The following is a 72,089-nucleotide window of genomic DNA, read 5'->3' as shown; positions in this document are numbered from 1 at the left end:
TGCAACCTTCTACTTGCTATTTCATACACACCATAAGAAACTACACCTTTCTCTTATACAACATCCTTAAAAGATAAAATACCAACACCACAACAATTCAACTATATACAACTACATGATCCTAAATTGACTAAAATGAGCTTTTAAACAAACAATAACTTAAGTGAAAAAGGCCTTAAAAGTAGCCTTTTTAGGAAGTTATCAAACCCCCAAACTTAAGTGATTTCTTGTCCTCAAGCAATGGATAGTAATTAACATAAGCATAATGTCATGGTAATTTTTGACAATAATACAACAAAACAAAAATTAAATTTCAACCCTCAAAAAAATTGGCTTCAATATGCTAGACATATCAAGAATTCAAGTATTTTTCCTAGGTCAAGATTCTTTGTGGTAGTGTGTGCACATGATTGTATCCAATCTATACTTAACAAATTTAAACAATTTCTAATCAAGTCCCCTAGTTTTTTCCAAGGCATTTACTTAATCATTAAGCATATTTTTACTCATTTTTTAATTGTTGCTATTAAGGGAGTCAGCTCATCACACCTAACTTCTCACACTCTAGGTGAAAAGGAGCATACCTTCCACAACCAATCTAGTTAAGTAGAGTCATCCCGTGACTACTTTCATTCACTCATATGCGTGTGGCTACCATTTATTAAAGAGAGTTTTAGGCAATGCCACGGCAAAGAGTAGTGTCCCTCTATAGCTATGCCTAAGTATTTATTCACAGTCTCAGATATAAGGGATTTATTTTTTTATTTATCTTTCAAGCACAATATTAAAATTTAATGCCAAAATTAACTAGAGTTCATTCATAAAAATTTTCTAAATTTCCTAAGTATAGAGAACATACAAATCGTGTAAAAATAATTAACAAAGCATCAAGCCCCAGAGTCAGTTCTATCATTCTTAATAGTCATTTATATTCAATGTCTATGCTAACAAGTTCACCATTATCGGGTATCCTCAATATATTTTATCTAATTGTCCTACCACTTACTGATGCCATGGCATAATGTTACGCTAATGATATCATGCATATGTTTTACCGAGAACACTACCTCCGCCAAACTTAAGGGAAGCATTGTCCTCAAATCTTAAGGGAAACTAAAATAAATAAAACTATATACCATGTAATGAAATGCAAAATGAATGAAAATGGATGCAAGTGGAGATACCTAATGTTTTCTGTGGTGGTGTTGCCTTATAGGTGCTGGCAGTTCTTTGTCTAGTGCACTTTCACAATGGTGCAGGGCTGGACTCTGAAGAGCTAGAGTGGTACTGCAATACATTGATTCATACAGCCGATAATTTGGTACGTTGGCTTATGCGTCGTGTAGGAGAGAGGGGGTCAAGCACAGGAACTGGACTGAGTGTTTTTTAGAAGAAACAACAGGTGAGTCAGGGGTTTGGGAACGTTGAGGGTCTGGAGTCGGTTCTTCAACTGGAGGATCGACGTCATTTTACTCTGGATCAGGAGATACCTCGGCATTGAATGCCGGTAGAATTTCATTTTGAAAGCAGGGAAAATTATGTTAGACGTGGGGAATGATTTCTTGAAACATCGTTTTTACCACAACATCTCTATGTTTAACATAACAAAAAAAATTTTGATATCACCATGTAAAGCGTGTAAATGAGTCTGAGTTTGTATAACAGCTTCTTCGAGAGCAAGCATCCTTGCCTCGACATTAGATTATGCATCCTCTACAGACTTCTCATGAACAGGGGCTTTAGATTTTGGGTTTTCAAGACCCAACAATAATAGTAATCTAGCCATAGTAATACCCGAAACTCTTGATAAAATTTCAACAAATGCATTTTCACTTACCTTTTTCTTTCGACACAAAGCAGTAATCAAATTTGGAAAAACTAAAGCACTCGCCTTTTTTTCATAAACATTCATGCACTAGTTGAACAACGATCCTACCCACATCAATACAACGGGTTTCTATAATAAAATGTAAGAGCATTAAACGGGGAAAAGATATCGTCGTATTGTGGGATGTGGGCATTAGCTTGTGCTTCAGAAAATTGTTCCACAATTTGGCACACGATTGGAGATGTTCACAGTTAACCAAGTAACAGCTGGTTTGACGGCCATTCCAGGAGGTATTTGCAAAGCATAAATCCTCCAAAACTCCATTATAAGTTGCACTATCAGCCTCATTTTCAAACTTTGCTTGTTGGTCTTCAACACCCTACAAATGAAAGTATTGATTAATAGAAGTTGGTGTAAACCGAATATACTTACCTCGCACAAAAATAACATGTTGGTTCAGTTTGGAAATGTTAGCATAAAACTCTTTCACCAATTATGCATTTACTGAACGAGGGTGCCTTACAAACTTGTACCATTTGTGTGGAATAACTATATCCATCACGTCTGGTCCAAAACCGCCATCCACTTCATCCATAAAATGAACCCCAACTCAAAGAAGAGCTTCCTATTTTTGAAATTTTGAAACTTTTATTTGGCTTCATCATTTTCGAACAACTGAGCAATGGGAGCTTCGGCTTTGGTGGGTCTTGTAAGAACCATTTTTTCAGTGTTGTGAATAAAGAAAAATGAAAAAGGAAAAAGCTTTGTTTGCTTGGGAAAACTTAAGAAATATCGGTTATGGGGGAAAAATGAAGAAGAAGAAGAAAGGAAAGATAAAATGAAAAAGTAAAAAATATTAATTAAATGAAAGGACGGTTGAAAGAAATGAGTGGATGGGGGTAAATGGGTAGGTAGGAAAAGAAAAAAGTAAACTGTAAAAGTAATGGTGATGGTGATAGGACAAAACAGTGGAGAGAGAAAAGTTAAAATAAGAAATAAAATAAAAGAATAAATCAAAAACAATCTTTTCCCCAATTAATTGATTTGTCATTTCCTCCCATGGTAACCGCTCCTTGCACGACTGCAGTACTGTGGTCCCCTGATCTAGCTTGTAGTAAGCTAGATTGCTCGTTGGAAATTAGGAAGTTGTTGTACTCCACTAAGCTTTCTTCATCCATTAAATAGTCATTTTCTGCTAGCTGAATAAAATTGTTCTATCAAAGTTGTTCGTTTCTTCTTCAATTACTGAGTTTAATTCATAAATGACTTGGCATTATTTAGTGACATCGACATACTTAAGAGTTCGAAACACATTTACAGTTACACACTGATCAGCCACTCTCATGGTGAGTTCACCTTTTTCATAGTTTATCAAAATACGACCAGTGGCTATGAACGGTCTTCCTAGAAAATGGGTGCCTTGGCATCAACTTCACAATCCAGAATTAGGAAGTCAACTGGAAACACAAACTTATACACCCTTACTATGACATCCTTGACTCTCCCTTCAGGTTTAAAATGGGATCTAATAGTAAGCTGTAAAATAAACGATGTGGGTCTTATATATCCTATGCCAAGCTTCAAGAATATAGATTTCCCATTAAATTTACACTTGAACCAAGATCACACATTGCCTTTCCAACGAAATTAGCTCCAATAGAATAGGGAATAATGAAGATGCTCAAAACATTTTACTTTGGCAGCAACTTACTCAATGAAGAACAAAATTTTGTTGTTGTGGAAATTGTTTCATAAGTCTCTACTTTCCTCTTATAGGTACAAATTTCCTTCAAAAATTTGGCATACGTCGGCATATGTTCTATAGCTTCCAAGAAAGGTACATTAATATGGAGCTGATCAAGAATGCCCACAAACTTCTTCAACTGAACTTCATCATTATGCTTCTTCAACCTTTGCGGGAAGGGCGGTGAGGGTCTAGTTTCCTTAACTACAGGAATAGGAATTGCTTTTACCTTGGCAGGATAATTAGTAGAACCCTACTCCTTGTCCTTCTCAGAAATTATATCATCATGTAATTTATCTTCACCATTGTCAGTAGTGGGAGTAGAATCATCATGTTGTGTCCCACTAACCTTGACTTATTGGTTAATTTGTGTTCCACTCCTAAGAGTTAACACGTTACAATGTTATTTTCCATGTGTTTTAGTGACTTCAGTGTCACTTGGCAAACATCCTTATTGATGCCCTTGCAATGTCATAGCAATATGACCAACTTGACCTTCCAAAGCTCTCAAAGACGAGCTATGGCTTTGAAGTAAGGCACCTTGACTATGAAGTAAAGCTTCTTTATTCCTAATTGATGTAGAATGGTCTTGCAACATTTTCTTCGTAGTAGATATGAAATCTTGAATTGTAGCTTCCAATGAACTCATGCTTGCTGAAGATGAAGCTCCTTTGTTGGTATTATGCCATGACATAGCATTTTGGTAACCTTGAGATTCATTGTGATTCTGCTGCCGAGTGGGTTGACTAGTATTGTGGTCTCTTTGATTTCCCCATGAGAATTGGGAAACTGACTCCATCAAGTATTATAAGTATTAGAATAAGGATTATTATTGCCTCAATTAAAATTACCTACAAAGTTCATGGACTCATGTTTGGTCGTGCATTCACTCTCATGATGATTGCCTTGTCATAACAGACATGCCAAGCTAGTTGCTTTCATTTCCTTCACATCAATGGAATATTGTAAATTTTTTAGCATATTAGTGATAGTTAAGAGTTGAGAAGACACCGAATCCTTGGTATCGAACTCAAATGTTCCCGGTGTTTTCCTCCCACTCCCAAGCCTTGAAGAAGGAAATTGATAGTCATTATTAGCAATTCTATCAAAAATAAAAAACACCTTAGTAGGAGATTTATCCAGCAATGTCCCATTTGTCGAGGCATCCAATATCATACTCGTGGGTTCATTGACTCCATTATAAAACATAACTACTTGAGTCCAATCATGAAAACCATTATTTGAACACTTTCGAAGCAAACTCTTGTAACGATCCCAACACTCATACATAGATTCGTCGTCACCCTGAAGAAAGGATGCTATGTCATTCCTTAGTTGAGTATTCATGTTTAGTGAGTTATATCGCAATAAGAAACTCTTGAAAATAACAATCCATGATTCCATCAAACCAGATGGAATACTACTCAACCAAGCCCTTCCGGTCACGCAATGAATACGAAAACAATTTTAATTTCAAAACATCCTCATGTACTCCTTCTTGGCGGAAAGAATCATAAATTTCAAAAAAATTTGAATATATTGCCTAGCAACTTCAGTTGGCATGCCCTCAAACTGCCCAATAGAATTCAACATGTTAAACATAACTGGTTTTAGATCAAAATGTGCAGCTTGAATTTCGGGTGCCACAATTCTAGGATTCATGTCATCTAGCATCAGAATTAAATGATCACAAATAACTCGAGGCCTATCAGCAGGTTCAACATTTTGTAATGCCTCAACATTAGGAATTCTGTCATCCTGACCAATGCCCTGATTTCAAATTTGATACATATTTCCTTGAGCACCTTGAGCATGTCCCCTTTGTCTAAAGAGTATTTTAATCTCAGGCTCTATCGGTTCCAATGGCTCTTCAGAATGTCTTCTAGGCATATACTAAATAAATCTGAAAAAAATAAAACAAAAATATAAAGTAAACTATACTCAAATAAATATACAAAAATATAATGCTCTAGGAAAACTAATTAACTTCAGGTTGCCAATCCTCGGTAACGACGCCAAAAACTTGTTGCGTATTGTGAGTACTATAAAATTATATGTAAATAATGTGCAAGAATACACAATCGTTCAAGTAATAAAGTGATGAGTAAGTATCACTCCACAGGGATTGGTGGAAATTACAAAGTTTAACCAAAGTATAGCACTACTCTATCTAAGTACAGTTAATGTTGATATGTACTATATATATTAATGAAAACTGTCACGACAATGGAAAGTTTATGTTAGTGGATATGGATTGATAGTCTGGTGGGGCAGCAAATGGAAATGTAGTGGCAAGAATAGATTTTAATGTTGAAAATGATTGAAATATTGAGGCAATGAAAAACAGTAAAATAGAAAATAAATGATTGTTTGATAATCCTCACACAACAAGCTTCCACTGGAATGAATGGTAAAGATTGATTTAAGGATGGCAAAACTTATCTATCAGATAGATTTAATCTATCTAAACTTCACTTTCTCGACAGGGTTTGCTTAAAATGCTCCCGCTATCTCTAGTCAAAGGAACCTAACATAATAAAATGTCATGGTATCTCCACTAAGTCTCAGCTATGGAAGCCTACACTATTGATAAACACTACCCTTTTTAGTCATTGAAATCCTATCTTAGTCTCTCTCAAGTACTAAGATATTAGGATATAGTATTACTAGGCCGGTTCAAAGCTTAAGAAAATACTATACCCAATGCTTATGTGGATCTTTCTTGTGTTTCTCTCAAATACTACTAGTATTATTAGCTAAGTTTCTCTCGAACACCTAGCCCTCATCTAAGAAATTAACACTCTCATGCCTCTTACATACTTATATGATGAAGCATTCATAAGTAAAGCAAGCGAATATAAAAGATAAATATTAATCTACCATTAAAATAAAGTTAAGCATCCATAAAACAACCCACCAAATAAAGTTAGTTCATAGTGGGGTTCGAATCATCCATAGAACAAGCAATGAAATATATTCTTTCCAAACAACCCAATAATAAATGGAACAATAGCAGCAAAGGGAATAGAGAATAAGCTTTCGACGCGCGCCATCGGAGCTCTCCTCAACCACCAAGACTTGCCTTAGCACATTAGATCCTCTCGGACGTCTAGTTTGCCATTCCTTGGAGCTTATCAATGGACAAACACCACTTAAGGTAGAAAAATGGTTAAGGTGAAAAAGATAAGAAATGGTTACGGTGAAAAAGATAAGAAAATGTTACTGAAATCTTCCTCTATTTTTCTCTCTCCTGTGAGGTGTAATATATAATAGAAATATCTAAGGGTAATGACGGGATTTTTATGCTCAAAATACCCATCATACCCTTAGAATCACTCCTTCGGCGTGAGTCTTATCCTTTCAGGTGGCAGTGGTCCCCAGCAGGCAGTTACAACCATCATTCACGTGCTCTGCCAACTCTTCTTTTACAAAAATATCTTTTTGTATGTTTCTGCGCCATAAATGCCAAGGCATTTCAATCTGCTTCAGCAGCTTGTGATGTCATAGTATTCCATCCCAATGCAACATTCTACTTGCTATTTCCTGCACACCATAAACAACTGAACATTTCTATCATACAGTATCCTTAAAAGATAAAATAGCAATACCACCACAAATGCAACTATATGCAACTACATGATCCTAAAATGACTAAAATGAGCTTTTAAACAAACGATAACTTAAGTGAAAAAGGCCTTAAAAATAGTCTTTTTAGGAAGTTATCAATAATGCATACTTAAGTTCTTTATGAGAGCATATTGGTAAGGTATTTATTTACATTTCATTTCATTTTTTATTTCTAACCATGTCTAATATCAATACAATCACCCCGAGGAGCACCCCACAAACTTACATATTAGGACCTTATTCAAGAGATAATTCGTATGATGAGATTAGACTTGAAGCCCTCCATGAGAGATTAGATTGAACTGAATGATCTGGAGGTAATCAAAGGTAACTTGGGCATGTAGAAAAAGAATAATTTGAAGATGAAAAGTTGATTTTGTTTCACGAGGTTAAAGGATGACTGTTTAAAGAGCCAACGATGGGTGAATGCTCTTTGATGATAACATGAATAACATTAAAGTAACAATTCCTACATTCCAAGGCAAGACTAATCATGAAGCATATTTGGACTGAGATGATAAATTTGACATGTTTTTGAATGCCATAATTATTCAGAACAAAAGAAGGTTAGGATGGTAATAATCGAGTTTGTTAATTATTCCCTTGTTTGGCGGGATCAATTAACTTCATCCAGAAGAAGAAATGGAGAGAGGTCATTAAATAATTAGCTAGAAATGAAGGCCATTATGAGGAGATGATTCATTCTCAATCACTGTCACTAAGACTTGATCCAAAGATTGCAAAACCTCAAACAATGAAACATGAGTGGAGAAGATTACTTCAAAGAAATAGAAGTAGCAATGATCCATGAAAATGTTGAGGAAAATTGAGAGGCAACCATGGAAAGGTTTCTAGCAGGTTTGAATATTGAGATTTCTAACATTTTGGAGTTACAACACTATGTACAATTAAACAAAATGGTTCATATGGTCATAATGATAGAAATGTAACTCGAGAGGATAAGTTCACTACGAGACATCAATTTATGGAGAATGTGGAGACCTCAAAATTAAAGCAACACAAAGTGGAAGGGAAAGACAAAGATAAGCAAACAACCATCGAGAGATCCCAAGACATTAAGTGTTTCAAATACATATAAAGATTCCATAATACAAATCAATGTCCCAACCGAAACACCATGTTATTAGTTAAATATGGAGAGGTTGCATCTGATAAAGAAGATGAAGAAAACACTGAAGATGAAGAATAAGAGGTTGATTCAGTTAAAGAAGTGCTTTTAGTGATCAAAGGCTATTAAATACACAAGTGAAAAATGAGGAACAACAAGGAGAAAATATATTTCACACTATATGCAACGTGGGAGGAAATGTATGTTTCATTATCATTGTTAGTGGATGTTGTACTAACGTTGCTAGCTCAGTCATAGTTGAGAAACTAGGATTAAAGACTTAAAAGCATCCAGTGCCCTACAAGTTGCATTGGTTGAATGATGGAAATAGACTCAGTGTCAACAGACAAGTGTTTGTTTCTCTCTCAATTGGAAAATACAAGGATAAAGTGTTATGTTTCGCGATTCCTATGAATGCAATTCATATCCTATTAGGTCGTCCATGGAAATTTGATAAGAAATCCACCCATGATGGATTCTTAAATTGTTACTTATTTCAACAAAAAGGAAAGAAGATAGTTTTGGTGCCCCTTTCACCCAACCAAGTCTATGAAGAACAAAGAGCATTAAAACAAAACATGGAAGCCATGGTGAAAGCCAAAGATGGAACAAACAAGATTAACATCTATGTTAGAGAAGGAGAAATCAGAAAACACCTTTCTACTCAAAATGTTCTACATGCTCTTATGTACAAGGAAAACTTTCTTTCTTCTAACCATCCAGAAGGCTTGTCTTCTTCAATTTCTTTTTTGTTTTAAGAATAATGAGGACATTTTCCTAGAAGATATTCCAAATAGGTTTCCACCTATTAGAGAGGTTGAACATCAAATTAATTTCATCTCTGGATCTACCATTCTGAATCGGCCAACATATAGAAGCAACCCATAAGAGACCAAAGAGTTACAATGACCAATCAATAAATTGATAGATAAGGGGTACATTCAAGAAAACCTAAGCACTTATGTTGTTTCGATCATCTTGATTCCAAAGAAGGATGGAACATATAAAATATTTGTAGATAGAGTCGTGAATCAGATTACTATCAAGTATATACATCCTATACCTTTGTTGGATGATATGCTTGATGAACTTAGTGGTTCTTGCATCTTTTCAATGATTGATCTCAAGAGTGGATATCATCAAATTCGGATGAGGAAATGAGACAAGTGGAAGGCAACATTCAAGACCAAACAAGGTTTGTATGAATGGTTGGTCATGCCTTTTGACTTAACCAATGCCCCTAGATGAATCATGATCTTAGGCCCTATATTGGTATGTTCTGTGTGGTTTACTTTATTGATAATATGGTATATAGTGCTTTATTAGAGGACCATGAACAACACTTGAAGTCTATCCTTAACACTCTAAGGAATGAATAATTATATGCCAACCTTAAGAAGTGTGTGTTTTGTACTAACTAACTCACATTTTTAGGACTTATTGTAAATTCACAAGGTTTGCAGGTGGATCCTGAGAAGATCAAAGTAATACATAAATTACCAACACCTACCAATATCAATCAAGTGAAGAATTCTCATGGATTTTGAAGCTTGTATAGAAGATTTATGCCTAAATTTAGTCCCATTGTTGCCCCCTTAACTGGGATTGTTAAGAAAAATTCAAGTTTTATATGGGCTAAGGAACATGAGAAGGCATTTTAGGAAGTCAAGTATTTTTTTAACTAAGGCACTGCTCCTAGCATTGCCAAATTTTGACAAAACTTTTGAAATCGAGTGTGACGTATCTGGGATTGGCATATGATTTGTTTTGACACAAGAAGGGCGTCCCATTGCATACTCCAGTGAGAAACTCAGTGGTGCAACCTTGTACTATCTTATTTACGATAAATAGATGTATACACTCATTCAGGCATTGGAAACTTGGAATCACTACTTATGGCCCAAGGAGTTTATCATTCACACCGACCATGAAGCCTTGAAACACATTCGGGGATAACACAAGTTGAACAAAAGAGACACTAAATTAATAGAATATTTGGAATCTTTTACTTATATGACACATTACAAAAAAGGAAATGACAACGTCGTGGTCGGTGCTTTATCAATAAGGTATGTTCTTCTCTCTACTTTGGAATCAAAGCTTTTAGTTTTCTCTTTTATCAAAGAACACTATACTACTGACCTTGATTTTGTATAAAGGTATAAACGTTGTGATACAGTTGTACATGAAAAATTCTATAAGCATGAAGGTTATCTTTTCAATGAAGAAAGATTGTGCGTACCTCAAAGATCCATATGAGATTTATTAATAAAAGAGGCTCATTAAGGAGGACTAATGGGGTACTTCGGCATTGAGAAGACATTTAACACTTTTAAGGAACACTTGATTTAGTAGAAGATAAAAAGAGATGTTGAAAGAATGTATGAACGGTACCTTGTTTGTAACCAAGCCAAATCAAAGGTCATGCCTCATAGACTGTACACGCTTCTTCTATTACCAAGCATGTTGTGAGTAGACATTTCAATTGATTTTGTGCTTAGTTTTCGAAGGAATAAGATAGATGATACCCTATCTTTGTGGTCATGGATAGATTCTTTAAGATGGCTTATTTCATTCCATAACACAAAACAAATTATGCTACTCATATAGCTAACCTATTTTTAAAAGAAGTGGTGCATTTGGATGGATTTTAAGGACCATAGTTTTAGACGAAGATGTCAAATTCCTTAGCCACTTTTGGATGACATTGTGGATTAAAATTGGAACCAAGTTGTTTTTTTTTTAACAAAATGACGTCCTTAAACTGACGGGAAAATAGAAACGGTGAACCGAGTGTTTTCAACCTTATTTCAAGCCATTATCAAGAAAAACAACAAGGTATGGGAGAAATGCTTGCCCCGTGTAGAATTTTCCTAGAACCGAGTAACACATTTGACCACCACGCATTCTCCATTCAAGGTAGTGTATGGTTTCAATCCTTTAACTCCATTAGACTTACTTCATTTGCCTTTTATACATGTGATCAGCAAAGATATCAACGAAAACAAATTTGAAACAACATCAAGAAAATGACATGATAATATGAGCAATAAGCCGACAAGGGACGAAAATTGTAACTTTTTAGGTTGAGGATTGCGTTTGGGTTCACTTCTAAAAAGTAACATATTTCAAATTAATGGAAATCCAAACTCATGCCAAGGAAAGACAGTCCATTTCAAGTTGTTCCAAAGATTAATGTTGATGCCTACAAGATTGACCTACAAGGAGATTATGCTATGAGTGCAAATTTTAATGTGTCAAGTCTACCCTCTATGAAGGCAATGATGATTTAAGGGAAAATCACTTCAAAGAATAAAGATGATGTAAGCACGCTAGCACCTGATCAAGAAGTTATACCACAAGGACCAACCACTAGATCCCGAACTAAACAATTCAAGGAACTTACACTTAAAAGAAATCAAGCTTTTACTTCTTTTAAAGAACTTCCAATTAAAAGTGATATGTTGTATAATGTCATGCATATATAGTGTAGACATTGATTCAATATCTTTATATAATATATAATATGTTTATGCATCCATTCCTAGCTCATCTTATACATGTGTATCCTTACTTAGCTCATTTCATGCATTTGATCACATTCCTAGCTTATACTTAGCATATTGTTGCTTGATTTGAGTGCTTCGTAATTGGTGAAACTCTGTATTCTAACTTCTTACATTGTAAAAAAGAAATAAATTGGTGATCACATGGGTTTAAAATAAAAATTAAAATAAACAAACAAGTAAATAAATGTATAGACTAAGATTGAATAAGACAGTATGTTGGGCTATCTTGATTAGTGGAGTGACAACTTACTAGAAAGTCTGAGTAGTTGATTATCAAGGCAACTCGATTGCCTTGGCAACTGGATATAATTCAATTGCGTCAGTGTTAACCATTTGTTATCTTGATTATTGGTCAATTGTGCATGCCTTGATGATACATCCTTGTGTTAACCATTGGTGAACAAGTACTGATCTTATGCTTCTTTTAGCCTATGAAATCTGAATCTTATTCCTAAGATGGATTAACACCCATTCAAATGAAGATCAAGTTCATTCTTTTCATGAATCTAACTTTCCCGGTATTAGATAAAAGTATAAACCTTGAGATCATCTCTCAATTCACTCGAAATCAATTAAAGAACCAGGAATTAACAAGCGTTGGATTAAAAATAAAATTAAGAATTCAAACTAATCAAAAAATCTTTCACAACCATAAACTCCCAACAACCCAAGCTAATTAAATTTAGTTCATGGCTGGTGTCGACATCATTTATTGAAAACATTTTGATATTTCGATATAACAAATTAAGATAAATGAATTTTAAGATTTTCCAAAAAAAAGGTTTTCTAAGTATATTCGATATAATTATTCGAATATCAAAACATTACTCAAAATCTTTCAAAAGTCACTTTTAATCCTTACACAAGTGTAAAATTAAGTTTTAATCTTAAAATTATTTCAAAATAATTTTACAAAGTATTTCGAACCGTTTCAAAGCCAAAAATTCCAGAATGTCAAGAGGAAACCGATTCCCCCACAAGGGGGTACCGATTCCCCCTGAATGGTTTGGCTCCGAGAAAAACAGAATGCTCAGAGGGAACCGATTCCCCCCCAAGGGGGTACCGATTCCCCCTGATCAATGGTCGAAATATTTGAATTTTACACTTAGGGAACTGATTCCCCATGAGGGGGTACCAATTCCCCCACGCTCCAAGCAGAAATATTAACTGTATTCACACTTAAACGGCTCCAATAACTTCATTAATGATCCCCAACGTTCAGAAGTGATTCAAGGTGTATTTAAACAAGCTTAGAAGCCATTGATTAACAACAAGAAACAACAAGCAACTAGAATCAAGAGATAATCAAAGAGAAAGCATCAAACCTCAAGTTTGAGCATTTCAAGCCTATTTTTCATTCAATATTCATTATGCTTTAAGAACACTACTTGTGCTCAATTGTATTCATTCTTGAGTGTTCTTTTCTTTGTTCTAGAATTATGCAAACAATGTACCTTGTGAGGTTTTCCTTGTAAGTTTGCAAATTTGTATTGTTCTCTTTGGAAGAGAGTGTTCTCAAGAATTTGGGGTATAATTCTTGAGAGTTTGTAAGGTTACTCTTTGTCCTCAAAAGAAAGACAAATTAGTGAATTTATGGAAAATCCTTAGTGTGGATAGCTAAGGTAGTGGACGTACACTTTGGTTGAGAATTCAAACCACTCTAAATCGCTGTGCAATTAATTTCAATTTTCTGCAAAAGCTTCCACCAAATTTTTAATTGCCAATTCACCCCCCTCTTGGTCGATTCCGTCAATCAATTAACTCAACAATTGGCATCAGAGCCTAACTCGGTTGAAGGTTTAATCGCCTCTTGAGTCGATTCGGGAAGAGTTACATCGATAATCAAAGTCATCAATGGCCTCTACTTCAAACTTCGACTCCGGTCTCGATTCGATGCCCGTCAATAATCCTCCTTTCTTCAATGGGGCTAACTATGCCTATTGAAAAAATAGGATGATGTACTTCATTCAAGCAAGTGACATGGGAGCATGGAATGTTGTAGAAGACGGATATATCAAGCCTCATACTCATCCAAGAATGTGGAGTGAAGGAGAGACAAGATTGTTCCATCTCAACTCTAAAGCTATTCATATCATATTTTGTGTCTTGGACCAGATGAATACGGAAGAGTTTCATCTTGTACAACCGCCAAAGAAATATGGGACAAGCTTCAAGTCACTCATGAAGTTACCGATGAGGTAAAAAAATCTAAAATTAGTATTCTAACGCATAGCTATAAAAATTTTAGGATGAAACCAAATGAAGATATCAAAACTATGACGGATAGATTCTCAACGATTGTTAATGGTCTCAAATCATATAGAGAGATCATTTCAAATGAAAAGCTTGTGAGTAAGTTAGTTTACTCCCTTCCAAAATCATGGCAATCGAAGAAGACGGCAATCATCGAGTCCACGGACCTAACGTCCTTAACTCTTGAAGAACTAATCGGTTCTCTCCTCACTCATGAAATGATGCTTGAAGATGAGGTTGACCTAGATAAGATTGATGAGACACCAAAGGAGAAGGAGAACAAGAAAAATATTGGAGTTGCTCTCAAATCCACAAAATATGAGAGTGATTCGAATGAAGATGACGATGATGAGGAAATGGAATTGTTTGCCAAACGGTTCAGAAAAATGATGAGACCTTACCGATGAAGGAAATTTAAATGAAATGAAGGCCTCAAAAATGAACCAAAAGAGAAGGACCCGATCATTTGCTATGAATGCAAAAAGCCGGGGCATGTCAAATATGATTGCCCACAATTAAAGAGAAATGGTCAATTAAAGAATAAGAACAAGGCTCATGTGGCTACATGGAGCGATGAAGAAGGTTCTGATGAAGAGGAACAAGAAGTAGCAAACTTGTGCTTGATGGCATTTAGGGAAGATTCTAAGGTAACCTCTAACTCATCTGATTTTGATGATTTATCCTATGATGAGCTATTAGAGGAATATAATGGGTTGGCTTCGGATTATGAGAAATTGTTTTTAAAATATAAAAAAGATGTTTCAAAATTGAAAAATGAAAACAAACTCATATCCAAAACCAACAACGATCTTGAAAGTAAAATCAAAGATTTGCAAATCAAACTAGAAGAGTTTGAAAAGAAAAATTTGGATTTGCAAAATTTACTTTCAAAGGTCAATGATGATTATCAAAAGAAAATTGATGATCTTAAAACTTCTTTTGATAAAGTTGGAACAAAACATTTTGAAAAAGGAGAAAATTCAAAATCCAACTTTGTTAGAAAATATTTTAAAAACTACAATCATAGAGGTCCCCAAAGAACCTCTAATGAAAAAATCATTAGAAGTATGTGGGTTCCTAAAGAACTCATTACTACTAAAGATAAAGATATCCTACACAAATGGATACCTAAGGGGACTAGGATTTTTGAAACTAATGAATATGGACCCAAAAGAATTTGGGTACCAAAAATCAAAAATTAATCTATGTTTTTAGGGAAAGGAGCATTGCTACAAGGCACGGGAAACAAATTCAAATTCATGGTACCTTGATAGTGGATACTCGAGACACATGACCGGGGACAAAAACCGGTTCATAGAGCTTAACGCCAAAAATGAAGGAGAAGTGACTTTTGTTGATAATTAAAAAGGTCACATTGAAGGTATAGGTACAATAGGTAATACATCTTCCATACAAATTAAAAATGTTTTATATGTGAATGGATTAAAGCATAATCTTTTAAGTATTAGTCAATTTTGTGATAAAGGATTCAATGTCATGTTTGAAACTAATGGTTGTAAAGTTATTGACATTGCATCTAATCGGATTATGCTTGTTGGTCATAGAATAGGAAACATTTACATGGTGCATTTAGATTCTATTAATGTGACTAATTTATTCCTAGATGCAAAAGATGAGCATGACAGTTGGTTATGGCATAGGAGACTAGGATATGCTAGCATGAGTGTTTTGCAACAGTTAGTTCAAGGAGAATTGGTTTGAGGACTGCCTAAACTAAAATTTGATAATGATAAAATCTGTGATGCTTGTCCTAAAGGAAAACAAAAGTGATTTTCTTTTAAATCCATTAATGATGTGTCAACTAGTAGAGTATTACAATTGATCCACTTAGATATTTTTGGGCCATCTAGAACTACTAGCTTGGGTGGAAAACAATATGCATTTGTCTTGGTAGATGACTATTCTAGATATACTTGGGTTCTATTCTTAAGTACTAAAGATGAAACATTAGAAAAATTCATCACGTTTTCAAGAGTAATCCAAAACGAAAAAGGTTACTCTATAACTAGTGTTAGGAGTGATCATGGAACTGAGTTTGAAAATCTTGGATTTACTGAATTTTGTAATTCTAATGGTATTAACCATAATTTTTCAGCACCTAGACCCTCAACAAAATGGAGTTGTTGAGAGGAAAAATCAAACTTTAGAAGAAATGGCTAGAACCATGCTTTGTGAAAACAATTTGCCAGAGTATTTTTGGGCGAAAGCCACAAATACCGCTTGTTATGTTATTAATCGAGTAATGATTAGGCCTATTTTAAAGAAAACTCCATATGAAATTTTCAAAAATAAAAAGCCTAACATTAGTTATTTTCATCCTTTTGGATGTAAGTGTTTTGTTTTAAACAACGATAAATACAATCTTGGCAAATTTGATGCTAAAAGTGATGAAGGAATTTTTCTGGGTTATTCCTTAAATTCTAAAGCTTATCGAGTATTTAATAAAAAAACTTTGGTTATAGAAGAGTCTATACATGTTGTTTTTGATGATAATCTCCTTCCGAGGAAGGATTCTTGTTTGAATGATGATGTAGGTATTATAAATACAAATGACGTTAGACATGACGTTGGAGAACCATCATCAAAGGAAGAAACGAAAGATGAGGAAACTCATGATCCTCTCGAGAATCCAACCATTGAATAAAGGGAAGTATCTTATCCAAGAGAGTACAACTATGTCAATGATGGTGAGATTATAGGTGATCCATCCAAAGGGGTAACAACTCGATCTTCTCTTAGAAATATTTGTAATTATGTTGAATTTATCTCATGCATAGAGCCTAAGAATATTAAAGAAGCATTAAACGATGAACATTGGATTATGGCTATGCTAGAAGAGTTAAATCAATTTGAGAGAAGTAAAGTATGGACATTAGTTGAAAGGCCTAGTAATAAATCTACTGTAGGAACTAGATGGGTATTTAGGAATAAGCTTGATGAGAGTGGTAATATAGTGAGAAACAAGGCTAGACTTGTTGCTCAAGGGTATACTCAAGAAGAGGGCATAGATTATGATGAAACATACGCTCCCGTAGCTAGAATGGAAGCAATTAGAATATTATTAGCATTTGCATGTTTTCATGAATTTAAATTATATCAAATGGATGTTGAAAGTGTATTTTTAAATGGTTTTATAAATGAAGAAGTGTATGTGGAACAAACTCCAGGTTTTGCATATTCAAAATTTACGGATCAAGTTCTTAAATTGATAAAAAGCCCTTTATGGTTTAAAACAAGCTTCTAGAGCTTGGTATGAAAGATTGTCAAACTTTTTAATTGAAAAAGGTTTTTTAAAAGGGAAGGTTGACACTACATTGTTTTTAAAGCATAAAGGTAAAGATTTATTAGTAGTTCAAATTTATGTTGATGATATAATATTTGGTTCTACTAATGATGTTTTTTGCCAAGAATTTTCTTAGCTAATGCAAAGAGAATTTGAAATGAGCATGATGGGGGAGCTCTCATTTTTCTTGGGACTCCAAATCAAGCAAAGAAAAGATGGCATCTTCATCAATCAAGCTAAGTACGTCAAAGATATGCTCAAGAAGTTTGGACTAGAAAATGGCAAGCCTCATGACACTCCAGTGAGCTCTTCAACAAAGCTTGACTTAGATGAAGGAGGTAAATGTGTATATGTAAAATTATATAGGTCAATGATTGGATCTTTACTTTATCTAACTGCAAGTAGACCGGACATTATGTTTAGTGTTTGCTTATGTGCTAGATTTCAATCATGCCCTAAGGAATCACATTTACTAGTTGTTAAGAGAATCTTTAGATACCTTAAGGACACTCCTAGTTTAGGACTTTGGTATCCTAGAGACTCTAGCTTTAGCTTGCATGCCTTTTCTGATGCGGATTATAGATGATGCAAATTAGATAGGAAAAGAACCTCCGGTTCTTGCCAATTCCTTGGAAATATGTTGATTTCTTGGTTTTCAAAGAAACAAAATTGTGTTGCATTATCTACCACTGAAGCGGAATACATTTCAGCCGGTAGTTGTTGTGCACAAGTTTTATGGATGAAACAATAACTTTTTGATTATGGAATTGAAGTAGGTACTATTCCTATCAAGTGTGACAATACTAGTACTATTTGTCTCACTAAAAATCCCATCCAACACTATAGAACTAAGCATATTGAAATAAGACATCATTTCATTAGAGACCATGTCACTAAGGAAGATGTAGTTCTAGAATTCGTTGATATCTTTACAAAACCTTTAGACAATGAACGTTTTTGGACACTTATGACAGAATTAGGTTTAACTGACCTATCTTCACTTAGTGTTTAAAATAAATTTAGCACTTTTAAGAATGAATGAAAAATGCATATAATAGTAATTTTTGATTGCATTCATTGCTTTTAGTTAGGGGAAGTTTATGATTCTTGGTGAAAATTAACTTTATGTCCAAATAATTTTTAATGATAAATTTGATTGATTGAACATAATTAATTTTCAATATATGAGTTGCCAATACCACTAGAGAAAATTAATTTAGCATTTTGAGTGTTTAAAAATCAGATTTTAGCATTTTAGTACAAAGAGAATCGATACCCCCCTTGAAGGGGAACCGGTTCCCCCCTTGAAGGGGAACAGGTTCCCCCTGAAGGGGAATCGATACCTCCCTGGGGTTCTAGTTTTTAACACGGGCAGAACACCCAAAAACTCAAACCCTCTCTTATTCTCTTCATGCCGTTTCTCCTCTCTACACTCACCCTATCTCCATATTTCATCAAAACATCATTTTTAATCAAAATTCTCTTCAAATATCATCTCCTAAACCTGTTGGAATCATCAAAAACGTGCAAACTTCATCTAATCTCACTCAAATCCGAAATTCTTCAAGGTATTTTTCTAAAACCTCTATTTCATCAATTTTTGATTTTAGAACTAGTTTTAATTAGTTATAGGTTGAACTTTAGATTGGGCATTGATTGTTTAGTGATTAGAAACTAGATTTTACAACTAATTTCATCAAAAACACGAGAATTTTCCAAAATTCTTTGAAATTTTTAAAATAAAAAAAATTGTTTTTCAAATTATTGTGTTTTGATTGAATTATGTTGTTATGAAACTATACATATATTGACTTTCAAAATCTTATTTTTCAATACTTTTTCAAAACTTTGCCCATTAGGATTGGTTTACAGAAACTGGAAATATTGAGGACTCAATTTAGTTTTGGGATTAATTATTTTGCATACATATGTTTTTAAAAATGCATGTTATCTTTCCATTTCTATTATCTTAAACCATGTTTCATAAACGTTCTAGGGCCTCCTCTAGTCGTTCTAGCCAACCTCCAAACTCACCTCCAAATCCTCCACCTATCCCATAAATTCCTATTCCTAATCCCGATGATCCAAACATGACCATTTGCAATCTTTGTTTCAATGAACCCGGTCGTAAACAAAATCTCTACTATAGGTTTTGTCAATACTTTGAGTCCTACAAAATCCAGGAAGAACGTATCCCATCTCTTCAAGCCATGCTAGACATCAATTTTCGTCATCTTCCTACTCTTCATGAGTGGAAATTTGACAAACTCTTCGATCTTCAACCAATTGTCTACCATCAACTTGTTCGTATCTTCTACTCTAATGCCATTTGCATTAAAAACCGAGAGGAAACCTTAACCATAGGGATCTGATCATATCTTCTAGGACAATTCTTTCATCTTGACTCGGAATCCATTACCAAAGCATTAGGATTAGATAATGAAGGGTTAGACCATGAAAAATGTAAGGTAGGATCTCAGTATAAGCGAAGGGATAGTGCAAGTGTTCTAGACCTTCATGACCGTTTTCTTCACCTAATGATCTCTTGGTGGTTTCGACCATCCGGGGGCCGTTACTCTAATCTTCGCGCCTTAGATCTATTTTGGCTTCATTGTGTCCAAAATAATCTTAAAATTAACCTTCCACGGATTATTTTTGTTGAACTTGTCGAAACCGTAAATCTTGTTCCCAATATGAAATTGTGTTCTTATTTAGAACAAGCACAGGCAGAGGATCAAATGCCTCCATACTTTCAATCCTTTATGGAGACATTCGATTTCCGATATGCTTCCATGGATTCTCGCTTCACTTCCATAGAATCTCATTTATCCACAATGGGAGCTTAACAATTGGAAATTCTCCGGGAGATGCGCACAAACAATGCTTCTATTAATGAATGCATTGATACACTCTCACATGAGATGGCCGCTATGCGAGCTCATTTTGCTCCTCCCGATCCTCCTACGGATGCTTGATTATGTGTTATGCTTTAGTACTTTGAACTTAAAGCTCATTGTTTCAACATTTTGGATATTTTTGGATTGTTTTTACTTTGGTTGTTGGATATTTGAACTAATTTGATGAATTATGGATGTTTGAACTTATATTTCTATTTATTTTGTTTGGTTAAATTTATTCATTATTGCATCATTTACATCAATTAGATATATGACCAATTTTTCCATGTCACATTCTTTATGAATATTGATTATGAAGCTAATGGCTAACGTTTCTCTTGATTGTGTTCTTAGCAGCTTAAGTTATATCTATTATAATCAATTGACTAAGTACTTTTCAAAACCTTGTTTAAAATTCTTTTAAAAAGCCTTTTTTATTTAACAAAAAGGGAGAGAAATGTTAAAAGTGAGAAGTGTTAGAGTAAGTGGGAGTAATTTCAAAACTTGATTTCAAAATCTTAAAATTACTAAAATGTTTTGTTATATCAAAAAGGGGGAGATTGTTGAAAACATTTTGATATTTCGATATAACAAATTAAGATAAATGAATTTTAAGATTTTCCAGAAAAAGGTTTTTTAAGTATATTCGATATAATTATTCGAATATCAAAATATTACTCCAAATCTTTAAAAGTCATTTTTAATCCTTACTCAAGTGTAAAATTAAGTTTTAATCTTAAAATTATTTCAAAATAATTTTACAAAGTATTTTGAACTGTTTCAAAGCCAAAAATTCCAGAATGTCCAGAGGGAACTGATTCCCCCCAAGGGGGTACCTATTTCCCCCTGAATGGTTTGGCTCCGATAAAAACACAATGCTCGGAGGGAACCGATTCCCCCCAAGGGGGTACCGATTCCCCCTGATCAACAGTCGAAATATTTGAATTTTACACTTAGGGAACCGATTCCCCATGAGGGGGTACCGATTCCCCCACGCTCCAAGCAGAAATATTAATTATATTCACACTTAAACGGCACCATAACTTCATTAATGATCCCCAACGTTCAGAAGTGATTCAAGGTGTATTTAAACAATCTTAGAAGCCATTAATCAACAACAAGAAACAACAAGCAACTATAATCAAGAGAGAATCAAAGAGAAAGCATTAAACCTCAAGTTTAAGCATTTCAAGCCTATTTTTCATTCAATATTCATTTTGCTTTCAAGAACACTACTTGTACTCAATTGTATTCATTCTTGAGTGTTCTTTTCTTTGTTCTAGAATTGCGCAAACAATCTACCTTGTGAGGATTTCCTTGTAAGTTTGCAAATTTATATTGTTCTCTTTGGGAGAGAGTGTTCTCAAGAATTTGGGGTATAATTCTTGAGGGTTTGTAAGGTTACTCTTTGTCCTCAAAAGAAAGACAAATTAGTGAATTTATGGAAAATCCTTAGTGTGGATAGCTAAGGTAGTGGACGTAGACTTTGTTTGAGAAAGTCGAACCACTCTAAATCGATGTGCAATTACTTTCAATTTTTTGCAAAAGCTTCCACCAAATTTTTAATTGCCAATCCACCACCCTCTTGGTCGATTCCGTCAATCGATTAACTCAACATCATTTTTCTCTCAGGAGGGGAAAAGATCGATACCGACTTGGGGGTTTTCTCTTTTGAAAATTATTTTATCAAAATGTGAGGAGTCACTATCAATCATTTAAGGTGTGATTGGGACACCATAAAAATCGGGTATTTTAATAAAATATTTTATTTTTATCAAAATACCCAGTTTTAAGGTATGCGAAAATCTAGAAATCAGGTTCTGGAGTCAATTACGAGTGGAGAATGATTAGCACCCCCACAAGAGCCCAAAAATTGGTACCTAGTTGATTACCCTATATTTAAAATCAGAAATTTTGAGTTCGATCTTCATTTAATTTGAAAAAGATTACAGATGTAAAGTTGAAAAGGGTATTTGTTTATTGAGACCGATAGTAGTCGCTCCCGAGCGTAAATACAGGAGATCAACTATTGTGCCTAATAACCGAATATTGCCTCATTTTTAGAAAATCATGATGAGGTCTTTGAAAAAGATGTCGACGTATTTCAGGAATCACTAGTAGTCACCCCCTGAGCATACTTGCGGGGGATATACCATTAATTCCCTAATAAGTGAACATTACCTTATGTTTAAAAATAATGCAATCAAATAAATTTTTATTTAATCCTAATTAAGATAAGGTAAATTAAAGACCTTTTCTATCTTAAGGTGTAAAATTATGAAATTAAGGAACTAAAGGGCTCAAACCTAAAAAGGTTGGCTCTAATATTTACCCTATTTGATTTTTAAATCAGTTATTGAATCGAATAATCGAGATGGTCTCTCAAGCATTTAGGTGATGGCCGACTAGAATTATTCCCTAAATTAGAAGAGTAGTTTCAAATCTAACTAAAAGTGGAGGCTCTATTTAACCTATTTAATTATGCCAATATTAAAACAGTAATCGAAGTTCGGAGACTAAAAGGTCAAATTCTAAAAATATCGATTTCTAAAATATTTAAAAGCTTAAGGACCTAAATTGATAATTTCCAAAGTTGAGGACTAAATCTAAACTAAAAGCATAATTATTATCTAAATTATTAAACCTAAAGTAAAATTTTAAAAAATATTAATTATTAATAAATTTAAAAAAGTTGAGCAATCAATTCGAGTAATCGGGCATTTTATGTGAAAACTCAACTTGAATTGCTCCCTAATTAAACTAGAGCATCGTCCTAATTTATAAATTCAATTAGAATGTTAATCTAATTTAAATCTAAATCTAAGGATTAAATTATGAAATAATGAATTATTTAAACAATTTAATTTAAAAAATAAAAATATCAAAAAATAAAAAACATAAAATAAAAATAAAGTAAACATAAATATGAAGACCTAATTGTATAAAATAAAATAACATGGACTAAAATGCAAGAAGATAAATTTTAATAGTCAAATAAGAAATAAATAGTGACCAAAATGCAAAAATTGAAATAATAGTAGCTAAATCAGAAATTAACAATGATTAAATTAAAATAAAACAAAAAAGAATGATAAAATTGCAATAAATTAGAAATGAAAGGTCCAGTGACCAAAATGCAAAAACACGGCAACGTTTGGGGGAACGAAAGTGATAATAACCCAAAAAGTAACAAAATATGCATAGAAAAGGCAAAATTACAAAATCAATCCACAAAATTAAAAAAATTAAAAGGTCACTACACATGCCAAAGTGTAAAAACACGCTAAAAGTAGAGGGACTAAAAAGAAATTATACCGAAACTTTCAAAGCACAAACATAAATGGAAAATTATAAAAACGATCTCCTCTAATGACCATTTTGTAAAAACACGAGAAATAATAGGGACTTAAAATGAGATTTCCCCTGAAATTGTTTTATAAATTCAAACCTTTTTTTCTTTTTTATATAATTTCATTTTTTCAGTTTAAAAAAAAGTAGAGAGAGTGTGTCTCCCCTCTCTCTAAAAAATAGGCTGGTCGTCGACCGTCTGACCCTCGTCGTTGGCCACCAAATTTTACCAAGAGACTTATCTTGGCCTCCTCATCGTATATTTGGGCTCGATTTCACAAGAATCGATCACCAACGCTGCGAAATGAGCCTATAGCCCCTCAACTTCCACCGCCCGGATCTCCGTCGTTCGCCGTTGGATTGGGCCCAAATTTCAGTATGCTGCTCCCCTCTTCGAGATGCTCCTCCTTAACATTTGGATTTCCGAACTGACTCTCCAAACATCAGCGAAGCTCTCTCCGAACGGTAATGCTTTTTTCTTTTTGTTATTTTTTTTGTTTCGAAAGCTTATAAAAAATAAAATAAAAAATACCATCAAAAAATCTTTGAATTATTTTTTGGCTTTTTATTGATTTTCGGATAAAAAATTCTCCCCATTACAATGTATTGCTTTGGGTTTTATACCCATTTTACAGAGAAAAATAATGATTGTTTTTTTGTTTCTTGTGCCTTATTTCTGCTGCCCTTACGTGGAGCTGGAGTGGAGATGGCGTGCTGGCAGAGAAGGGTGGCCTCTAGTTGGGTGGAATGAAGGTGCCCTTCGGTTGGGTGTTTGGGCGGTTATCGGGTCGGGTTTGGGTTTGTTTTGGGGCTACCCGGGTTTGGTCTTTTTTGGTCTGTAAAATGGTGCTCACAGTTGCCCCTCTTTTCTAATTACTGTGAAACAGGAATGAAGCAAAGATAAAAGAGCTCCATTTTTTATTCAATCTTTGCTCTCCAAGTTGCGGGTTCTTCACATCATGATATTTTCTTTGGAAATATTGATCCCTCGAGTGAGGCGTCGCTGATGCAAAATGTCGTGAATCAAGAAAAGGTTGAACAAGCTCTTTATTATGAATTCTCTACTGGAAATGTTAGTCCCTCGAGTAAGGCATCGCTGATTTGAAATGTCATGAATCGAGCCAAGGGTGAATAATTTCTTCTCATGAATTCTCTACTGGAAATTTTGCTCCCTCGAGTGAGCCGTCGTTGATTGGAAATGTCGTGAATATGGCAAAGAAAATGTTAATCCCTCAAGTGAGGCATAGTTTGTTTTAAGAAAAACAATCTCAAGTGAGATAAATTTTCTGTTTCGAGTGAAACTATCTTAAGTGAGATAAAACTCTTCTGTTTTGAGTGAAACTATCTTAAACGAGATAAAATCTTCTGTTTCGAGTGAAACTATCTCAAGTGAGATAAAATCTTCTGTTTCTAGTGAAACTATCTTAAGCGAGATAAAATATTTTGTTTCATGTTAAACTATCTCAAGCGAGATAAAGTCTTTTGTTTCGAGTGAAGCTATCTCAAGCGAGATAAAATCTTCTATTTCGAGTGAAACTATCTCAAGCGAGATAAAATCTTCTATTTTGAGTGAAACTATCTCCAGCGAGATGTTGATCACTCAAGTGAGGCATCGCTAATTTGAAATGTCGTGAATCGAGCAATAGGTCGAACAAGCTCTTCTCATTATGAAATTCTTATTCATCTGTCGGATAAGTTCTTCTCATTATGAACTCTCCATTTGAAAATGTTAGTCCCTCAAGCGAGGCGTAGTTGGATTTAAGAAAAAATAATCTCAAGTGAGATAAATCTTCTGTGTGAAACTATATCAACCGAGATGTTGAGCCCTCAAGTGAGGTGTTACTGATCTGAAATGACGTGAATCGAGCGATAGGTTGAACAAGCTCTTCTCATTATGAACTACTTCTCCCTCTGTCGGATGGGTTTTTCTCATTATGGACTCTCCATTAGACATGTTGAAAACATCCTACCCAAGGGTCTTATGGATAGCGTAAATGACTTATCATCTTGCTCGAAAGACTTATAGATGACCCGAATGATTTAAGCATCATGCTCGAAAGACTTACTGATGGAAAGACTTACTGATGGTCCGAAGGACTTACTCATCAAGAAACCCTTGAAAATCAAGTTTATTTTCTTAAAATCATTCGTTCTCAGTTATCATCAAGAAACCCCTAAACATTAGGCTTAGTTTCTCTAAATATTCTTTGGAAATAATCACGAAACCCCTGAAAATTAGGTTTACTTTGTAAAACTCATTTGAAAATATCAAGAAGCCCCTAAAATTTAGGCTTGACTCCTTTTAAAAATTCATTTGAAATCATTTATTAAGAAACATCTGAAACATTCGAGGCTCGAATTATGATATTTCTTCGCTCTTCTTTTTCTTGAAAATCTCTAAAAATGTAGCTGAATGCAACTATCCTGAATGTTCTCATGAAAAGAGAAAAGATCTTTGGAAAAGACTGGATTTCAAGAGAAATTTTAATGGTACCCTCGTTAGAGGAAAAATAAAGTTTTCATTTAATAAGATAATGGATGTTTGATGCGAAGATGCAAATTCATGTATGTGTAATGCATGTTTTTTTATTAATAGCAGTGAAAAGGTGATCATTGTAACACTCATCTCCAGTATACCTTTCCGTACATGGGATATAGATGTCACATTACTTTTAAAATAGTTTTACCTTTGAAAACCCGAAATTTTTTGTTTCTTTTTATAAAACATTCTAATTAAGCTAGTACAAAATATACATTAAATTAATTACATAATAAAAATTATCATTCAAATGTTTTCAGAGCATTTTTACTAAATATGTTACATGCCAACTGATTACATCAAAACGTAGACATGTGTCATATTGCTACTGAAGAGGTGATACTTGCTTCGATGTCTAAAAATATCCATACTCCACTGGAAGTAAAACCTACGCGTGAATTTAACACACATTAAAATATTTCTTAGTGAGTCATGAACATATCATAAGTAAAAATACTAAACACAAATTATTTTATTACAAACATTTCAATGGATTCTTTCAATTCATTAAACACTTTATGGTTTACATCGGTAGTGCTAATATCGTCATTTCTCAACCATTACTATAATCTATGTGGTTTGCATACCCATTACTAATATAAATATCCATCTCATTATTATAAATTTCTTATGTCTATACACATATTTCCCATACGGAAATTCATACACATACTATGAATCTCTTAACATTTTGCACACAAAGTGCCCAATACGAAAATTCATACACTTAGTATGAATTTCTTATATTTTTTCGCACAAAGTACCCAATACAGAAATTTATACACTTAGTATGAATTTCTTATATTTTGCACACAAAGTGCCCAATACGAAAATTCATACACTTAGTATAATTTCTTACCCTTTTGCACACAAAGTGCCCAATACGGAAATTCATACACTTAGTATGAATTTCTTATCCTTTTGCACACAAAGTGCCCAATACGGAAATTCATACACTTAGTATGAATTTCTTATCCTTTTGCACACAAAGTACCCAATACGGAAATTCATACACTTAGTATGAATTTCTTAACTTTTTCCACATTAGTGTCATTTGGTAATCACTATACATACATAAATAATTTCTACAACTATGACTATCATAACATATACGTACATAATTAAATACACTCACATGTCTTGCCTCGCTTGGAATTCCAAAATGTAAAGATGATTAGTCCGTAACTTTACATTTACCCTTTTCTTTACTCGTCTCGGGAGCTTATTTTGATATATTCCATATTCATTTAATACATGTATAATATCAATTTTTAGTATATTTCCTAACAATTATACTTAAACATTAATCAACAGTACATATTTTTACCTATTATACAACAATATCAGCCTATCTTACAATTTCTAGCTCCTCAGTATCGATACCCCTACCATGGTATCGATACTACTATCAGATGGTACCGATACCCTACCATCGTATCGATACCATTTTTCATTCTGTTTTGAAATGGTATCGATACCTTCCCTTTAGTATCCATACTCTCCTATAAGAATCGATACTAATTGAATCAATATCGATACTTTAGTTGATTCATCTCATTTTAGCCTATAGTATCAGTACTGTTCTATCAGTACCAATACCCATGCCCATATTTTCTAGTTTTCAACCCATGACATACCAAAATTTGGCCAATTTTCCTCATGTTTACCCCCCAACAATGCTATGTAACTCTTCTCTACTTATCCATATTAACTTCCTTTATTTAGATACTTAAAACATCTATTATCCCTCAAGATCATTTGATTCTATGAATCACACCAAAATTTCTAACTTTTTTTAAACTCATCAAATGCTTCTAATCTTTCATTTACCTCTTTCACAAGTCAATTCTACCAATAAACATCAACAAACACTCCTATAGTAACATAATATTTCAAAACCCATTTTCTATAATCTCTATTATTTCCCTTATTTCATAGTTTTAATCCCATCTATCTCTCCTTAAGCTTCTATCATACTCAAAGCTTTGATAACAAACTAAAAAAGAAAGGATAAACCATTAAATTGAAATCTCACCTTTAGCTAGAGTTGAGAGCTTCTCATGTGAAAGAAGAAGAAGAATAAGAAAAGAGTTGACCTTGCTTGATCTCTCTTTTCCCCTTATTCTTTACTTTAATACACTATAAGGAAATGAATTTTAATTCATTTTATTCTAAATGGCTAAAATGCTCTTTTCATCCTCTATTACTATAATTTAGTATAAAATACTCTTCCCAAATCATTCTCATCTTTTATCAATTAATCAAATAGATTCTCAAATTTTAAATCCTTTCAATAAAGTCCTTAATTCAATTTTTGGGGCATTACAATTCTCCCCCTTAAGGAAATTCCTACTCGAATTTAAATAAGTACCTAAAACAAAGAGATGTGGAAATTATTTTTTTATATCCTCCTCTCTTTCCCAGGTAGTCTCTTCAACCTTATGATTTTGCCAAAGTACTTTAACCAACGGGATCCTTTTGTTATGCAATTCCTTGGTTTCCTTAGCTAAGATTCCCACTGGTTCCTCCTCATAAGATAAATCTGGTCAAATCTCTATTTCCTCAGGTGTGATAATATGAGATGGATTCGAACTGTACCATCTAAGCATTGATACGTGAAAAACATTGTGGATCTTGTCCATATCCGAAGGCAAAGCAAATTGATAAGACACATGTCCAACCCTTTTTAATATCTCATACGGTCCTATAAATCTCAGACTCAATTTTCCTTTTCGCCCAAAACGTAATTCCTTTTTCCAAGGCAATACTTTCAAAAATACATTGTCTCCCACTTGATATTTTGTTTCTTTTCTTTTTCAAATCTGCGTAGGACTTCTGACGATATGAGGTTATCTTTAGATTGCTCTGGATAATTTTCACTTTATCCTCCATATCTTTTATCAAATCCGGGTCGACCAGGTCTCGATCTTTCAGTTCAAACCAATTTAATGGTGTTCTGCATTTTCTTCCATACAGAGCTTCATACGGGGTCATCTTAATACTTGATTGATAACTATTATTATACGCAAATAACGTTAAAGGGAAATACTTATTCCATGATCCTTTAAATTCAATCACACATGCCCTTAGTATATCTTCCAATATCTGAATAATTTGTTCTGATTGCCCATCGGTTTGCTGATGAAAAGCTATACTGAAGTTCAATCGAGTACCCAATGACTAATGCAAAGACTTCTAGAACCTTGAGGTTAACCTTGGGTCTCGATCTAATACTATCAAAATTGACACACCGTGCAGTCTAACTATCTATTTTATATACAACTCCGTAAATTTATCCATCGAGTAATCTACTCAAATTGTGATAAAATGAGCTGTCTTGGTCAATCTGTCTACTATTATCCAAATCTAGTCCTTTTTACCCAGTGACAACAGCAACCCTAAAACAAAATCCATTGTGACTCACTCCCACTTCCACTCAGGAATGAATATTGGCTGTAGTAACCCAGATGGCACTTGATGTTCGGCTTTCACTTGCTGACATGTCAAACATTTAGCAACAAACTCTATTACAACTCTTTTCATGTCGGGCAACCAATAATGACTCTTCAAGTCCTGATACATCTTATTCCTGCCTAGATGCATATTCAAAGGGAAATAATGGGCTTCGCAAAGAATATCCTTCCTAAATTCATCATCATCGGGAATACAAAGTCTTCATCGGTAATATAAACACCGATTATCCCTTATTTTAAAATCTTTGGTCTTTTCTTTTTCAACGCGCACCAAGCTTATTAAACATTTCTTATCTCGACCTTGCAACTCTTTAACATGATCCAAAAGTATCAATTTTAACTTTAATTCGACAATCAAAGCATCATCTTCATTTACATACATACTTATGTCTAAAGCCCTTAAAGCTACAAAAGTCATTCGGCTTAGTGTATCTGCTACCACATTAGTCTATCCCGGATGATAGTCAATAACCAAGTCATAATCTTTCAAGAGCTCAATCTATCTTATTTGCCTTAAGTTCATCTCTTTCTGAGTCAATAGATACTTTATACTTTTATGATTAGTGTAAATATGGCAACGCTCATTGTACAGTTAATGGAGCCAAATTTTTAAATCAAACACTACTATGGCCAATTCTAAATCATGCGTCGGGTAATTTCTCTCATGATTATTCAATTTTCTTGAGGCATAAGCTACAACTTTACCTTCTTGCATCAGCACATATCCTAATCCATTATGGGGTGCATCACTAAAAATGACATATTCTTTACCTGACTCAGGTTGCACAAGCACTAGAGCCTCAGTTACAATTCTCTTTAGCATTTCAAAACTTTCTTGGCACTTTTCTGTCAAAACAAATGACATCTCTTTCTGTAACAACTTGGTTAGTAGAGCTAACAATGAGAAATTCTTTACAAATCGCCTATAATAACAAGTGAGCCCCAAGAAACTTCGAACTTTGGAAACATTTATTGGGGTTGCTAATCCACTATAGCTTAAATCTTTTTGGGATCCATTCTTATGCCTTATGCATATACTATATGAACAAGGGACGAAATCTTAGATAATCAAAATTTGTATTTGGATAATTTCGCATACAACTTCTTATCACGAAGTATCTGAAGAACCACTCGAAGATGAGCATCATGTTTCTCCCTTGACTTGGAATATACCAAGATATCATTTATAAACACTACCATGAACTGATCCAAATACGATTGGAATACTCTATTTATTAAATCCATAAATGTTGCAGGATCATTTGTCAATCGAAACGGCATTACCACAAATTCATAATGTCTGTACCGAGTCTGAAAAGCCATCTTGGATATATCCTTGCTTTCGATCATTAACTAATGGTACCCTGATCTCATATCTATCTTAGAGAACACTGTTACACCTTTCAATTGATCAAACAAGTCATGAATCCTCGGAAGAAGATACTTGTTCTTTTTTATTACCTTATTTAGTTGACGATAGTCAATACATAACTGCATAGACCCGTCCTTCTTTTTTCACAAATAGTATATGCACTCCCCAAGGAGAAACACTGGGTTGATAAATCCTTTGTCGAGTAGTTCTTGCAACTATGGATTTAATTCCTTTAACTCCATTAGAGCCATCCGATACGAAGCAATAGAATTAGGTTCGGTAGCCAGGTAAACCTCAATTCTAAATTCTACTTCACGAACTGGAGGTAAACCTGGTAATTCTCCAGGAAAAACTTTTGAAAACTCCCTAACTGTGGGTATATCATGAAATCGCACTTCCAACACTCGAGTGTCTATCGCATTAGCTAGAAAATCTATTCATCCTTTTGACATCATTTTCTTTGTGGTCATGCTCGATATCACATTGGACAGGGATTTCAGCTTCTCACCTATCACCACAATTTCGGAGCCTTCTGCATCCTTTAAGAATAATCGTTTCCTGCGACAATCTACCCATCCATGATGTGGAGACAACCAATCTATGCCGAAAACGATTTCAAACTCATCAAAGGGAAACTTCATCAAGTTTTCCAAGAATACAACCCCTTGAATCTTAATTGGACATTTTCTATACACCCTAGCCACCCTTACACTTTGACCCATAGGATTTATCGCTATCATTTCACTAGAAATTGGTTCTAAAGGAATTTATCTAGTTTTAATCAACTTGGTACTAATATACGAATGTATAGAACCTGGGTCAACTAAAACAGAAGCAAGCTCATCAAAAAGGTGAAATATATTTGTTATGATCTCTGAATCATCCATATCTTCATTGATCTTTATATTATAAACTCGGGCCACACCCCAAGTCTATTATCTTTGGATAAACTTATATTAACCACCTGGTCTTCCTTTACTTCTACTTGGTGCGACGACCGATCTCTCTGATTGTGTTGATCTATCTCCTGATTTCTTTGGGCAACTCCAAGCAAAGTGACTAGATTCACCACAATGGAAACAAGCACTGGAAAGCAACCTACATACTCCTCTGTGTGACTTTCTGCATGTCTAACATATAGGTTTCCCTCCATTAGCTCTACCCGAGATAGCATAATAGGAATGGGACTGCTTAGTTTTTCGTGAAGTTGTAGAATAATCAGCTCTGTTAGTGGATCGAGAACCTGAGCCCTTACCCCTTTTTGCATAATATGTAGATGAAGAAGTTTCAATCCTTTTTTCCGTCTGAATACTCTGTTCCACTGCTAACGTCTCCTCATGAGCTCTTTCAATAGTCTTGGTTCTATTTATAACTTCTATAGACTAGACAAGTTCAAGGCCAAAATCATTTCTTTCAACTTAGGCCTCAAACCCTCAATAAACCAATCTCGACAAGCTTTTTCAATAGGAACTACCTTGATAGCAATAACGGCTAAGTTTGTTGTATTCAGCCTCTTACTCGTGCACTGCTCGATCATATTACTTCAAGTTCAAAAATTTCAGTAGCATGGATCTCATAAATTGTTCCCCAATATACTTGTTCTTGAACTCATCTTGGAAAAATTGCCAACTCACTTGTACATTGTCGTATTTGTCACCATACCCGAGCTGATCCTCGGAGTAATGATATTGTTCCGCTCAACTTTTCATGATTCGAACACTACAAACATTCCAACATTGTCTTAACATCATTCAACCATAAATTTACGTCCATCAGACCTACACTTTCTTCTCCCCTAAACGTAAGAGCTCCCAAACTTCTTAAATATTTTAGGATTAACATTCGCAGTACTGAAGGGGAAGGGGGAGGCAGTGGAGGTTGAAACCTTATCAAAATAGCATCTAGAGCTTGCATAAAAGCTATGAACTCTGGAATAGGCATACCCTGAGGAGTTGGTGCGCTGGCATTCTCTGATGAAATCGGATGTTTGTTATTTTCCTCATAACTTTCACTTTCCGATCCATCTCTACTTTATCGCCCATCCTCTCTTCTCGAATTCATAGAATCCGACATCTAGTACAACATTCATAAAATAGTACTTAAGTTAGTAAGGAGAGACATCTATCATATTTCTTTCTATACCCTATCAGTAACTTGACATCTAAGCGGCTTGTAAACTCTTTTTAAATCAAAATACACTCAATTTCGGCCGAGAATAAATTAAACCTGTAGCTCTGATACCAATAAATATAACACTCATCTCCAATATATCTTTTTGTACACGGGATATAGATGTCACATTACTTTTAAAATAGTTTTACCTTTGAAAACCCAAAAATTTTTGTTTCTTTTTATAAAACATTCTAATTAAGCTAGTACAAACTATACATTAAATTAATTACATAATAAAAATTATCATTCAAATGTTTTTCAAAGAATTTTTACTAAATATATTACATGTCAACTGATTACATCAAAAAGTAGACATGTGCCATACTACTACTGAAGAGGTGATCCTTACTTCTATGTCCAAAAATCTCCCTACTCTACTGGAAGTAAAGCCTACGCGAGAATTTACCACACGTTAAAATACTTCTTAGTGAGTCGTGAACAAATCATAAGTAAAAATTCTAAACACAATTTATTTTATTACAATTCACATTTCAAGGGATTCTTTTAATTCCTTAAACACTTTATGGTTTACATCGGTAGTTCTAATACCGTCATTTCTCAACCATTACTATAATCTATGTGGTTTGCATACCCATTACTAATATAAATATCCATCTCATTATTATAAATTTCTTATGTCTATACACATATTTCCCATACGAAAATTCATACACTTACTATGAATCTCTTAACGTTTTGCACACAAAGTGCCCAATACGGAAATTCATACACTTAGTATGAATTTCTTATCTTTTTGCACACAAAGTGTCCAATGCGAAAATTCATACACTTAGTATGAATTTCTTATCTTTTTGCACACATAGTGCCCAATACGAAAATTCATACACCTAGTATGAATTTCTTAACTTTTTGCACACTTAGTGCCTTTTGGTAATCACCATACATACATCAATAATTTCTACAACTATGACTATCATAGCATATACGTACATAATTAAATATAACTTACCTGGCTTGCCTTGATTGGATATTCCAAAATGTAAAGATGATTACTCCCGAACTTTTCCTTTACCCATTGCTTTACTCGACTCGGGAGCTTGATTTTGATCTATTCCATATTCATTTAATACATGTATAATATCAATTGTTAGTATATTTCATAATAATTATACTTAAACATTAATCAAAAGTACCTATTTTTAACTTTTCTATAACAATATCAGCCTATCTTACAATTTCTGGCTCCTCAGTATTGATACCCCTACCATGGTATAGATACTACTATACTATGGTACCGATACCCTACCATGGTATCGATACCATTTTTGTATTCTATTTTAAAATGGTGTTGATACATTCCCTTTGGTATCGATACTCTCCTTTAGGTGTCGATATTGATTCAATCAGTATCGATACTACTCAGCTGATTCATCTCATTTTAGCCTATAGTATCGGTACTGTTCTACCAGTACCGATACCTATGCCCAGATTTTCCAATTTTCAACCCATGACATACCCAAATTTGGTCAATTTTCCTCATGTTTACCCCAAACAATGCTATATAACTCTTCTCTACTTATACGTACTAAATTTCCTTCATTTAGATACTTAAAACATATATTATCCCTCAAGATCATTTGATTCTATGAATCACACTAAAAATTCTAACTTGTTTTTAAACTCATCCAATGCTTCTAATATTTCATTTACCACTTTGATAGGTCAATTCTAACAATAAACATCAATAAACACTCCTATATTAACATAATATTTCAAAACCCATTTTCTATAATCTCCATTATTTCCCTTATTTCATAGTTTTAATCCCATCTATCTCTCCTTAAGCTTCTATCATATTCAAAGTTTCGATAACAAAACAAAAATAAAAGGATAAACCATCAAATTAAAATCTCACCTTTAGCTAGAGTTGAGAGCTTCTCACATGAAAGAAGAAGAATAAAAGAGTTGACCTTGCTTGATCCCTTTTTTCCCCTTATTCTTTACTTTAATATACTATAAGGAAATGAATTTTAATTTATTTTATTCTAAATGGCTAAAATGCTCTTTTCATCCTCTATTACTACAATTCAGTATAAATTACTCTTCCCAAATCATTCTCATCTTTTATCAATTAATCAAATAGATTCTCAAATTTTAAATCCTTTCAATAAAGTCCTTAATTCAATATTTGGGGCATTAAAATTCTCCCCCTTAAGGAAATTCCTACTCAAATTTAAATAAGTACCTAAAACAAAGAGATGTGGAAATTGCTTTTTTATATCCTCCTCTCTTTCCTAGGTAGTCTCTTCAACCTTATGATTCTGCCAAAGTACTTTAACCAACGGGATCCTTTTGTTACGCAATTCCTTGGTTTCCTTAGCTAAGATTCCCAGTGGTTCCTCCTCATAAGATAAATCTGGTCAAATCTCTATTTCCTCAGGTGTGATAATATGAGATGGATTCAATCTGTACCTTCTAAGCATTGATATGTGAAAAACATTATGGATCTTGTCCATATCAGAAGGAAAAGCAAATTGATAAGCCACATGTCTAACCCTTTTTAATATCTCATACGATCCAATAAATCTTAGACTCAAATTTCCTTTTCGCCCAAAACGTAATACCTTTTTCCAAGATAATACTTTCAAAAATACTTTGCCTCCCACATATATTCTATTTCTTTTCTTTTCAAATTTGCGTAGGACTTCTGGCGATCTGAGGTTATGTTTAGATTGCTCTGGATAATTTTCACTTTATCCTCCATATGTTTTATCAAATCCAGGTCGACTATGTCTCGATCTTTCAGTTTAAACTAATTTAATGGTGTTCTGCATTTTGTCCCATACATAGCTTCATACGGGGTCATCTTAATACTTGATTGACAACTATTATTATACACAAATTCTGTTAAAGGCAAATACTTATTCCATGATCCTTTAATTTCAATCACACATGCCCTTAGCATATCTTCCAATATCTGAATAGTTTGTTCTGACTGCCCATCGGTTTGCAAAGAATATCATTCCTCAATTCATCATCATCGGGAATGAAAAGTCTTCCTCGGTAATATAAACACCCATTATCCCTTATTTCGAAATCTTTGGTATCTTCTTTTTCCAAGCGCGCCAAGCTTATTATACATTTCTTATCTCGACCTTGCAGCTCTTTAACATGATCCAAATGTATCAATTTTAACTTTAATTCGACAATCAAAGAATCATCTTCATTATCATACATATGTGCGTCTAAAGCCCTTAAAGCTACAAAAGTCTTTCAGCTGAGTGCATCTGCTACCACATTAGCCTTACCAGGATGATAGTCAATAACCAAGTCATAATCTTTCAAGAGCTCAATCCATCTTCTTTGCCTTAAGTTCACCTCTTTCTTAGTTAACAGATACTTTATACTTTTATGATCAGTGTAAACATGGCAACGCTCAACGTACAGATAATGGCGCTAGATTTTTAATTCAAAAACTATTATGGCCAATTCTAAATCATGCGTCGGGTAATTTCTCTCATGATTATTCAATTTTCTTTAGGCATAAGCCACAACTTTACCTTCTTTCATCAGCACATATCCTAACCCATTATGGGATGCATCACTATAAATGACATATTTTTTACCTGACTCAGGTTGCACAAGCACTAGAGCCTCAGTTACAATTATCTTTAGTATTTTAAAACTTTCTTGGCACTTTCTGTCAAAAAAATGACATCTCTTTCCGTAATAACTTGGTTAGTGACAGAGCTAACATTGAGAAATTCTTCACAAATCGCCTATAATAACTAGTGAGCCCCAAGAAACTTTGAACTTCAGAAACATTTCTTGGGGTTGCTAATCCATTATAGCTTGAATCTTTTTGGGATCCACTCTTACGCCTTCTGTATGTACTATATGAATAAGGAATGAAATCTTAGATAATAAAAATTCGCATTTGGATAATTTCACATACAACTTCTTATCACGAAGTATCTGAAGAACCACTCGAAGATGAGCATCATGTTCCTCCATTGACTTGGAATATACCAAGAAATCATCTATAAACACTACCACAAACTGATCCAAATACGATTGGAATACTCTATTCATTAAATCCATAAATGTTGCAGGAGAATTTGTCAATCTAAACGGTATTACCACAAATTCATAATGTACGTAACGAGTCTGAAAAGCCATCTTGGAGATATCCTCCCTTTCTATCATTAACTAATGGTACCCCGACCTCAAATCTATCATAGAGAACACTATTACACCTTTCAATTGATTAAACAGGTCATGAATCTCGGAAGAATATACTTGTTCTTTATTATTACCTTATTTAGTTGAAGATAGTCAATACATAATTGAATAGACCAGTTCTTCTTTTTCACAAATAATATAGGCACTCCCCAAGGAGAAACACTGGGTCTGATAAATCCTTTGTCGAGTAGTTCTTGCAACTATGCCTTTAATTCCTTTAACTTCGTTAGAGCCATCCGATACGGAGCCATAGAAACAGGTTCGGTACCCAGGTAAACCTCAATTATAAATTCTACTTCGCGATCTGGAGGTAAACCTGGTAATTCTCCAGGAAAAAATTTTGAAAACTCCCTAACTATGGCTATATCATGAAATCGTACTTCCGGCACTCGAGTGTCTATCGCATTAGCTAGAAAATCTACGCATCCTTTCAACATCATTTTCTTTGCGGTCATACCCAAAATCACATTAGACAGGGATTTCAGCTTCTCACCTATCACCACAATTTCGGAGCCTTCTGCATCCTTTAAGATAATAGTTTTCGGTGACAATCTACCCATCCATGATGTGAAGACAACCAATCTATGCCGAAAATGAGTTCAGACTCATCAAAGGGAAACTCTATCAAGTTTTCCAAGAATACAACCCCTTGAATCTTAATAGGACATTTAATACACACCCTGGCTACCCTTGCACTTTGACCCATAGGATTTATTGCAATCATTTCACTAGAAATTGGTTCTAAAGGAATTTATGTAGGTTTAATCAACTTGGTACTAATATACGAATGTATAGAACTTGGGTCAACTAGAACAGAAGCAGGCTCATCAAAAAGGTGAAATATATCTATTATGATCTCTGAATCATCCCTATCTTCATTGGTATTTATATTATAAACTCAGGCCACACCCTGAGTCTCTTATATTTGGCTAAACTTATATTGACCACCTGATCTTCCTCTTCCTCTACATCTACTTGGTGCGACGACTGATCTATCCGATTGTGTTGATCTATCTCTTGATTTCTTCGGGCAACTCCGAGCAAAGTGACCATATTCACCACAATAGAAACAAGCACCAGAAAGCAACCTATATACACCTCTGTGTGACTTGTCGTTTGTCTAACATAGAGGTTTCTCTCCATGAGCTCTACCCAAGCTAGCAGTATAGGAATGGGACTGCTTAGTTTTTTGTGAAGCTGCAGAATAATTAGATTGTCATATTTGTCTGCCATACCCGAGTTGATCCTTAGAGTAATCATACTGTTCCGCCTAACTTTTCATGATCCGAACACTGCAAACATTCTAACATTGTCTTAACATCATTCAACCATAAATCTGAGTCCATCAGACCTTCATTTTCTTCTCCCCTAAACTTAAGAGCTCCCAAACTTCTTAACTCCTTTGGGATTAACATTCGCGGTACTGGAGGGAAAGGGGGAGGCGGTGGAGGTTGAAACCTTGTCAAAATAGCATCTAGAGCTTGCATAAAAGCTCCGAACACTGGAACAGACACACCCTGAGGTACCGGTGCGCTGGCATTCTCTAACGAAATCGAATGTTCGTTATTTTCCTCATAACTTTCACTTCCCGATCCATCTCTACTTTCTCGCCCATCCGCTCTTCTCGAATTCGTAGAATCCGACATCTAGTACAACATTCATAAAATAGTACTTGAGTTAGTAAGAAGAGACACCTATCATATTTCTTTCTATACCCTATCAGTAACTTGACATCTTAACAGCTTGTAAACTCTTTTTAAATCAAAATACACTCAATTTCGACCGAGAATCAGCTAAACTTGTAGCTCTGATACTAATAACTGTAACACCCATCTCCAGTATAAATTTCTGTATAAGGGATATAGATGTCACATTTCTTTTAAAATAGTTTTACCTTTGAAAACCCAAAAATTTTTGTTTCTTTTTATAAAACTTTCTAATTAAGCTAGTACAAACTATACATTAAATTAATTACATAATAAAAATTATCATTCAAATTTTTTTAGAGCATTTTTACTAAATATGTTACATGACAACTAATTACATCAAAAAGTATACATGTGTCATATTGTTACTGAAGAGGTGATCCTTACTTCTATGTCCAAAAATATCCCTATTCCACTGGAAGTAAAACCTACGAGTGAGTTTAACACATGTTAAGATATTTCTTAGTGAGTCATGAACAATCATAAGTAAAAAAATCTAAACACAATTTATTTTATTACAATTCACATTTCAAGGGATTCTTTCAATTCATTAAACACTCTATGGTAGTGCTAATACCGTCATTTCTCAACCATTACTGTAATCTATGCGGTTTACATACCCATTATTAATATAAATATCCATCTCATTATTAAAAAATTCTTATGTCTATACACATATTTCCCACACGGAAATTCATACACTTACTATGAATCTCTTAACTCTTTGCACACAAAGAGCCCAATACGGAAATTCATACACTTAGTATGAATTTCTTATCTTTTTACACACAAAGTGCCCAATACGAAAATTCATACACTTAGTATGAATTTCTTATCTTTTTGCACACAAAGTGCCCAATACGGAAATTCATACACCTATTATGAGTTTCTTAACTTTTTGCACACTTAGTGCCTTTTGGTAATCACCATACATACATCAATAATTTTTACAACTATGACTATCATAGCATATACGTACATAATTAAATGCACTCACCTGGCTTGCCTCAATTGGATATTCCAAAATGTAAAGATGATTACTCCCAAACTTTGCCTTTATCCTTTGCTTTACTCGACTCGGGAGCTTGATTCTGATCTATTCCATATTCATTTAATACATGTATAATATCAATTCTTAGTATATTTTCTAACAATTATACTTAAACATTAATCAAAAGTACCTATTTTTAACTTTTCTACAAAAATATCAGCCTATCTTACAATTTCTAGCTCCTCGATATCGATACCCCTACCATGGTATTGATACTACTATACTATGGTAGCGATACCCTACCATGGTATCGAATCATTTTTGCATTCTATTTTGAAATGGTATCAATGCCTTCCCTTTGGTATCGATACTTTCCTTTAGGTATAGATACTGATTGAATCAGTATCGATACTACTCAGCTGATTCATCTCATTTTAGCCTACAGTATCAGTACTGTTCTACCAGTACCGATACCCATGCCCAGATTTTCCAGTTTTCAACCTGAGACATACCAAAATTTGGTCAATTTTCCTCATGTTTACCCCTAACAATGCTAAGTAAATCTTCTCTACTTATCCATACTAAATTTCCTTCATTTAGATACTTAAAACATCTAGTATCCCTCAAGATCATTTGATTCTTTGAATCACACCAAAATTTCTAACTTGTTTTTAAATTCATCCAATGCTTGTAATCTTCCATTTACCTATTTGATAAGTCAATTCTACCAATAAACACAAATAAACAATCCTATATTAAATTATCATTTCAAAACTCATTTTCTATAGTCTTTATTATTTCCCTTATTTTATAGTTTTAATCCCATCTAATCTTTCCTTAAGCTTCTATCATACTCAAAGCTTTTATAACCAATCAAAAATGAAAGGATAAACCATCAAATTGAAATCTCACCTTTAGCTAGAGTTGAGAGCTTCTCACGAGAAAGAAGAAGAAGAAAAGAGTTGACTTTGCTTGATCCTTTTTTCCCCTTATTCTTTACTTTAATACACTATAAGGAAATGAATTTTTAATTCATTTTATTCTAAATAGCTAAAATGCTTTTTTCATCCTCCATTACTACAATTTAGTCTAAATTATTCTTCCCATATCATTCTCATCTTTTATCAATTAATCAAAATAGATTCTCAAATTTTAAATCCTTTCAATAAAGTCATTAATTAAATATTTGGTGCATTACAATCATCCCATCTGAATTGTATTCTTGATTTGTTCATCTTCATTCTCCTCTCACACTAACGTGTATCATTGCATATTTTGCAAAAACTTTCTTTTCTGTCTCCCTAACATTCTAATTCTCTGCCCCAGTTTCTGATTCTGAGCTTCTATGTATGAGGGACCTTTGTCAATTTCTAGACTAAAACTTTCCAGAGAGATTGGCCTGTTTGAAATTGTTTTCTTTCTTTTATTTTCAAAATATGGAAAGTTTGTTTAAGAAAAATGTACTTCTTTTAGGCTCACAATTGAAGCAAATCACAGAACATGAGTTAGCTAAATATCAAAAAAATCAACAGCTCTTTTAATCTTTCAAATTTATACCTCTTTAACAAGTGTCAAAATTGATGGATTAGTTTCAGATTAGCTCCTTAAAGTTTCTAAGGTTTCAGTCATCGAAATGATATTTCTTTTTTGGTCCTTGTGAACCTTACGACATGCCCCTCTTTTTTGGCTTGGCATTTTTATTAGATACGGACAAAATGACACAAATAGCATAATCAATCACTAGACTTTCTATAACACTTCTGTTTTGGTTCTCTGAAATCTTTAATTTTTTCAAGCTTCATAGACTTCCCTTAGCAGAGGTAGTGCAGAGACATCAGTCTAAACTATAAAATTCTCGAGTGACTGTGTGAAGTCGACTATAACAAGTGTTCCTCAACTCCCTTAGTCCATTCTCATTATTAGATTAACTTGACTTAATTTGTCATTGTTTACCTAGTTGAATTTAGCTTTATTGTATATATATTATAATCACCTTCATTGGGCTAGTTGAAGGGTTCGTCTCATCACAAGATCTTTAACTTGATAATTGTAGTGGAGCAAACACCGAACTACCGAGTATCCGAGTAATGTCATAGTTCGAATGCAATCTATTCATAAAGCCATGGCTTTTGAGTTTCCTCTATAACCAATTGCTTTAGCGGAATAGCTCAGCTTTATTGTATAATCTATAGTAATAACTTATTAACCTCTTGAGTATTCAGATTCATAATTTCCTAAGCTCATTGAGAAGAACCTACTATAGTTTAGGTGTTTTTGATAGTCAGGAAATCCCATAAACGTCTTCAACAGAAATATAGTCTAGTCATTTTTGTAATGTCATACACAAGAGATGCCCCATGTTGTCCACTTCTATTCATACCTGAATGCCAAGCCTTTTGATCATTTCCTCATGAGAGGAGAAGGCTATAGTGGTCCCTGTAAGAGAAGTGTTTGGGGTTGAATGTATCATCTGTGGTAAGGTCAAGGATCCTTGTTTTATCAGTTTTCAATCTTGTCTTTTTGTCAAATATCTATAACTCTAATTCTTAAAAGAGCTTTTAATCCAGCGGATATTTAAAGAATTTCGAGTCAAAAAATTACTTATTGATCATAACCCCAGGAGGTAGCAGTTTATTTAAAACGTTCGATTGTCAAGTGACTTACAAACTTTTTAACAAAAAGATAAAGAAAAGAAATTCAAACAAGACAATATACGAGTACATCAAAAGTTTAGTGGTTGTAATGGTTTTTTTTGTTTGCTTCATAATGCCCCATCATTCATCGAATATCCATTCCCCTGAATTGATTATATTCTGAACCTTGTTCTTCAATGTCCCACAATTCTCAATTAGAAGCCTTGATCTTCAGATGATGCTAACATCATGTCCATAGCTTCCATTTCTTTTCTAGGAACGAATGGGGTGACTTTTTATTACCTCAAAACTTTTATCACGGTATGAAATCAAAATGTCTTTTTACCATGAATGTTTTCGGGTATGACCTGCCCAATGTTAAATATTGATATTATACTTTGCCATGGATGGATTGAATAAATAGACTATATGCCCAAGTAAGTCATTGAGGGACAGGGTATAGTTGGCATGCCATAGAGTATAGCAGTTGCAGGTTTATAATACACTTTGGTGTATAAGAAGGGCACGACCTTATGTGTAATACAATTCGGTGTATATGGTGGGCACGACCTTATGTGTAATACACTTCAGTGTATATGGTAGGCACGACCTTATGTGTGGCACGACGGTGCAAATAGTACTCGAATACCCAGGGTCCTCAGGGTTGTATATTGGGCTATAGGCTATGGTTTATGATTTATTGTTTAATAAATGGTAAGCATGCAAATAAGCTTACGAGCTTATGGAATAATGGCAAGTATATTGGTAAAATAAGCTTACGAGCTTATGGGATAAATGGTAAGAGATTTTATCATATTTTTATCATGGAAAAATATTGGATATGTTGGTAATATGATTTTATGGCATTTTGAAATTTACATTAAAAATCATGCATGAATTGTATTGCATTGTTTATTATTTAAATTGCCTCACTAAGTATATACTTAGCGTGTGATGATTTTCACAGGTAGGTAAAAAGCCCGTAGAGGAATAGAGAGTTCAAGGCAACATCAAGCATCAAGAAGTATATTTACTTATCAGTAAGACATCCTAATATGTGATGTAGATTTAATTAGTGGCATGTAATTATTATGTTTTATTTGCTTTGTTGAACAAAATTGAAAACAAAATTGGAATTTTATGAAATGTATTTTCGGAGTTACTGCAGCAATGAACAGTAACCGCGTTTAAGCAAAAATTTCCAGAATGTAAAAGGGGAATTGATTCCCCCCAACAGGGAACCGGTTCCCCCACTGTTCACGGGTATTGTTCACTATTCATATAAAAAAATCTTTTGAATTAAATTGGTTACAACGAAACATGATTTATATAATATGATATTTTTATAATATCATTTACCATTTTAAGAAAATAAATTTTAAATTACTTTTGAATTGATAAAATGGTTTTAGAAATTCGGATAACATCTATAATCTGTATAGGTATAATTATACGGATTATGGGTGTTACAATGTATGCTAATGCAAAGATGCACATGCAAATGCAAAATGGGTGTGCAAAATGCGTGATGCAAATACAATAAGGAATTGATCCTAAAAATAATTGTTCATTGAACAATTCTTGAAAAATCAACTATGTCTCGATATACTAGGGAAGTGAAAATCTGGTCCACCTATAAGTTGTTCAGCTCCTACGAGCATCTGGGTACTGCATTGTCTTCAAAGCTTCTGCTTCATTTCCTACTTTTAAGAGTCTTTTGAGCTGGTTTGTGATCTTCAACTGTTTGCTTCACCGTCGAATCTTCTTGAATCCAACTTGTTACCTTAACAAGTATACGTCTTCCTTCTCAGTAGGTAGACTCTCCCTTGACGCTACACAATCTATATAGAGCATCTTCAAAATTCTACTGATCCCAGCGAAAGGCAATGTTGTGGGCAGTGTTTTTCAAGAATAATCTAAACGATCAGTTATTTAAGGGATCAATACCTTTGAATGATATGTCATGTTTATGCAAAAATGAAACAATACCAGGCAAAAAGGAAATTAATGTTAGTATAAACAAGACAAAAAGAATCAAGTCGTTGAAATGACTAGTCAAACAAATGTAATCTTAGCAAAAATAATCAAATTTGACTCAAAATTGAGACTGATTAAAGAAAATTAATAATCCTAACTGCATGCATTCTAGCTCTCCTGGGTTATCCACATGGCTCTAGCAGGATAGGTTTACTAAATTCTCTATATAAGGCTGGGTTCTAGCAAAGGTTCCCAAGCCGTCTTTACAACCTGCTAAGGTTACCTCTGATTCTGGCCCATTACAGACTTGCAAATTAGATTCACCTTAGGGGATCACACCGCTAAAATCGTATCTCAGAACTGATATTCGGATAGACAACATAGGATGTTTTCCAAAAAAACACTTTATCAGAACCACACAAGGAAGCCCAATGCTCCTCGTGAGGTGTGACGTTTCTCCCTACTTAGGTAAATCGGGATTGAGCTCAGGTTTAGAGTTATGATATGCAACAATCCTAAATATTCTCATAAGTGTAAGCATTAATCAGAGAGAAAATCTTTTTTTCGTTTGAAATAACATAATGAACTATAAATAAAACAAGATTGAACTCATAATTTCCCAAAATCCTAAATATAGTATAACCAACTCGTGGCTCGACTCTCAAGTTGTTTTAAAAACAAAACATCCCTAGTGGAATCGCCAAGTTATCGACATTGTTTTTTGCACGGGAGGGGAAAGACTGATACCAACTCGAGGGTTTTCTCTTTGAAACGGTTTTTCGAAATGTGAGGAGTCACCACCAATCATTTAAGGTGCAATTGGGACACCATAAAAAACTGGTGATTATAATAAAACATTTTATTTTTATCCAAATACAAAGTTTTAAGGTATGCGAAAATCCAAAAATCGGGTTCGGGAGTCAGTTACGTGTGGGGAAGGATTAATACCCCCACAAGCCCCCAAAAATTGGTAACTAGTTGATTACCCTATATTTCATAAATTTTGAGTTCGGTCTTTATTTAATTTGAAAATCATTATGGATGCAAAGTTGAAAAGAGTATTTGTTTATTGAGATCGATAGCATTCGCTCCCAAGCGTAAATGTAGGAGATCAACAATTGTGCCTAATAACTGAATATTGCCTCATTTTTAGAAAATCATGATGAAGACTTTGAAAAATATGTCCACCTATTTCGAGAATCACCAGTAGTCACCCCCTGAGCATACTTGCGAGAGATATACCATTAATTCCCTAATAAGTGAACATTGCCTTAGGTTTAAAAATAATGTAATCAAACAAATTTTTATTTAATCCTAATTAAACTAAGGTAAATTAAAGGTTTTTTCTAGCTTAAGGTGTCAAACCTAAAACCGTAGGTTCTAATAATTATCTTATTAGATTTTTAAATCAGTTATTGAATCGAATAATCGAGATAATCCCTCGAGCATTTAGGCGAGGCTCGACTCGAATTATTCCCTAAATTAGAAGACTAGTTTGAAATCTAACTAAAAGTGGAGGTTCTATTTAACCTATTCAATTATGTCAATATTAAAACACTAATCGAAGTTCGGAGACTAAAAGGACAAATTCTAAAAATATTGATTTCTAAAAGATTTAAAAGCTTAATGACCTAAATTGATAATTTCCAAAGTTGAGGACTAAATCTAAACTAAAAGCCTAATTATTATCTAAATTATTAAACCTAAAGTAATTTTTAAAAAATATTAATTATTAATAAATTTTAAAAACTCAAGCAATCTATTCGAGTAATAAGTCATCTTATGCGAAAACTAGACTCGAATTACTCCCGAATTACACTAGAGTGTCATCCTAATTTCTAAATTCGATTCGAATGTTAATCTAATTTAAAACTAAATATAAGGATTAAATTATTAAATAATAAACTATTTAAACAATTTAATTTAAAAAATTAAAATATCAAAAAAAATAAAATAAACAATAAAATAAAAACATAAAATAAAAAAATAAACATAAAATAAAATAACAGTGACTAAAATCAAGAAAATAAAAGTTAATAGTCAAATAAGAAATAAATAGTGACCAAAATACAAAAATTGAAATAATAGTAGTTAAATCAGAAATTAACAGTGACTAAATTAAAATAAAACAAAAAAGAATGATAAAATATTAATAAATTAATGAAAGGTCCAGTCACAACATATGCACAAAAAAGGTAAAATTACAAAAGCAGTCCAAAATATTTAAAAAATTAAAAGGTCACTACACATGACTAAAGTATAAAAACACACTAAAAGTAGGGGGACTCAAAAAAATTATACCGAAAATATCAAAGCACAAACAGAAAATTAAAAATTATAAAAATTATCCCCTTTACTAACCATTTTGTAAAAACACGGGAATTGTAGGGGACCCAAAACGAGATTTCCCCCGAAATTATTTTATAAATTCAAACCTTTTTTTCTTTTTTATAATTTCATTTTTTCATTTAAAAAAAAAAAGTACCCCTCTCTCTAAACAATATGTCTGTCGTCGGTTATATGACCCTCGCCGATCGCCGACGATCATCGCGCCACCACCTTATCTGATGGCAGTTGGCCACCAAAATTTACTAGGAGACTAGTCTCAGCCAACTCGTTGCAGATTTGGGCTTGGTTTCGCGAGAATTGGTCCCCAACGCCGCAAAATGACTCGAGAGACCCTTAACTTCCATCTCTCGGATCTCCGCCGTCTGTCGTTGGATCAGGCTCAAATTTTGGTATGTTTCTCCCCTTCTCGAGATGATCATCCTCATCGTTTGGATCTACGAACCGACTCTCCGAACGCTGGCAAGGCTCCAGCATAATGGTAATGATTTTCCTCTTTTTTTGTTCCAAAAGCTACTAAAAATAAATTAAAAAAATACAAGCAAAAAAGTCTTTGAACTGTTTTTCTGATTTTTATTGATTTTTGAATAAAAAATTATCCCCATTACAATGTATTTCTTTGGGTTTTATACCCATTTTACAGAGAAAAAATGATGATTGTTTTTTTGTTTCTTATGTCTTGTTTCTGTTGCCCTTGCATGGAGATGGCGTGCTGGCAAAAAGGGGTGGCCTATGGTTGGTTGGAGTGAAGGTGCCCTTCAGTTGGGTGTTCAGACGGTTACCGGGTCAAGTTTGGGTTTTTTTGGGCTCCCGAGTTTGGTATTTTTTGGGTCTGTAAAATGGTACTCACATCTGGGTGCAAAAAAAAAATACAAGATAAATATTCCCAAATAACGCGAATCGAAAAGAAAAAGAAATAAAGAAGAAGATTATGCTTATCTTTTCTCTCTAGTCGGCTACTCTTTCATTTTGCTTTTGGTTCTTGATTTGGAGGAGAAAAGTAGATCAAATTGGTTGTTGATAAGGATGAGTTTTAATTGGGTTAAAAGAGGTAATAAATCTTTTTTATCTCTTTCTTTAAATTCCTTACAAATTAGACTTCTTTTCCTCCTTATATTCTGCGTGGATCTCTAACCTTTTGGGCTCCCCTTTAATTTAATGTGATTATCTTGAATGAGGTGAACCCTTCAAAAATCATCTTCCATTGCCACAACAATTCTTGACTTGCATAAATACACACACACACCAACATCATATTTTCCACAAAAACCAGCCATAATGTAATATCAAACTTAACGGTGAAGGAAAATATGGAACCATGCATGAGTGAATAATAATGCAACTAAAATGAACCTAAATCTAGCAATAATTATGAGAAAAAAGGGTAGAAAATATAGTACACTTAACAAAGGCCCAAACTCAAACTATTGCTTGTGCTCAAGCAATGCATGACATCTACTTTCTCATAGCAATTAGACAACATCACTCTTACACTTGCTTTGCACCTATTACCTCAAAACCTTATCAATTTTCTGTCAATCACCTTCAAACCTCAAGACAACAAGAAATCACTCAAATTAATCTATGATGCTCATGTAAGTGTGTGCTCTTAGTCGAGAATTTTCACCACCATGGGTATTTACAGAGAATATCATAATTATTAAATTAATTCATAAGGCAAAAAATGTCACAATAATTACTATTTAGGGTCTGTTTGTTTCACTGAAAATAGTTTTTGGAAAATGAATTACATTTCCGGGAAACATTTTCAAGAAAACATTTTACATTGTTTGGATGTTGCATTGTAAAATGTTTTACACTGTTTGGTTAGTTTTTCTGAAAATAATTTACAAAATCATTTTTTGTAAAAATGTATGCATTTTTGTATTTTTCTTGTTATTTAACTTAAAAAATAACTTATTTTTATAAAATTGTATTTTATTAAATTTTGAAATTAAATTTTTTATTTCTATAAGTACACCAAATTAAATTTGTAGATAATATAATAATTTATGTTGATTGTGTTATAAATACACAATTTTAGGTTTGAAGTATTCATGATACTTTATTTATTAGCATTTTTAAAATTAAATTTTAACTTATAATTAATATTATATGTATGTTTAATTGATATAATCTTGATAATGTATTAAAAATATATTATCAAAATAAATAATAAAAAAAACATCATTACTAAAAAAACAATAGTACATCACATAGGAATTATAATAATATTTTCAAAGTGTTTAATTAAAACTATACCATATTAAGACAACGATATTATCCAACCATAATAATACAAAGATATTGTCTAATTCAGAATTTGTGCTACAACACATCAAACCAGCATATTGTTAAAGTCTATAATTAGTACTACAACACATTAAAGCTTAAATATTGTCTAAGTCATAAATAGTAGTACACCACTTTAAAAGTTCACATCTTAACTTTGAGGAAACTTTTGAATCCAAATTTTCCTATGTTTTGGTTTTTTCTGCTAATAAAGCTTTGGCCTCTAACTCATTTTTCGCTAAAAAAATCAAACACCTCAGAAAGAAAGTCATCATCAAATCCTTCATTCACCATTGACATAACTTCTTCATAAAGGTATGGTGTCTTATCCTCTGTAAAGTTTTTTAGTGCTTCAGCAATCTCACAAAGTTTCTCACCTAAAAATTTAAAATGATCATCATCGACATTCTCTTGGACATTCTTCCTTTTACATTTTGATGTACCAGATGAAGATAATTTTGTTTTTTCCTCATCGATATCTTGAGTGTCTAAATTTAACGGCATTGAACCTTCATTAACATCATCCAACTCTATATTAGCAAAAGTTCTAGCAAAACTCCTTGTTGTCATATCTTGACCAACAACAAGAGCCATCTCATCATAAGAATCAATTTTTTTGTTTAAAAATTGTCCAAATTTTGGGTGTACTTGTTAAATATTATACATAATTAGAATAAAAAATAAAATTCAAATTTCATTTATTAAAATAAGAGTATATAAAGATTATCGTCACTATAGCATTATATGTCATTTCATCACAAGTTATCATTTTTCAAGTTCTCGTCCCACCCTAATCCACTTTCTCCACAAATTGTACATATAGTTTTCCATGTATAGTTGATAGCCCTCAAATGATTTTCCACGTGTTTAGTGGCACATTGAACTTGAAATTTTTTGGAAATAGTTGTATCAACTCGATTTATAGAAACTTCTCTAAATGTATTAGATGGCTTATTACCTTTTTGGGTCTCCTCTGCAAGTATTTCGAGAAAATGATGTTCCATTGGTTTTGTCCACCTAAAATGTTTTGATGTTCTCATTGCTACTTTAATAATCATAAAAAAAATGAAGTAATTAGACTAATAACTAACATAAAAACAATTATTATATCTGGAAAAAAATCAGTTTATAACAAACTAAAAATTGCGAAACTCAAATTATGTAACAATTTGTAATATCAACCCTCAAATATACACCAAGCACCTAATAAGTAAGACACCAAGTACTCAACTCACAAACATGGAGCTCTAATTCTACTGTAACTACTGCTCCTCTCTCATTATCCAGCAACCATTTCAAGAAAACAAATATACACATTCACGCAAAAACAAAACTAAATAAATTATATAAATAAAGGCGTTGCAACACCCGAGACCCATCAAAGCCATTTATCAAACACCAATCAAACACTCACCAATCAATGCCCAACAAACATAAAACATAACATTTATAATACCAACAAACATAAAAATAATAATTTCAACATCCAACAAATTAAATTCAATGTCAAACAAACTTAAAACATTATCAATTTCAATATCCAATAAACTAAAAACAACAATATCCAACATACATAACATAGAAATACTGAACAAAAAGTTCTAAATAAAATTAAATGTTTCTATTTATATAATCACTCCATAAAGCTTGTCCAATTTCATCTCCCTTAGTAGCCCATTCTCTAGCTTCTTCTCTCTTCTCGTTGTATAAGAATTGATGTTATCGAATAAGGCTCGTGTTCCTTATATAATCTTCCTTAATTAAATCAATAGGATCAACTCCTATTATATGATTATGGATGATAGTACAAGCCAACACTACATCTACTTGTGTTTGAAAATCCCAAAATGGTTCAGCATCCAACACGAAAATGTTTCTTTAAAATTCCAAATACTCACTCAACAGTGGTTCGCAATGACGAATGACTAAGATTAAACAGTTCCTTTACATTTTCTGGATGATGATTGTTGAACTCTTTTAAATGATATCTAACACCACGATAAGGAGAAATAATTCCATTTCGGATGCCATATCCAACATCAGCAAGATAATATTTACCTACAATTTGACAAATTGTTATTATTACTTAATATATTATGAATTTAATTTAATTATTTTTTTTATTATTAAAGATAAGTATTACCTTCTGGAATATTAAATCCTATTCGGCTTGTAAGTGCACCAGTTAAAGCACGAGAATAATATGCACTACCTTCCCAACCAACTAGAACATAAGTAAATTTCAAATCAAAAGTAATGGCAGCTAATAGATTATGTGTCGTTCCCCTTTTACGACTACGAAATCTTCCTTTAATGTTAGGTGGAACATGTAAGAGTATGCCCAAGACCAATCATATGATGATTGTAATAATACATTTATTTATCGATTTTATTGAATAAAGGAATTACCAATATTATTTTCAGTTATATGTATGTGTTTAACATAAACTGAAAGATAATAAAGTCCATATAATAACATTATTAAAAGATCCATAGTCAAGTATTATTATGGGCATGGATAATAATAGTACGCTTAAGACTAACATGTTATTGATTGATGACAAGGAGTTGTCATTGACATAGAGATGTCAGAATTGATACATGATAATATTGTTAGAGAACAATATATTGGATTGACCCATCATGAGATTATATGTCTTGGATTATTATGTAACGTGATAACATTGCTCATGGTGATGACTATATGTATGATCCTCGGACTTGAGATCAATGTCATCCCAACATATATTGTTGTATGTTTTTATACAGTTAAACATGCTCCATAACTGGTTGTACTATAAAGGCTGTTATTGAATATATCTCGATATATTTAGTGGGGTGTATATGGTTAAGATAGGATTTGTCCTGCCTACATAATAGGAAATATATCACAGGCCACTTGATTGAGTGAGACTAGAAATGCATGACCATGCTCGAATAAGTTGATATGTGATATCACAAATTATTTGTTAATTATAGTCTACTCTAGATATCAAGAAAAAAATAAATGGGCTATACAAGTGTGACTATTCTAAGACTTCTGCTTATTCTAGATATAAAAAGCAAATGGATGTAATACATAAAACAGTTAATCACGAAGATGATATGTCGAATCATAATTTCTTGTAACTTAGGTGACAATGATATATTGCTAGATGTCACTCATTGTATGTAATATTAGAATTGTTCTAATAATTACTATTAACGTTACAATAACCTACAGGGTCACACCCTAGGATTGAAATGAGCAAAGATGTACGATTTGTTGTATGTTACTAAAATATATCTACAGTTAAGATATGTATATTTGATATACATATGAATTTAATTATCCCGAATATAGTAAGTAAGCATTAAAAGAATGTAATTTAGATTACAACTCTTTTAATTGATATATATAATTCGAAATAATTAAATAAGTTTTTAAATAAACATTAAATAGTGTAATTCTGATTATAAGTCTTTAACGTATATTTAATTTGAATTAATAAATAATATTTTATTTATTAATTCAAAACAACTTTAAAAGCCCTAAGATGTTAGGGTAATTGATATATTTAAGGAGGTAAGGTCTAGCAGCCTTTTTTTACTTCAGTCATTTTTCTCAAAACCGTTTTTGGGTAAAGAAAATTTTGCTCTCAATCGGGTGAACTAAGTAGAGGCCGAGACGTGTTTTCGTGGAGGCTTACGATTCGAACCATTCGTGATCACCACTTCCTGCTATTATCTTTTCTTTTTTCAAGGAACCCATTATAAGTATTCACATCATTTCCTCCCGATTTCGGTTTTACATCTTGGATCACACTGGTGAGAACGTCGAGTTTTGCTTCCGCTGCGCCGTGGGGTGCGCTGACGGTCCCAACAGTGGTGTCAAAGCTACTTGTACGATTTGAATTCGGGTTAAATTCTTCGTTGATGTGATATTTATGAGATGCATGTTCTAGTTTTATCATTTTCAGCAAATATGCATGATATCATTGTTCGAATCGATAACCACAACAATTAATATGTTAATTTATTAATTTGTTTTTTCAATCGATTTGTTGCTGCAAGGATTTTATGAAATCCATATGTCAATCATTGACATGATGATCTGTGGGAGTGCGATAGCAGATCGCGTTTCACATTGGAACAATGGTTGTTCTGGTGCAGAAAACCTTCGGGATTGAAAATCCCAAAAGCACAATTCTGTTAATAAGTATTATCAAATCGTGAGGTTTTTCTATAGAAACGTAAGTACTGTTTTTCAAAACAACAATAAAAATTGAAGGCCCATATTAATGTTTTTTAACAAAGGCGTAACAACGTGTATATATATATGATATGTTTGTTTTTCACGGTGTTTGACATGCATGGTTATAGCCCTTGTTCAATTTACAATGGTTTAATTTGAAATACGATCTGCGAGCCGTGCCTTTCTATATCTATATTGTATTTTTCTTCTCATCTTACTCCCTCGTATGTAAAATGAGTTTCTTTTAAAATTGTAATCCTATGAAGATTCACAAGGAGCAGAAGAATGGCGAGAAGATACTTAGAGAGTAGTCTTAGGCTTTAGGGTTTTTTGGTTCTCCCATTGTCTTGTGATGGGCCACCTTAGTCATTGTTTTGGACTATAACCATTGCATCTTATTTATTGTTATATCTATTATGTATGCAATGCATCAAATAATAAAATAAGAATGAATATTGATGAGATCAATAAGGGTCTAATATTAAAACAAACAATGATGAGATAATTACACAAATCCCTCTTTATAATCTAAGTTAACTTAACCGTCCATTATTTACCCTGGTTAAGGCTTCGATCGATATTGTATGGGCTTTGCCAAAGCATTGGTACATGAATCTATCTTGGTTAAATGCGAAGAATAAGCAAGTGATATTCATCGGTTGAGATATTGGTAATAACTTAGCTAGGTTATTTTAATAGGATTAGAAACCTAGAGGTTAAATATTTGGATAAGTCATAAGATTACTTGAACAAGAGTTGTTCACCAAATGGAGGAGTTACATGAGATGTAACTAGTAAAGTGTTACTTACCTAAATAATCACGCCAAAGCTGATTTAGGAAATTGATGTATTATGGATCCTCACCCACTAGAAAAATTTCGTTGAATTTTTCCGAAATTGAAATAGAGAGGGTTTTAATTTTGAATAAAATAGTGGAATTAATTTGTAAATAAATACCAATTTATAAATTTTAATTCGGTAAATTTGCTTACTTTAATATTTCCATTGTTGTAGATTTAATGGCAAACAAAACTTTATCACTGCGATCACTCCTTGAGAAGGATAAACTTAATGGCATAAACTTCTTTGACTGGTTTCGTACTTTGAGAATTATTCTCAAACAGGAAATGAAGGAATATGTCATTGAAGAACTTGTTCCTGATGAAACGGTAGCTAATGCTTCAAGAGCTGACAAAACAAATTCAAGAAACATATGGATGATATGTTAGATGTTGGATGTCTAATGATTCCCACCATAACTCCTGAGCTTCAGAAGCAACATGAAAACATGGTTGCATATGAAATAATTCAAAATCTCAAAGAAATATATGAAGGGCAAGCACGTCAAGAGAGATATGAGACCTCTAAAGCTCTTTTTCAAAGCAAAAAGGTAGAGGGAACTCCTGTAGGAGCTCATGTCATAAAGATGATGGGCTACATCAAAACGTTGGAAAAGTTGGGATTTCCTCTCAAAGATGAATTGGTTATCGATGTTATCCTTCAATCGTTGCTAGATAGCTTTAGCCAATTTGTCCTTAATTTCAACATGAATAAAATTAACAAGACTTTGCCACAATTACTTGGCATGTTACGAACTGTTGAAAGTAACATGAAAAAGGTTAGACCTAAGCCCATTCTGATGGTCCACAAGGACAAAGGAAAGGGAAAGAAAAAGGTAGTGGCAAAGTCTAAGGGCAATGGTAAGGCCAAACTGAAAGGGAAAAATGCATTGAAACCCAAAGGGGGAGTTAGCAAGGAAGGAAAATGTTTCCATTGCGATAAGATCGGACACTAGAAGAGAAACTGACATGTTTACCTTGAAGAGGTCAAGAAGGCAAAAGAAAACGGAACGTTTGTTTCAGGTATTTATGTTATTGATGTTAATTTGTCAATATCTACTTCTTGGGTATTAGATACCAGTTGTGGTTCTCATATTTATACTTTCGTACAGGGACTACAAAAGAGAAGGAATCTGGCTAAAGGAGGCGTAGACCTACGAGTGGGAAATGGAACAAGAGTTGTTGCATTAGCTATAAGGACATATGTTTTATTTTTGCCTAGTGGACTTGATTTAAATTTAGAGGATTGTTATTTTGTGCCTGGTTTGACTAAGAACATTATTTCTATTTCTTTTTTGGACAAGATTGGTTTTGAGATTATTATTAAGAATAATTGTCGTTCTTTTTATCTCGATAATGTTTTTTATGGTTCGACACAATTGGTTAATGGTCTCTATATTTTGGATCAAGAAAACACCATTTATAACATAAATACTAAGATATCAAAAATAAATGACTTGAATCAAACTTATCTTTGGCATTGTCGTTTAGGCCATATAAGTGAGAAACACGCCATAAAGATGGATTCTTAGATTTATTTATTTTCGAACAATATGATGTATGTGAATCTTGCTTGTTGGGAAAAATGACTAAAGCTCCTTTTAATAGTAAAGGTGAGCGAGCAAGTGATTTATTGGGGTTAATATATAGTGATGTATATAGACCGATGAATACACAAGCCAGATGTGGATTCCATTACTTCATTACTTTCATCGATGACTTCAGTCGGTATAGGTATATTTATCTTATGTGCCATAAATCTGAAGCCCTTGAAAATTTTAAGGAATTTAAAAATGAAGTAAAAAATCAACTAGGCAAGAGTATTAAGGCAGTTCGATCAGATTGAGGTGAAGAATACTTAAGCATAGATTTTGATGAACTCCTGAAAGAATGTGGGATTATCTCACAGCTTACACCACCTAGTACACCACAGTGGAATGGAGTTTCTAAAAGAAGGAATCGAACACTGTTAGACATGGTTCAATCGATGATGAGTCATAGTGATATTTCGACTTCTTTTTGGGGACATGCACTTGAAACAGTCGCTTTCACACTAAATCATGATCCATCTAAATCTTTTCAAAAGACACCATATGAGATATGGATTGGGAAGCGTCCTAGTATGTCTTTTATGAAGATTTGGGGTTGTAAAGCTTATGTAAAACATCAGATGTCTACAAAGCTCGAACCTAAATCTCATAAGAGTGTATTTATTGGATATCCTAAAGAAACTAAGGGATATTATTTCTTCAACCCTAACAAGAACAAAGTGTTTGGTGCTCGAAAAGAAGTTTTTCTCGAAAGAGAATTTCTCTCAAAGAAAGATAAGGGTAGAAATATTGAACTTGTAGAAGTTCAAGAACAACAGATCAATGAACCTAAAGTAGAGCATGTTTCAAAAGTTATTGAGGAGCATTCAATAGATTTAGAAACACAACCACTGCGTAGATCCACAAGAGAACGTCGTGCACCTGATAGATTTGGATTTCCCATTACTATACATGGAAATGTTCTTCTTATGGATCAAGATGAGCCCAAGACTTATCAAGAAGCAATGTCGAGCCCGAATTCTGAAAAATGGCTTGAAGCTATGAGATCTGAGATGGATTCCATGTTAGTAAACCAAGTATGGACTTTGGTTGAACCACCTGAAGGGGTCAAACTTATAGGGTGTAAATGGGTTTTCAAGAAGAAAACCAACATGGATGGTAATGTACAAACATACAAGGGACGATTAGTCGCTAAAGGTTTTCGACAAGTTCATGGTGTAGAATATGATGAAACATTATCCCCTGTAGCTATGTTTAAGTCCATCCGGATCTTGCTTGCAATAGTTGCATTCTATGATTATGAAATCTAGTAAATGGACATCAAAACCGCTTTCCTTAATGGAAAACTTGAAGAGGATGTGTATATGACACAACCAGAAGGTTTTTTCATTCCATGAAATGCTGGAAAGGTTTGTAAGCTACAGAGGTCTATTTATGGACTAAAGCAAGCTTCTCGAAGCTGGAATCTTCATTTCAATGATGCAATCAAAGAGTTTGATTTTATCAGAAATGAAGATAAGCATTGTGTTTATAAGAAGGCTAGTGGGAGCATTGTTTTTTTCCTAATCTTGTATATAGATGGCATACTCATCATAGGAAATGATATACCTACTTTACAGTCTGTTAAGACTTAGTTAGGTAGTTGTTTTTCTATGAAAGATTTGGGTGAGACAGTATATATCTTAGGATTTAAGATCTATAGAGATAGATCAAGATGACTTCTAGGTCTGAGTCAAAGTACATATATAGACAAAGTGTTGAAAAGGTTCAGTATGGAATAATCCAAGAAAGGATTTTTTTTCCTATGAGACATGGCATTTCTTTTTCGAAAGAAATGTGTCCTTCAACTCCACAAAAAGAGAACGGATGAATAAGATTACATATGCTTCAGTTATTGGTTCTATCATGTATGCCATGATATGTACTCGACCAGATGTATCGTATGCTTTAAGCATGACGAGTCGGTATCAAGCAAACCCTGGTGAAAATCATTGGGTTACAGTTAAAAATATCCTTAAGTACTTAAGAAGAACTAAGGATAAATTTCTTGTCTATGGAGGGGAGGAAGAGCTTAGTGTAAAAGGTTATACTGATGCCACTTCCAAACTGACAAGGATGATTCATGATCGCAATCAGGTTTTATGTTTTGTCTTAATGGAGGTGCTGTGAACTGGAAAAGTTTTAAGCAAGACACAGTAGTTGATTCTACAACAGAGGCTGAATACATTACAGCCAGTGAAGTAACAAAAGTGGTTGTTTGGATAAAGAAGTTTATATTAGAATTAGGGGTTGTTCCCAGCATATCAGATGCTATAGAACTTCGTTGTGACAATAATGGAGCCATTTCACAAGCAAATGAACCCATATCTCATCAACGATCCAAACATATTCTTAGGTGCTTTCAACTCATTCGAGAGATCATAGATCGAGGAGATGTGGAAATATGCAAAGTACACACGGATGACAACATTGTCGATCCCTTTACGAAGCCTCTTATACAGCAGAGGCATGATCGTCAGACTGAGTCACACGGTATTAGATACGTGAGTGATTGGTCTTAGTGCTAGTGGGAGATTGTTAGAGTATGCCCAAATACCAATCATATGATGATTTTAATAATACATTTATTTATCAATTTTATTGAATAAAGGCATTGCCAATATTATTTTCAGTTATATGTTTGTGTTTAACATAAACTAAAAGATAATAAAGTCCATATAATAACATTATTAAAAGATCCATAGTCAAGTATTATTATGGGCATGGACAATAATAATATGCTTAAGACTAACATGTTATTGATAGATAACAAGGAGTTGTCATTGACATAGAGATGTCAGAATTGATACATGATAATATTGTTAGAGAACAATATATTGGATTGACCCATCATGAGATTATGTCTTGGATTATTATGTAACGATCATAACATTTCTCATGGTGATGACTATATGTATGATCCTCAGACTTAGATCAATGTCATCCCAACATATATTGTTGTATGTTTTTTATACAGTTAAACATGCTCCATAACTGGTTGTACTATAAAGACTGTTATTGAATATATCTCGGTATATGTAGTGGGGTATGTATGGTTAAGATAGGATTTGTGCTGCCTACATAATAGGAAATATATCACAGGCCACCTGATTGAGTGAGACTAGATATGCATGGCCAGGATCAAATAAGTTGATATGTGATATCACAAATTATTCGTTAATTATAGTCTACTCTAGATATCAAGAAACAATAGATGAGCTATACAAGTGTGACTATTCTAAGACTTGTACCTATTCTAGATATAAAGGACAAAAGGATGTAATACATAAAAGAGTTCATCACGAAGATGATATGTCGAATCATAATTCTTGTAACATAGGTGACAATGATATATTGCTAGATGTCACTCATTGTATGTAATATTAGATTTGTTCTAATAATTACTACTAACATTACAAGAACCTACAGGGTCACACCCTAGGATTGAAATGAGCAAAGATGTACAATTTGTTGTACGTTACTAAAATATATCTAGAGTTAAGATATGTATATTTGATATACATATGAATTTAATTATCCCGAATATAGTAAGTAAGCATTAAAAGAATGTAATCTAGATTACAACTCTTTTAATTGATATATATAATTCAGAATAATTGAATAAGTTTTTAAATAAACATTAAAGATTGTAATTCTGATTATAAGTCTTTAATGTATATTTAATTTGAATTAATTAAATAATATTTTATTTATTTATTCGAAACAACTTTAAAACCCCTAAGATGTTAGGGTAATTGATATATTTAAGGAGGTAAGGTCTAGTAGCCTTTTTTTACTTCAGCCATTTTTATCAAAACTGTTTTTGGGAAAAGAAAATTTTCCTCTCAATCGGGTGAACTTAGTAGAGGCCGAGACGTGTTTTCGTGGAGGCTTATGATTTGAACCGTTCGTGATCACCACTTCTCGTTGTTGTCTTTGCTGTTTTTCAAGGAACCCATTATAAGTATTCACATCCTTTCCTCCCAATTTTGGTTTTACGTACTTGGATCACTAGTGAGACCGTTGAGTTTTGTTTCTGCTGCGCCGTGGGGTGCGCCGACGGTCCCAATAGAACATATGCACGTATATGAGTTCCATCTAATGCTACCATGCAATCTTTAAAATATGGGTAAAACCTTGAATTATTTCTTATCTCTAGATGAGTTGACTGATCAGGTAATCTAATGGCTAATTGATATAATTTCAAAATAGCTCTCAACACAATCCTAAAGTAATGGGGAATTGTTTCAATTGATCTATAATATCTTGATCCAATCACTCAAAATCTTACATTATGACCAATTATATGTAAAAATATTAGAACTTGCTCTTTAACATTCACTGATCTTGTCTACTGCAACAAACTGTTCCTAGTAAGGATGTCACAGATTAAAAAACGTAATTGGTCACATTCATATTATGTCGATACAATTCTGGTCACCTCTATATAAAATATTATTTATGTAGTTTCTCTTTCATAATCTCGATTCACATGATGTTCATGAGTTATTTGCTTTCTATATTTTATTCTGTGAATCTAAAGAGCCCCAAAAGCCAATGCTGAAGCAGTGACTCCCACTATTTTTTTATGAATAGAATTATGTTCCATCTACAAAGAAATGATAATAATAATTTATGAATTCTAGAACTTTATAATAAATTATAACCACTATCGTTTAATGAATAAAAGTACGTTGTTGAAAGTTAAGTACTCTTCCTTTGTTTTGTCTCATTTTGGATCAAGTCTACTATACTCAATATTATGTATAAGTTTCATATGAAGTATTAAGAATTTGTGCCATATATCATATGGATTTGATCCAAATTTAGTTATACCTAACAAAAATATAGTATAAGAAACTAGATTCATATTATGTTTAAGCTTTTACCTAAGCTAAAGTTCATATTACGTTGAAGCTTTTACCTAAGCTAAAGTGGATGTAATTTATGTCGATATACTATTATGAATTTATGTCATATATCATATATATGAAATATGTACCTCGTTTCTTTTTTTTATCAATGAAATATTGTAAATTCCTTAGCTTTTGAATCAGTTTAGTTGTTGCAATAATAATAGCAAAAAAATGTTAACTTGTATATTTCTTATTGTAAAGAAATAATAATAAGAAACCATAGCTAGTTTGAAAACTACCACATCGAAAGTATTACTCAAGAAGAAATAAACCATTACATTATGCAGCATGTAAAACTGGAAATTTCATGATGATTTGTAATCGATCTAGGCTAGTGCAAACTCATAAATGTGGTTTTCAGGGTGAAATACATACTCGAATGAATTGGTTTCTCCTGTATTCACATCTAGTGAATCAAAAAAATTATCAACTCCGTTTGATTTGTATGATCAAACTATGTAAACCCAAAAAAATGTAATAGAAGAAAATTTGTTTGGGAATCTACCAGCTAGATTTGTTTGAAGATCCTCCACTTACTCTATAACATTAGGCTTGATATGATCAAACATTAATACATTTAGCTTTCTAAAGCTAAATACCCAATCCCAATATATTTTCCACTTGATGTGGGATTGAGCATTACGAATTTGTTTTCTTTTTTGGGTTAAAATAATCTTAGGTTGTAAAGCCTTAATTAAATATTAAATAAACACCCTCCCGAAGGTAAAAACAAAAAAGAACGGTCACCAAGAGACCAGTTTAAATCCAACATACTCCAATGGTGCTTCAACGAAGACCCCGTTCAAACCCAAAATGGGGATCAAGAGTTGCTAACAGAGGGGAGGATTATGAGGGAAAGCAGTAATCACTACAAGAAAATATATACCTTTAATGACACACGAACGATGACACAAGCTAATTTATGACTTGCAAAAAATGTGTCATAAAAAATGTCATCTTTTTAAAATATGAACGATTTATGACTTACAATAATGTGTGTCATATTTAATAGTCATAATCAAAAAAATTTGCAAAAACACGGAGTACACTTTTAATTGTATGTCATCTGTAAAAGTCGTCTTTTAATTTCTCCCAATTATTTTCATCCTTTCTCGCTTCTTCCCCCATCGATAATCAGTTCACACCGCATGCTTCCCCCCTTTTTCTCTTTTTCCCTTTTTCTCTTTTTCCCTTTTTCTCTTTGCATTAGTCCACTAGTTTCGCCATTCACCACAACGCATATGAAGGGAGTCAAAATTCAAGGGTTTTCACAAGTATTCATAGTTCTCTATTCCACCATTCAATTTGGGTTTGTTCCAATTTCGATTGGGTTTTTTAGATTTTATGAATGGGTTTTTTAGAATTCTTACAGAATACACCTGAGTTTCAGGAAAGATATGGCTTGTTTTTTATATGTTTGATACCTTCATCTGTTGTCTCATTTTAATTTTTGTTTTTGGGTGCTTTTTCAATATTTATCCCTCATTTTACAATATCCAAGGTATTTGAACATTGTATAAATTGCTTCCAAACTAACTTCCAATGCTAAATGCTGGAACCAGTAAGATATGAACTTGAAAATCCTATAAATGTATATATATTTTCATGTGAATTTCTACGAATGCAATTCACCCTTGTTCATTGTTGAAATAGTTGTCTCTAATATGTTTGATTGTTTATAATGATATGTTTAAAACTATTAATAAAATGGAAATAATATATTATTAAAGCAGGAGTGTAAACTTGTTCTTTGACGGACTAGTGTTGAAATTTGCACTTCTTGATGGAAGAATAAGGTGCATAGAAAAAGGGATTCACATTCTTGTTTATCATGTTGGTCAGTTATCGTTAGTAAAAATATTAGCAGCATAGTTCTCATTATAGTCTTTAGTTTCAATGGCTATGCTTCCATTTTCTAAAATGTGTATGCTTAAGATGATGAATTTGCACCAAATTCTAAAAATTCATCCTTTTTTCTAGTTTAATTCTGAGTAATCGTATATTTTTCAGTTTATAATTGGGACTGATTATTGACAATTTAACGAGCATATGAGAGGGTTTACATGAAAACAGATTGTGTATATTGTGATTGAAAGTGAAACTAAATTATCTTAAACCAAGGCATGCATTCCAGCTTAAAGAATATATGTCTTAACATGTCGGGCTCTTGCCCATTATATAGGTTGTTTACTGTTGCTCAAACAGTTAGCGCAAACTACTACTTCTGTGTTTTTCAATTATTTGCAAGGTTAGATTTCTCTATTACTTTCAAATATGTAGCAAATTTTGTCTGATGTTACTTGTTAAGATAACTTTTGTTTCACATGATCAGCTGAAACTGTAATATATAGAATATATTACAACATGAATATATCTTAGAATGGTCACCTTACTCTTAGGGAGTTGAAATGTGGAAACTTGATTGACGCGATGCTACATGATGATGAGGAAGAGGAAATTAATAAAGTTTTGAGGTAGGGACTTGGCTTGGAATAAGTAATTACTTTTGGATGCATGCTTAATACATTCTATCTGATACTGATTATTTTCACTTTGCAATTTCTCTTCTTCTATACTATATATACATGTACTTTTCATATAAGCACTTTTACGTGATATACTGCAAGTTTTGGGAGCTGGATACAGAGCATGATTTCTTCATTGATAAGGAGAACCTTATCAGATATGGTGTAACCATGCGCTTACCTACTGGATTGTTGATAGGATATTTTCTCATGTTTTTCTGTGTCAGATGCCATTTTTGTTCCTTGGTCCAAACTACATTCTATATGCAGAAGAACATTTTCATTTAATTGAACTGTCTATTCCACTTTCATTTTCTATTACTTATTCTATGTCATTGATTGACTTAATTTTATTCACAAGTTTGGAACTTTCACTCATGTTATGCTTCCATACCATTAGGTTCCAAGAAAGTTTACCAGTAAGGTCGAAGGGAAGATGGGGTATGAAGATTTTGTTTACTTCATCCTTGCAGGGGAGGACAATTCATCTGAGCCTAATCTTGAGTACTGGTATGTTTGTGTTCTTACTCTGTAAAATCAAGGGTATTATGTTTGATTTTGTTCATGGATTATTAATTTTGAAGTTTATCTTCTTAGTGATTGAAGTAAATATACCCTCTACTTATTTTATAAATTCACTTGTTTGAAAAGTCCCCCAAAATATTTGAAATGACATTTTTTTGCACTCCTAAAAAATTATGAAAATATTTTCAGAAGCTACCTTTGGGAAATTAAACTTGCTCAAAGAAAAATTTAACTGATGTAAATGATTCATCGGAATTTTTATAAATATTCCATAACTTGTTGCTGCTGCTGTCTGTGGGTGAGAAAAATCAATGTGTTTTGAAAGGGTGGAGCTTCTAGATTATCACAATGAGAATGGAGTTCCAACAGTTTACAATTTTTGGCTAGTTTTTCCAATGTGGTTTTTTTCCTTTTCTAGGTTCAAGTGTATAGATTTGGATGGCAATGGGATCCTAACACGTAATGAAATGCAATTCTTTTATGAGGAGCAGTTACATCGAATGGAATGCATGGGACAGGAGCTCGTGTTATTTGAGGACATCTTATGACAAATAATTGACATGATTAAACTAGAGGTTCTCCATTTTATTTGCTCTCTTTTTATTTTCTTGTCTATTTAATACAATGCATATTGGAGTGTGCTCATGGAAAATGGATTAGAAAACTAATTTTGTGTTAAGATCTACTTGTAATTTCAAACTTAGATTTATGTTGGTGTAAAGGTAGGTTTCTAGAAAATTGAGTTTAATCTCTTCTCATGCTCCTCCTGAAGTAGATAATTAATGGTTAATTCATAATAAGATCATTTAGTGTGATCTAATGAGATAGTTATACATTGAACTACTTTTACCATATCTTGGTTTGGGATTTTAGGTCATGAGTGTTCACTGAATGCTCCTTCCTATACACTGCAAATGAAGATAGAATGTTTTACATGTTTAGCTACGTCACATTTGCAGGATAAGAGCTATGTCACAATGCGTGATTTGAAAGGCTCTAAACTTTCTAGAAGTGTTTTCAACATCCTTTTTAATCTTAACAAATTCATGGCCTTTGAGACTCGTGATCCATTCCTAATTCATCAGGTAAATGTGTTACGTTAGCTCCTTTAATATTAACATTACCATAAATTATAAATCATCGTACTTCTATGCAAGTTTCAGATAACAACATTATTTGTATCGAAACAAACAGGAGCGTGAGAACCCTACATTGACAGAGTGGACCAATTTGCGCATAGAGAATATATTAGACTTTCAATGGAAGATGATGTCGAAGATGCCTCTAATGGAAGTGCAGATGTTTGGAATGAATCGGTTGAGGCTCCCTTCTAAGTTGAATAAGGTAAGCTTGTCCAGTTCACATTGTGTTGTTTTGTTTTGTTCTGGATTTTACCAAAACGAAAAAAGAAAAAACAATAGATGCGTAAAAGAATGTAATTTCCAATGCATGTGCGCTAGCTATTTTGTAAGTGCGCCAAATCAAAGAATAAAAGCTAAAATGACTGCAAAAATTTATAATCAAGCAACTAAGAAGTTCATGCAAGCTCACATACTCATTTTTCTCATCATATGTTATTTCTCTACAGGTGCTCAAAGAAGAGCTCAACACTTCTATGTTGAGCACCGGAAGGAGAATGTTGCCTTGATGGGCAAGGAAGGAACTCATTGGAGAAGAACTTTTGGGATTGTCCTTCTCGAACGTACGCCGGATGCACCTGCAAAGGTTTTTCAGGCCTTTGCATGCATGGTTTGAGGAAAAATGATGAATCATGCAATTGGAGCCAGCTTTACCTAAACAATTTTTCATATGAACGAATTTTGCCGGGAGACTGTAAATTGAAATCCAGGTATAAGAAAGCTCGGAACATTTTAATACCCTTTCTTTTCTTGATTTCTAAGGTACTGTCTATGTTCATATTTTTCTCTCTGGGTCCAGGTTGGTTCATTTGGTAGTAATTTTAGTATTAATTTTCTTCGGAAGAAAAATTAATCAGTACAATTTTGGGATTATAATCTTAATTAATTCATCATTTAAAAATTAATTTGTTTGTGAGCCCGTCTGCAATCTCGCCATAAGGACGTAAGGCAAAATTTAAAAATATCGATAAGGCAATTCGAAGCATTGCAGATCGATTGTCTCTAAGAAAGGACAATGACATCTTTCTAGTGCCATATAATCCCGGGTTTTTTTTCATTTGATTATCAATATATTTTAGTAACTTAATTTGGTTTTTGGTTTTTATAGAAAACATTGGGTGTTGGCGATGATAGATATGAAAGCAACAAGTTCTTATTATCTTGATTCCTTGGGGCCCACCAATGTCCATCAAAAGTTGAAGCATATTATTGATGCATAAGTAACATAAATTATCGAAACATTATAGTATATTCTTTGATATATTTCATCAATTTTTAGAGGGAAATGAAATTGTACACTTCTCAAAGTGGATCTAACAAAAGGGTTAGCCTCAATTAGATCAATGTTTTGGTTAGGACTTCGATCGATCATTCCTTGTTTAAATTGCAGCTTTCATTTTGACTTATCGTTTATTGTAAACTGTTTGTAGTGTCCCCATCAGTCGGGAGGTACCGAGTATGGATATTATGTTTGGAAGTTCATGAAAGAGATAGTCGAGAACGGACTTAAAGTGTTGGGCAATAAAAATGTACGCAAACTTTTCTGATATACATCTGTCATATCATACATACACATTAGTCATACAACTATCATATAGACTTGAAGTAGGATGTTATTCTAAACAAATTAATGCAAGTACTTCTTACCAAGACTGAAAACTATGAATTTGTGATGTGATAATGTATATAATTTATATGGGAAGTTTTACTAATTAAATGTGTAAAATTTATTTTTACATATGCTTCAAAGTATGCATATGTAAAATTGGTCATTTTAGTACTCTTTGATAGTTATATACTTCACTTTAAATAAGTATAAATTATATACTTATTTCATATTTTTTACTTAGATTGGAGATGGGAAGGAAGAATACATGGATGATGACATTGATGATATTCGCAAAGAATGTGTATCTTATGTGACAAACTTTATTATGCCTTGATATTTTGTATCAACATATGATTGCAATATTTTTGATAACTTAATGTGAATATATTGTATGCAAATGGATTGCTTATATATATTATGATATATATATTTAGTATTATGAGGCATTAAATGTGATTTAGTTTGCTTATTTGTCAATCTACAATATATATATATATATATATAATTTACGACATACAATCACGACACACGAACGTGTGTCATCTTTTCTAATGACGTGTGCTTCAATGACACGCAACGTAAGTCATACATGTGTGTCATAAATTTATGACACACAAATGTGTGTCATCTTCATTTATGACGGGGGCTTCAATGACGCTCAATGCGCGTCATAAATGTGTCATAAATGCATGTCATAAATGCGCATCATAGATTTATGACACAAAATTGCGTGTCATCTGAGATTTATGTCGATGACTTCAATGACATGCATTTGTGTGTCATATGCACCCATAGACGACGCGCAATGAGCATCATTAAAGGGGTTTTTTCTAGTAGTGAATGATTAAAAGGTTTAGTATATCTTTACCCAAATGAAAATCATATTCTAAGTAAAGAAGTAAAGTGCACTAAAACACAGTAAAGCTAAGTTGTATAGGTAATTGTAATGTGAACGAGAACGGCATACACCATAATATGCATAAAAGAAAAAAGCAGAGCATGACAGTGCTCCAGGTAGATTTTTTTTATAGTTCAGATGGCTGGTGAGTCCTTCCTTTAACCCATCACTACTACTTTGAATGGCAAAATTGTTATTTCCCCTTTAACCTTTTAAATTTGATATAAAATAAGTAGGACCATATCAAGCTTCAATTTATTTTATAAAAATAAATTACATATAGATTTTAGCTATCAATCTGATTGTGCATCGTAACTATTCTGATTTCACTTGTAATTATAATCAAAACTTCATAAAGGGGAAATTGTTTTCCTACAAGTTCAAACATCGGTTAAAGGTTATTTTTACCATATGGGGTTCTTTTTACTTAGGAAATTTTGACACTGTAGGTTGCTTTGAGTGACAGACGCAAAAATAAATCAATTGGTAAAACCACAACAACATTTATAGATCTTTATGCTCAATTTGAAAGATCGATAATGATATAAGTTACCATGACAATGAAAAAATATAGATCCAGTTGATCCTACTCAAAGCAAAGTATAAACATATAGATCCAGTAGATCCTACAGGAAGCAAAACTACTTTTCACGTAAAAAGCAAATTCTATGGAAGTTTAAAACGTCGTCAACTCAAAGTCTTACACTAAAACATGTTGAACTTTTTTCAGTAAAATTTCCATAAATAATTCAGTCAAACCTCAGAGTCTCAAGTTCTTATAATTTTCATGAACAAAATTACTAAGAAACTCCATATATAATGGATTAGAAAACAAATGAGTCAAGATTCACTTAAAAGAACACTAATTCCCCGCTACTGGTACAACCAACGGAGCCAAATCTATGAACGAAAACCACGGAGCAAAAGTAAAAAGAAGAAAGAACACAAATGATAGAAAAAGGGAACCTGGGACACAGAATTCTGAGTGGATCTCAGTATTTGATTGATGATGGTGAATTTTTTAGGTCTAGGATGAGGGATTTGGGGAAATGGAAATAACACCGGAGTTTAGGAAAATGACTTACCTAGAAATTTTTGGTAAGTTATTTTCCTATGGTTTATTTCCTTTTCCCTTTGACTATAGTCTCATTTCCTTTGACCGTATCTTACTTTCCCAACCAAACACCAGAATCAGGGGAAAGTCTTTTCCGTAAAATGAAATACCTGAAACAAATAGGTCCTTAGCTTAATTAGAGCTTCAACTTATCACAACTACATGCGAGTACTTAAGTAGTAAGAGGTTATCAACAACGAAACCCCTGACCTTTTAGGTAGAGTCATCACGTGAAGACTTTCATTCAATCATGCTATTTATGACTATATTTCCTACTTAGTATTCACTAAGCGTATCGAATTTCTTTAGCAGCGGAGTGTTCTAGAGCTAAAAAGTTAATGTGGCAATTTATTCCGCTAGAGCCAGTTGAGCACCTCTAGCAATTCACATATAACTTAACCAAAAACATGTAGGATAATTAAGTATTCACGAAAATACCCACAAATCAACTGATCAAAATATTCGGTAAACATTTATAGCATCACAAGAATCATTAGGGCAATCTCAAATTATCTCTAAGTCCTAAAATTCTCGACATTAAAATCCTTTCGATAATAATCTCATCATAGGTAAGTACAAAGTCTCGATAATTGTACGTCTGTCTAATTGTCATGAAAAATAGATGTCATAGGAAGATTGATTGAACAACATGAATAATGCAAGCACAGAGCATGACATAGCAAATGCAATATGATCAAATGAATAACAACCCCCCAAACTCAAGATGAGCATTGTCCTCAAAGCATGCAAAACGAATAGGTTATTCAGAAAGGTCATCACCTTGATTGATGAGTGTCCTTTTAGCCATTTGTTTGATTCACTTGTTGGCTAGCGATGGTGGAATCTTTTCATTTGACTGGTGCAAAATTATTATTCGACGATTAGAAGTATTCAAAGAAGGTGTGTGACAAAGGAGATTAGAGGAAAACAAGGGTAATAATTTGGGATAAACTTTTCCCTTGAATCAAACTCCTTTTTTTCTTGAACTCTTATCCTAAAATTCAAACAAAACAAAAGATAAATATTAAATAAAAAGAGAAACTAACATAAGTATGTAAATACTAAAATAAATAAGAGTGCAAATTTAATTTCAAAAATAAAATCCGAATAAATAAAAAAAAATAAAAGAGAATAAAAATCCACAATAAAAATACTGAAGGGTAGCATATTCATGCTTCTCCGAGAGTACCACTTCCTTGTTGCGCTCAACATGGTCACTGGTGTAGTTCTTTAATCGTTATCCGTTAACTTTAAACTTATGTTCATTGATGGTGGACTTGATTATTATGGCACCATGGGAGAAATGTATTATTACCTTAACGACCTAGACCATCTCGATTTTAGTTTTTCCGAAAAAAAATTAACCGAGAATTGAAATGAAGTACTAATTCCCTGACAATGGTTTCAATTCTAATATGGGAGGTTGCTCAATAGAAGATTTTTCGAGTTTACCTTCCTTACCTGAGTATTCTAATGGTTTGAAATATTTACCCAGATGAATTACTATCCAGTTTGCTTCATCTTGCTCTCCATCGTCCAGTTCTTCGATTTCCTCCAGTTTGGCAATAGAATTGTCGTGGCAATTCTTATTTACTTCAAAATTGAATTCGGTGGTGATGTGAATGACTTGGCGTTCCTCTGGATTGTCATCATGCTTTGAGGTTGGAAAAACATTTAGTTTCACTTGCTTGTCATTCACTCTCATAGAAAGTTCTCCCCTTTCGATATCTATTAAGGTTCTTCCCGTTGCTAGGAATAGTCTTCCAAGGATAATAGGTGCGAACTCATCTGCCTCATAATCCAAAACAATGAATTCAGTGGGAAAAATAAATTTATCAATTCTTATCAGTATATCCTCAATTTTTCCCTCTGATTGTACATAGGATCTATCTGCAAGCTGTAGCATAATTGTTCTAGGTATCTCTTTCCCGATACCCAATCTTTTAAACACATATTTAGGTATAAAGTTTATGCTCACTCCAAGATTGCATAATGCCTTCCTGATATAGTGATTTTTGATTGCACGTGGTATTGTGAAACTACTGAGATCTTTTAGTTTTGGTGGCATTTGGTTGTGTAACATAGCCATGCATTTTTCCATCACAGTAACTGTTTCAAACTCTCTTAGCCTCATTCTCTTAGAGACAATGTCCTTAAGAAACTTAGCATAGCTCAGAATTTGCTCGATCACCTCAACCAATACCAAGCTAATATGAACTTACTTCAAGATGTCCAAAAATTTCTTGAACTGGTATTCTTGTTTCTATCTTTTCAGCCTCTAAGGGAATGGTAGTGGAAGTCAGAATTCCTCATCCTTCTCATCTGTTTGAATTTTGATTGATGGACTTGCCATTGTATCTAAAATTATCGAGGTATGTGGACTTTCCAGGGCATCCTTCGATTTATCAATATCGACTGAGGCAATCTTGGACAAGGATCTGCTCTGATGGTTGAGTTCTCCCCATGGGTTGTGCAAGGGTTTCAATTAGCTTTTTTCCACTCCAAGTGGTGATTACCTTACATTGCTCGTAGCCTACTCCCATTACAACCTCTGTACCGTCGGGTAAACCGCCTAGGGTTCTTGTGTTCAAATTCTGGGCAACTTGTCTGACATGTGTCTCCAAAGATTTCAAAGCTACCTTATGGTTCTACAGTCTCATTTCAATCCTATTAATGAAAGTGTTGGTCCTTTTCATGAAAATACCATTCCCAACCATGTAAGATTCAGCTTTTAACATAAAATATTTGAAATTATTTATCAAAGAACTAGATGGTGTTGATTGTTGATGAGGCATATGCTCTCTTAGCATGTTCTGCTGGAATCTAGATGCTTGTGAATTTTTATTGTTCTGATTGAGGGCATTGTTCAGGTTGCTCCACGAAAGATTCAGATACTTTCTCCACGCTGGAGTGTATGTGTTTGGCATCACATTTTTGTTCTGATTGTAGTTTCCCACAAAAAAGCTATACTATGGGTTTTATGGACATTCAAAAGAATCATTTATTGTTACATAAATCATAGAATGAATTCATTACCTTGATCTTCTATGTATTGCTAGGTCATTGCATATTCTTAACCAAGTTGGTTAAGCATCCATATGTAAGAAAATTGTATTTGATGCATCAAGCCCATTCATCGTCGTGTTACGTCTGACTCCTCCTATTCAGTAGTTAGGAACTAATAATCATTCTTGGCAAGATGATTTAGGATCTCGATTGCTTCCTCTGGTGACTTGTCCAGGAGTATACCATTTGCTGAGGCATCTAGCATCATCCTCGCTGGTGTATTTACTAAGTT

The 72,089-nt window shown here is 33.3% G+C and overlaps 1 pseudogene; it reads left to right on the top strand.

Annotated features, from left to right (window-relative positions):
* The first annotated feature begins 62,329 nt into the window (after window positions 1-62,329).
* On the top strand, window positions 62,330-65,365 carry LOC120120734 (annotated as a pseudogene).
* The last annotated feature ends 6,724 nt before the right edge of the window (window positions 65,366-72,089 follow it).

This window comes from Hibiscus syriacus, unplaced genomic scaffold (assembly GCF_006381635.1).
Source record: "Hibiscus syriacus cultivar Baekdansim isolate YM2019G1 unplaced genomic scaffold, ASM638163v2 tig00110346_pilon, whole genome shotgun sequence".
Classification (NCBI taxonomy): domain Eukaryota; kingdom Viridiplantae; phylum Streptophyta; class Magnoliopsida; order Malvales; family Malvaceae; genus Hibiscus; species Hibiscus syriacus.
This window is presented reverse-complemented; position numbering and strand designations above follow the sequence as displayed.